This window comes from Dreissena polymorpha, chromosome 13 (assembly GCF_020536995.1).
Source record: "Dreissena polymorpha isolate Duluth1 chromosome 13, UMN_Dpol_1.0, whole genome shotgun sequence".
Lineage (NCBI taxonomy): Eukaryota > Metazoa > Mollusca > Bivalvia > Myida > Dreissenidae > Dreissena > Dreissena polymorpha.
The window spans coordinates 31349830-31416004 of NC_068367.1; the positions used below are offsets into that span (position 1 = coordinate 31349830).

Sequence of the window (66175 nt, forward strand, 5' to 3'; positions counted from 1 at the left end):
CAACAATTCCACACTTAACTGTTTGTATTAGTTTTGAAAATTAAGAGTAAGAAATACTTGTAATCTTGAGTTGTTAATAAAGATGTAAACAACAGCTTACGATGTGCACAAATTTAAGCTATAGGGCATTGTTCTAGATCTTCCCCAATAACAAAGGCATACATAAGTAAAAGATGAACATATATAAACGTACAGAGAATGCATTAAAACATTTTTTTACTAATAGAAATGTGATTGTGATTTTCTAAAAGAGATCAACCAACTTTTGTTTAACTATTATTGTATGCAAATGATTAACATAAATTGCACAAAATGAAAATAAATTAACAATGAGTCATATAAACTGATCCCCCGAATGACATGTTTTGACATAGACTCATTCACTATATTTTATCCTGTAGAAATAGGAAAAGCCATAATTTACTTCAAACTTGTCACATGTAACATTCCGTTTTTACAATCATATATATAGAACTTTCAAGTTATTTTTTTTAGTGAGATACAAAAACAATAACACAATTTTGGGACTATATATTCTATAGTGGAAGAACAGAAAAAGGGCCTAAATCCAGTTAAAACACGCTGGAGCCTCAATTTCTTTTTAAACATTTACCTATAAATTAAGGTAATTCAACTGTGAATTTTCGAGAGATGAGTTCAAAATAAAAGCTTTAGAATGTGAAAAACAGACCGAGGGTAAACATTCTGTCAAAAATTGTCACAGTCAAAATTTCTGTGTTTAAGACCCTCTACACATGAAGGTCATTTAACTGTTAAAAGAGCTAGCGAATCCACTTGGGAGTTAAAGAAAAGTTGAAAAGACAAGCTTCAACACATAGGTATGGATGCATGGACAGACAGGACTGTCAAGTGCAATTATTAATGCCTCACAATATGTGGGGGCATAAAAAGAAACAAAACTGAATTGTATTAATTCTAAAAAGGTTAACATTGTGAGATTCTTTCAGAGGAAATAAGATTTCATTTCTGTTTCATTTCAAGCATTTATCACTATTAAAATACAAATAGTTCTCAGTACACAACAAAAACCCAATGCTAGTGTATTTTAACACATACCATGATTGTCAGAATTGAGTATCAGTCTAATTGTCAATTTTAGAAATGTCTTCTAATGTTCTTGCTAGTTTGATAGCTAAGCTATACATTATTACTTGCCAAATTTATCTACCAATTGCTATTAAATCGATGTTATAAATGTACTTACGCTATCAAAACTTATAAACTAACAAATTATATAAAATAATAAATAAAATTGCTGCATTTAATGCAGCCTTCTGAAACATGTGTTACAACCAAAACCCTAAAGCATCGAATGAGCCGGTCTTTGGGAATAGTTGACTTAATGCATGTTTGTAATTGTGGTCCCAGAATAGCCTGTGCAGTTTGCACAAGCAAATCAGGGTCGACACTTTCCACTCTTATTAATTTTTGTGAACATGAAGTTTCTTCAACACAAAAATCCATAATAAGTGGAAAGTGTTGCCCTGCTTGGCCTGTGCACACTAAACAGGATTATCTGGGATGATACTTTACATGCATTTAGCTCACTTTTGCAAGTGATGGGCTTATATTCAATGTTTGATAAATCTTAAATAATAATCAAATAACAACACAATTTTAAGAAATGATTGGTTGGTATCAATTAAAATAAGTTTCAGCAGACTGGACTTGTTCTTACGCCACTCCCGCACCGATGACTCGCCGACATTGAACTCACGCCCAGCAGCTCGATTACCGTGAGTCTCGGTATAAGCTAGAAGGCAAATTCCATTATATATTATAATGCTGAACCATAAATGTCTGGCTATATTAGAGCTGTGTTATAGGAAAATAGGTCTAACACCATATCCAGCAAGTGTTGCTCCAGACCACCATGAACAGTCTGGTCAGGAGCTACTCTGTATAGTCCGCCAAGGTTTTGTAGTCTCATAAAAGGACCAGGTATCTCCTTACTCGACTGCGTAGGCTGGTCTGGAGCTACGCTGGCACCTTTTTTGCTTATGACCCATTTTCTAATGATGTGACTCATTTTCTAGAGACATAGCTATTTACACTAAGCACCAAAAGCACTTCCCACTATACTGGGGTAACCAAAATTCACTTTTTGAATTGTTAAATATATATGACAACTGTTACTGATCAGCCTTTTAAACTATCAAAATAACAAATGCTTAGGTAAATGTCTGAAAAAAAAACCTTACATGACATGACCCTCCGCAGACACACACATTTTTACAGACCAACAAAAAATGATTTAAAAACAAATCTTCCATAATGACCTAAGGTTCTCAAAACACTTTCGACTTTTAATAAATCCATTTAATGTTGGTTTTTTAAGATTATCACTTCACAACACTCAACCTGAGTCAGGTCATGAATAATACCAAAGTACTGGTGTACTTAATATACACAAAAAGGCCAAAATGAAATGCTGGTACATTTAACTTTGAATAAATGAGGTGATCTCTGGGAAAATGGGGCTTACTGCATGTGCATGAAGTATCCTTCCAGTTAAGCCTGTGTAGTCCGCACAGATTTGTCAGGGACAATGTCTTCTGCTTGAAATGTATTTTTTGTTTGATGGAAGTCTGTTGTTGCAGACTGCACAGGCTTATCTGGGACGACACTTCAGGCACACGCATTAAGCCTGTTTTTTTCAATGGAGGTTTAATATATATTTTACATGATTATTAACGAAAATGAGATTCACTTCACCTGGTGATATTTGAACATTTGTAAAAATGTTATTATACATTTTAATAAATTTAAAAAGTGATATGTTATTCTAAGTTTTACATTTTAAATATTGTAAAAGCATAATTGTGTTATGTGTACCATTCTTAATCCAAGCAAAACTAATGCAGGTGTTTCATTAAGTTTGCAAGTATTGAGTATGATTGCATACGGTAGGAGTGAAAATGCAATTTTAATTTCTACTTAAGCTCCAAAAAGTAGTGCACGTGTGTTGAAAACCAGGCTTAATGCATGGTTGTAAAGTATATTCCCAGATAAGCCTGTGCATTTTGCACTTGTCAATCTTGGACAACATTTTCCGCCTGGATTTACATTTAGAAAAGACTTTTTACCACAGGTGTCGCTACTGATAAGCCTGGGAAATACTTGATGCACATGTGTTAAGCCTGGTTTTCCTAGAGTGGGGCTATATTATTGGTGTCAAAATAACAAGGAACATGCCTCCCAGGTCTCAATGAAACACCTGTGATGGTAGCTAAGTTCAAATATTGAGACTGCACAGGCTAGTCTTTGCTGACACTAAACGCAGATGCATTGAGCCATGTTTTCCCAGAGCGAGGCTCAAATAATCAGGTTTTTATGCCTGTCACAAAGAAGAGAGAATGACAGGTAGATGGCATGGCTTGCCACAGACCAGGCTAATGGCGACTAAATGCGCTGACTCTGATGATAATTTTGAAGAAATTTCCATCATGGTTTCTCTTTAACCTGTGTAACAAGAAAGATAATTAAATGTTGTATAAACATATTAAACACACAGCATCAGAATGTGACTATACTTATCAGGGTATGAACTAAAAGAATAGTCTTTATATTGCTTGATATCTGTCACATTACCATTATATGAAAGTGAGTAGCACACAGTTTATAATCCAACATCAGCATTTTTGAAAATCAATCCCTGCATGTACATTAAACATCTACTTATACCAGTATCTCACAAGATGCTGCATTCAATAAACAGTGAAAGCTTTGTCAGTATGATTCATTCATTGGTCCATTTGAATAAGTCTAAAAGTAGGTCGCATAATTGGTGACATATGGAACATGCTCTTTTGCATAACTTTACATGGAAGGACTGAGAGACAAACTAATGGACCGATTTAATGAAGATGTGATGTTCAAAATGCAAAATGACACCATTTGACTTGTTTGATATGTTCCAACAAAAAAACTCAAACTGAATATGCAAAAGTGACCTATACATTACGGATTATATAGGTTATGGTAAATATTATTAAGAAGTATTAAGACCAAATCGCATGAAAGAAACAACAATTTTGTATGGCACAAATAGAAAACACATTCAACTACTGGAGAGAATTCAATGCTACTCAAACATCTAAAGTTTCCAAGCAAACAAATTCAATTCCAGCATATTTTAAGATCCATACAAAAGCTGACACCTGGTTAATCTTAAGCCAAAAAGCATGAGTTGCCAGTCGTAAAGTTTTGTGTTAGTAATTGAGGAGACTGTTACATCCCAAACAAGTTGAACTATAATCAACATGCACAGCGTGGCAAACAGCAAGTGCTGGTAATGCATTGAGCATTATTCTGGAAACTGGGCTTAATGCATGTGTGTAGAATTTAATCCAATATTAGCCAGTGCAGTTACATTTTCCACTTTCATGTAATTTTTCGTTTAAATCATGTCATTTCTAAACAAAATTCCAGCAGACCACACAGGCTTATCTAGGCTGACACTTTACGCACATGCATTAAGCAACAATTTCCCAGGCAAGGCACCGTTTGTGTGACAGGGTTTCGTCAGGATCAAAATTTGCCATAACAACATTCATCTCAATTTAGCATATTTATATATTTTCTAAAGAAAACATTGAGACAAATATAAGTTTCTGTATCAAAATAGGTAAAGTTGTAGTAATTTGCTAATTACGCAACAGGCCATGTAAACCCTGTGTGATTAGAATGATACATGTAATCTAACAGCCTCCAAATTACAGCGTTTGCTTAGTTGATTAATATGATACATGGAGTCTACAATATAAGCAGAGCAAAAGCAAATAGATATTTTTAGGCAATATATCTTTCTGTTAAAATGTTCCACAGTAATATTAGTAAACAAATATAAATACATACAAAAATAACTCTTCACATAAATTTTGTCTGCATAGTAACAAATATATCACATGAATACCGCAATACAAATTTCCCACAAACTTAACTTTAAAAAATAAGGCCCCCAATTAAATCTATATCAACAATAGATCTTCAATTCAATCAAACCTGTCAAACTTTCTCATATCAAGGTTTGCTATCCCCACTTAACATTGCTTCTTTATCCCCTGACTCCAATTTACTTGCCAATTCAGACTGATGGGTGTGTGCCTTCTTCATCTCACGACGTTTGACCTCAGTGTAGGCAGCCGAGCCACCCAGCACAGTAACGTTGCCCAGCCACCACAACATTGACTTGACGTTATTGAAGTACAAACACGCGATCACCGTCTGGACGGCAGCTTTGGCGGTCCCTGATATATTGTGAGTCAACGGAGACGTGAACTGAATCTGAAGCCCTGTGACAGTCCCGATAGCGAAACCGAAAACACCACTTAGGGTCATGAAGAACCAGAACTTTAAGTCATATAACAACGGGAAATTATACACTTCCCTTCCTTCGCCAAATATCAGCATAATTGGCATGAAAAGAAAGGTGGCGTTGACATTATTGTACAGGGTTAACTGCCAGATGTTGTTGTCGACTATTGGTAATATTTTCTTAGTGTAGATTGCATTAAGGGCAACACAGGCGCTGGCAATCACTCCAAACATCACACCCTTTATTGACAGATCACCTGAAAAAAACAAATGCTCATTCTGCAAAAACAAGGCTTAATGCAAGTGTTGAACCAAATTTTCCTATTAAGTCCGCACAGGCTTATCTGGGATGACGCTTTCCAGTTGCACATAATTTTGTTTTTTCTAAACAAATCCAGTCTAAGCGGTAAGTGTCTGCACAGCTCGCACAGGCTAATCTGGGACGACACTTTATTAAACCCAATTTTCCCTGAGCAAGGCTCATATTTGGAGAAAAATGATAAACTGGCAAAAAATTAAAATTTATGGGCAGACCATTAAGAAATGCTGAATCCTGGTAGACCCAATGTTAAAAAGAGCACCGCCTTACGGGTGCAGACCGCTCATCTATTTTTCTTTTTAAAGGTGTAGAGACCTATCTCAATTTCAATCACAAAGGAGGGAGGGGTGGAGTGGAGAGGGGTGTATAGTGTGGGGGTGTTGTCATTTATAACATTATCTTTCAAAAATGCAAAAAAAATTGGGGGGGGGGGGAATTCTTGGGTGGGATGGTTGGACGGTATTTAAAAAAACAACAAGAGTGCCAAACTGTCACAAGATACGCCCGTTCAAAGGTTTCGGACACCATGCTCAATGCTTGAAATGCATGTAGTGACCTCGAGACCTAGTTATTGACCCGGCAGGACCCATATTATAACTTGACCTACATATCATTTAGATGTTACATCTGACAAAATTTGGTGAAGATCAGATGAAAACTACTTCAATTAGAAAGCGGACACCATGCTTAATGCTTGAAATGCACTATGTGACCTCGTGACCTCGTTTTTGATCGATATGACCCATATTCAAACTTGACCTACGTATCATCTAGACACAACTTCTGACCAAATCTGGTGAATATCAGATAAAAACTACTTCAATTAGAGAGCAAACACCATGCTAAATGCTTGAAATGCACTAAGTAATCGCACTAAGTAATCTCGTGACCTAGTTTTTGACCCGGCATGACCCATATTTGAACTTGACCTACATATCATCTAGACACAACTTCTAACCAAATTTGATGAAGATTGAGTGAAAACTACTTCAATCAGAGAGCGGACACTATGCTCAATCCTTGAAATGCACTAAGTGACCCAGTGACCTAGTTTTTGACCCGGCATGACCCATATTCAAACTTGACCTAGATATTGTCTAAACACAACTTCTGACCAAGTTTGGTGAAGATCGGATTAAAACTATTTGAATTAGAGAGCGGACACTGCTGTGGATGCCGCCCGCCCGCCAAGGGTGAAACTATAATATGCCCCTTTTTAAAAAACGGGCTATAACAATAAAAATGAATATTTGTGTTTTTTAACCATGTGTGAAAATAACAAGAGATGTGTTCGTCAGAAACACAATGCCCCCTATTGCGCTGCTTTGAAAAATGCTTTTTTTTTTTACCTTTGACTTTGAAGGATGACCTTGACCTTGAACTTCCGCCACTCAAAATGTGCAGCTTTATGAGAACGCCGCTTTGAAATATTTTTTTTTTGACCTTTGACCTTGAAGGAAGACTTTGACCTTGAACTTCCACCACTCAAAATGTGCAGCTTCATGAGATACACATGCATGCAAAATATCAAGTTGCTATCTTCAATATTAAACAAGGTATGACCAATGTTAAAGTTTTCGGACGGACAGACGCCATATATTTGACATTTAACCTTGAAGGATGACCTTCACCTTCACCTTTCACCACTCAAAATGTTCAGCTCCATGAAGGACACATGCATGCCAAATATCAAGTTGCTATCTTCAATATTGAAAAAGTTATGGCCAATGTTAAAGTTTTCGGACGGACAGACACCATAAATTTGACATTTGACCTTGAAGGATGACCTTGACCTTTCACCACTCAAAATGTGCAGCTCCATGAGATACACATGCATGCCAAATATCAAGTTGCTATCTTCAATAGTGAAAAAGTTATGACCAATGTTAAAGTTTTTTTTGGGACGGACAGACAGACTGACTAACATACTGACGGACAGTTCAACTGCTATATGCCACCCTACCGGGGGCATACAAATTATTTTTTTGGGGTGGGGGGTGGAGTATACTGTGAGGGTGTGGTGGTCATTTATGAGATGATCTTAAAAAAAATAAAAAAAATTGGGGGGGGGGGGTTGTTTTGTCAAAGTATCAATCAAATATTATCATAAATAAAGAAGTAATGGCAATTTTAGCAAAATTTTATAATTTGACCTTGAAGGTCATTCAAAGGTCAAGGTAAAATTTAACTTGCCAGGTACAGTACCCTCATGATAGAACGAAAGTATTTGAAGTTTGAAAGCAATAGCCTTGATACTTTAGAAGTACAGTGGATCCAAACACAAAATGTAACCATATATTCAAAGTTACTAAGTCAAAAAAGGGCCATAATTCCGTAAAAATGACAACCAGAGTTATGCAACTTGTCCTTTACTGTCCCCTTATGATAGTTTGCGAGTGTTCCAAGTCTGAAAGCAATTATATCTTTGATACTTTAGGGGTAAAGTGGACCAAAATACAAAACTTAACCAAATTTTCACGTATAAAGGGCCCATAACTCCGTCAAAATGCCAGTCAGAGTTACATAACTTTGCCTGCACAGTCCCCTTATGATAGTTAGTAAGTGTTGCAAGTATGAAAGCAATAGCTTTGATACTTCAGGAAAAAAGTGGACCTAAACACAAAACTTAACCAAATTTCCAATTTTCTAAGTATAAAAAGGGCATATAATTCTGTCAATTTTAAAAGCCAGTCAGAGTTACACAACTATGCCTGCACAGTCCCATTATGATAGTTAGTAAGTGTTGCAAGTATAAAAGCAATAGTTTTCATACTTAAGGAATAAAATGGACCTAAACACAAAACTTAACCAAAATTTTAAATTTTCTAAGTATAAAATGGGCATATAATTCTGTCAAAATGCAAGCCAGAGTTATCTAACTTTGCCTGCCCAGTCCCCTCATGATAGTATGTACCAAGTTTGAATGCAATAGCATTGATACTTTATGAGAAAAGTGGACCTAAACGCAACACTTAACCGGACGCCGACCCGATGACAATAGCTTTTTTTTTCTCAAAAAAATAGATGAGCTAAAAATAGTCCACTATATTCAGTAAATTTAAACAAAACCATGACAAAATATTCATTGTTCTAATGCAATATTCGGCCAGTGTAGCTCCATGTCAGACTGTGCATTTGTGCAGTGAGTTAGGAGCTACCTTGCCTGCTAATTAGACAAACAAACCTTGCGTGACCTTTAAGCAGACTGCCTCGTTACTAACCAGACTGCACCAATGCGCAGGAAGGGATGAAGCTATGCTTGCCGCAAATAGCATAAGACCCTTATTCGCATGATGTAGGCCATTGTATGAATTAAAAAGTTTAGCCAGAAAAGACTGCATCAAATAATATATCTGGGCAGCCTTTTAACCATCAAGAGCCCCCCATACCAGATGCCCCCTCCTGGTCTACACCCAGGAAGAAACCAGCGATGATCACACCACAGCAACCCAGGGCTGGCACTGAGGTAGACTGCTTCAGCATCAAGTAGGAAAACACCTGCAACATACATAGAAAACACTTGAAACATACTTAGAAAACACCTGAAACATACAAAGAATACACCTGAAACATACAACATACATATAACACACCTGAAACATACAAAGAAAACACCTGAAACATACAACATACATAGAAAAAACCCACAACTGCAACATACACTAAACAAGAGCACCGCCTTGCGGGTGCAGACCGCTCATCTATTTTTCTTTTTAAAGGTGAAGGGAACTATCTCAATACTTCAATCAAAAAAGATGGATGGGTGGGGTGGAGAGGGGTGTATAGTGTGGGGGTGTGGTCATTTATTACATTATCTTCCAAAAATAAGAAATAAAAATGCAAAAACAAAATAAAAATATTTTTATTTTATTTTGGAGGGGGGGATGGGATTCTTGGGTGGGATAGTTGGACGGTCTTTCAAATATAAAAAATAATAAAAATAAATATTTTTGTTTTTTAACCATGTTTCCAAAAAAAAAATGGGGGGGGGGGGTGGAGGGGTCGGGGGGGGTATAGTGTGAGGGTCTGGTCATTTATAAGATGACCTTTAAAAAAAAAAAAAGGTTCTTTTGAGGGGGGATTTGTCAAAGTATCAATGAAATCTGATCATAAATAACAAAGTCATGGCAATTTTTGCAAAAGTTAATTATTTGACCTTGAAAGTCAAGGTCATTCAAAAGTCAAGGTAAAATTCAACTTGCCAGGTACACTACCCTCATGATAGTATGAAAGTATTTGAAGTTTGAAAGCAATAGCCTTGATACTTTAGAAGTAAAGTGGATGTAAACACAAAATTTAACCATAACTTCAAAGTTTCTAAGTCAAAAAAGAGCCATAATTCCGTCAAAATGACAACCAGATTTATGCAACTTGTTCCGTACAGTCCCCTTATGATAGTTTGTGAGTGTTCCAAGTCTGAAAGCAATAGCTATGATACTTAAGGAGTAAAGCGGCCCAAAACACAAAACTCAACAAAATTTTCAATTTTCTAAGTATAAAGCGGCCACAATTCTGTCAAAATGCCAGTCAGAGTTACATAACTTTGCCTGCACAGTCCCCTTATGATAGTAAGTAATTGTCGCAAGTATGAAAGCAATAGCTTTGATAGTTTAGGAATAAAGTGGACCTCAACACAAAACTTAACCAAATTTTCAATTATCTAATTATAAAAAGGGCACACAATTCTGTCAAAATGCACGCCAGAGTTATCTTACTTTGCCTGCCCAGTCCCCTCAAGATAGTAAGTAAGTGCACCAAGTTTGAATGCAATAGCTTTGATGCTTTATGTGAAAAGTGGACCTAAACACAAAACTTAACCAAATTTTCAATTGTCTAAGTATAAAAAGGGCACATAATTCTGTCAAAATGCACGCCAGAGTTATCTAACTTTGCCTGCCCAGTCCCCTCATGATAGTTAGTAAGTGTACCAAGTTTGAATGCAATAGCTTTGATACTTTATCAGAAAAGTGGACCTAAACACAAAACTTAACCGGTTGCCGACGCTGAAGCCGACGCCAAGGTGATGACAATAGCTCATAATTTTTTTAAAAAAATAGATGAGCTAAAAAACCTACAAATAAGCAGCATTCTGGAAAAATGGGGCATAATGCATGTATGTCATGTCACACAGGCTAACCTGGGACAACACTTTTCACACATGCCTAAAGCCATGTTCTATGAGAGCAATGCTCATATTAATTATGGATATTTTTAATGAAATAGTTTTACAACTTTCCAGACAGATATTGAAATACCCAAGTAAACCTTTGTTCAATCACAGCTGTTAAGATTTTTTGGCCAACTTAAGCTATTATCCTCACTGCTAGTTATTTATACCTTTAAATACTGCTTTCACACAGAAATAGAGCCTTGACTAGGAATTAACCACAACAAAAAACAATGGCAGGGGAGGACATGAAACGGGGAAGGGGGACATCTTACGGGTAAAATTGCCCAGATATATGTTGAACATGGCCAGTTGTTGTGCTCTACTGAAAAACTTACAGTCCATTCAACAAATATTCCATAAGGCATGTTCCTTATTAACAATATTTTTATGCTTACACCAATTAATATTATGTTACTCTACAAAATCGTCAACTGCCAATAAAAAGCATGTTGAGATTGTCGTGTACAATGATTGCTTACCACATTTAACACTGTTGTGAGGACTGTAAAATCTGTTCTTACCACATTAAACTCCTTACCATAATGAAAACTATTGTAGAACATTTTCTTACCACATTGAACACTGTTGTGAGGGACCTGCCAACATTGTAGAAGGCCACGCCCACATTCTGCAGGCACAGGTTGTTGAAGGTGATCATGCACACGAAGACCACTGACAGCGGCAGGGTCTGAAAACAGCAGTGCACACTTACATTTCAATTGAGTCTGGCTCTGGGAAAACAGGGCTTAATGCATGTTCGTAAAGTGACAAACCAGATAGACCTCTCAGTCTGAACAGGCTAATCTGGGACAAAACTTTCCAACTACACTGTAATTTTGCTAAGAAGAGACTTCCTATAAACTGAAATTTCCATAAGAGCAGACCGCATAGGCTAATCAGGAATTACAGCTTATGCAGGACTTAAAGAATTTTTTCAGAGCCACTCGCCCTCCAGGGCGAGTAGTTCTGACAATCCACTCGCCCTTCACTTTAATCTCCTCATCCTGCATTAAAAAAAAAAAATATATCTATATTTATAGTTATGATCAACCAGAACCTTTTAACCTACGTAACATAGTGACACTAAATTGCAAACAAATTCACTACATTATCTGATGGATTTTATTTGCTTTCCTTACGTTTTCTACACCTGTTTCCTTTTCTCAATACTTTCCGCTTCTCATTTTGATGACCTTTCTTTCTGTTCCCTGTCTCCACCACCTTGCAGATATTTTAAAATAGAACCCTTTTCCATGCTGAGTTTTAATATTTCAGACGAACTTTTACTGAAAGACACGCTTGATTGACAAATGGTTACAATATGGTAAATTTTGGCTAAGGCTTCTGATCACGAATTATTCTGTTTATTAATAATTATTTTTCTGTTTATTTTTAATTAAATATAAGAAGTATGATAATTAACCAGTTATGTATTGTTTTTTTATTGATATTTACATTAAAATGAAATTTTATTCTTCACAGAATGACCAATATATTTAACTGTTTTTTTCACTTTTAATCAATTAGCTAAGAGCACTGACACCTACGAAAAGAGCGTAGCCGATTACGAGAATTATTTTTAATGTGCCTGTGACGTCATTTTTAATTGTCAAAACGAAAGTTAAGTTTCTTTGTGTACTAAATCTTGTTTTAGTTCGTTCGAAAAATTGTTCGCAATTTGTATCGATGTGGCAGGAGTTCTGGAACTGAATTTATATTTCTCAACTTGAAAAACAGCACTCGCCCGGTCAGTCGAGTATTTAACAAACTATACTCGCCCGACCGTCAACTTCACTCGCATATGCGAGCGGTCGAGTGGATTCTTCAAGGCCTGGCTTATGCACATACAGTAAGCCCAGTTTTCCAAGAACAATGCTCATTTGATGGCTGCTTTACAGGAAACTAAGTTAGGGTTGAATCAATATATAGGATCTTGCATGAGTGGTCGTTTTGTATTGAATTTATGAAACAAGTCATCTAAATAAAGATAAAAACGAGGCTTGCCGAGTTTTTATCTTTATTTAGATGACAAGTTTTATAAATTCAATACAAAATGACCACAAATCTAAGATTCTTTTTTAACATGACCAACAAATTTCTTTTTATTTTATGCTTTTTTCACCATTTATTCACATTGTAAAAGAGTTTAACTGAAGAAATTCGCTGGAATAATGACATAATTTAATCAAACAAGAGGGCAGAGGGCCTGAAAGGCCCAAAGTCGCTCACCTGAGATTCAAAGGAACTGACCTGTTCTGTGCAGCCCAAGATGTCATTAGAACAATATGTTCTTACCAACTTTCATGACTAGTGAAAAGCCTGGCAGCCATGTTTGTCAACAGACCAGAACCATTTTTATACACATCCAAGATATCATTTAAACAAATATACTGACAAAGTTTCATGAAGATCCAAAGTCCATATAAGAAAAAATGCCCCGCCCACTGGTGGCCATGTTTTTCAAGCAACTGGAACCACTTTCGAACTTGTCCAAAATATCATTGGGACAAATCTTCTGACCAAGTTTCATGATGATCTTACAATAAATATGGCTTCTAGAGTGTTAACAAGGTTAAAATATAGCTATATAAGGAAAAATGCCATGCCCCCTTGGCGGCCATGTTTTTCCACCAACCGGAACCATTTTCGAACGCTTCCAAGATATCATTGGGACGAATCATCTGACCAAGTTTCATGATGATCGGACAATAAATGTGGCCTCTAGAGTGTTAACAAGGTTTTACTAAAGCATGATATATAGCCATATTAGGAAAAATGCCCCGACCCTGTTGGCCATGTTTTTTAAGCAACTGAAACCATTTTCGAACTCATCCAAGATATCATTAGGACAAATCTTCTGACCAAGTTTCATGAAGATCAGAAAATAAATGTGGCCTCTAGAGTGTTAACAAGGTTTTACTATAGCCATATAAGGAAAAATGCCCCGCCCCCTGGCAGCCATGTATTTTAACCAACCAGCATCATTTTTGAACTCATCCAAGATATTATTGGGGTGAATCTTCTGACCAAGTTTCATGAAGATCGGACAATAAATGTGGCCTCTAGAGTGTTTACAAGGTTTTACTATAGCCATATAAGGAAAAATGCCCCGCCCCTTGGCAGGCATGTTTTTCAAGCAAACGTAACCATTTTCAAACTCATCCAAGATATCATTGAGACCAATCTTCCGATCAAATTTCATGAAGATTGGACAATAAATGTGGCCTCTAGATGGTTAACAAGGTTTTACTAAAGCATGATATATAGCCATATTAGGAAAAATGCCCCGACCCTGTTGGCCATGTTTTTTAAGCAACTGAAACCATTTTCGAACTCATCCAAGATATCATTAGGACAAATCTTCTGACCAAGTTTCATGAAGATCAGAAAATAAATGTGGCCTCTAGAGTGTTAACAAGGTTTTACTATAGCCATATAAGGAAAAATGCCCCGCCCCCTGGCAGCCATGTATTTTAACCAACCAGCATCATTTTTGAACTCATCCAAGATATTATTGGGGTGAATCTTCTGACCAAGTTTCATGAAGATCGGACAATAAATGTGGCCTCTAGAGTGTTTACAAGGTTTTACTATAGCCATATAAGGAAAAATGCCCCGCCCCTTGGCAGGCATGTTTTTCAAGCAAACGTAACCATTTTCAAACTCATCCAAGATATCATTGAGACCAATCTTCCGATCAAATTTCATGAAGATTGGACAATAAATGTGGCCTCTAGATGGTTAACAAGGTTTTACTATAGCCATTTAAGGAAAACTGCCCCGCCCTTGGAGGCCATGTTTTTTTCACCGATCTGGACCATTTTGACCTCGTCCGAGATATCAATAAAACCAATGTTTTGAGCAAGTTTCATGATGATTTGGAAAAAATTGTGACCTCTAAAGTGTTCACAAGGTTTCTCAATAGCCATATAAGGAATACTGCCCCGCCTGGCGGTCATGTTTTTCAACGGACCATTTTTGAACTCAACCAACATATCATTTAGACAAACATTTTGACAAAGTTACATGAAGATTGGGCATCAAATGTGACTTCTATAGTGTTCACAAGGTTTTTATTTTTTTTGACCTAGTGACCTAGTTTTTGACCCAGCATGACCCAGTTTCGAACTCAGTTAGGTTATCAATAGGACAAATGTTCTGACCAAATTTCATGAAGATCAGACAATAAATGTGGCCTCTAGAGTGTTCACAAGGCAAAATGTTGACGACGGACGACGCATGACAGACGACGCACAACGGACAAAAAGTGATCACAAAAGCTCACCATGAGCACGTTGAGCTAAAAAGGACATCATTTCACAGTAATAAAATTAGTGTAACAAGGGACAAAATTGTCACAAAACCAGGTTTTCATTGTGAAAAAAAAATCTGATAAAGGGAGAAAACTCAAACTGAACTTTTGAAATGAACAAACAAAATTAACCCCCTTTGTAAGTTTGTTTTTTAAAAAAATCTATTTTTAGTTGTGGCGACCTTGACATTGGAGATATTGACGTGATTCTTTCGTGCGACTCACCGTCCCATGATGGTGAACAAATGTGCCAAATGATTTTAAAATCTCACAATGAATGACATAGTTATGGCCAGGACAAGCTCATTTATGGCCATTTTTGACCTTTGAACTCAAAGTGTGACCTTGACCTTGGAGATATCGACGTAATTATTTCGCGCGACACACCGTCAAATGATGGTGAACAAATGTGCCAAATGATTTTAAAAATCTGACAATGAACGACATAGTTATGGCCCGGACAAGCTTGTTCCGCCCGCCAGCCAGCCCGCCAGCATTCGCCAATCTAATAACCAGTTTTTTCCTTTCGGAAAACCTGGTTAATAAAAACACCTGTGTAATAAACAGAATTGAGCATTACGTTATTTCACTTCTGGAGCGTAAGTCATGTTATAAACATTAATATTTTTGTGGAATTATTTATTTCGTCATACTAACAATGTTATGACTTTATTTTTCACTAGAAATGTATTACGGACACTGATGCCCACACAACATATGTTTGGGCACAGAACAATCCATGGTATATACTATCATTGAAATTCTTTTCTTTACAATCTTAAAAACAATGGAGTTCTTTAAAGTATGAGTGAGATTTACTCTGTTGTTAAATGGGAATTATATTCACACAAATGTGGAACTATTATTATGTTCTATAGAGGAAAAAACAAACAAAGGGCCATAATTCTTCCAAACCTTGATGCAGCCAACATTCCCTTTTTTAAGATCATCTACACATTAAGGTCATTAAATTGTGGAAGTTTAAGCAAGTTAAATAGGAGTTGAAAACACAAATGTTTCAGACTATATATTCTACAGTGGAAAAAGCATACAAGGACCATATTTCTTCCAAAACAGGATGCAGCCAAAATTCATTTCCATGCCATCATCTGCACATTAAGATCATTTAACAGTGAAAGTTTCAGCAAATAAAGATCTACCCAGTCATTAAAGAATGGTTGAAAACACAATCTTCAGGGGACTTTATTTTCTTTGATACAACAACAGTAGAATATACAAATGTTATGCTTGCAATTTCAAATATCAGACCATCTGTATTCAATATTAGTTATCAAGGAAATTCTTGTTTCATTACACATAATCAAGCATTTCTATACAAATCGATTAACAGTAAAACTGATGACAATATTAATATTTGCATTGCAAATGAATGTCTTTCTCTTTTAATATAAGACTGCCAAATGTTAAGTCATATTTGTCAATGCTCTTAAAAATTCAACAAAGCAGCATAAATAATACTCACCTCTCTACATAATTTTGGATCAACCCTCATACTTGGGAAGGATATATACCCAGGGAAGACCTTGGACAGAAAACTGAGCAGGAAGCAGAAGAGTACGGTTACAACGCACTGATACCAGGTTACAAACAGTGGGGCATCCAGCTGAAATCAATTATATAAATACAATCAAATACTAATAAATCATACATACATTTGAGCCAGAATCTGGGTAAATGGAGTTTCACACATGAGCTCTTTGTGTTGTCCCAGAAAAAGAGTGCCCAGGCTTATCATTGAAACACTTTGTGCACATGAACATTTAACCCGTTTTCCCAGAATAACTTAAGGCTCATTTGTAAAATAGTGGGATGGAAAAACTAGTTTAATATTTGATTGAATAATTGCCAATAAAATGATTGAAATACCATTCAAATAATCGCAAATTCATAAAACCCTTTAATTTTAGACTTGAAAAAACAAGTTTTAATAAATATCAACACAGATTTTTATCAAAAATTACAAAAACATTTATTTAATGTCCATATGGTCCATGTCCAATATACCGGTAAGACTTGGATACTCACTATATACAGCTCAGTGTCTCTAAACGCTCAAATGTTAGACAGGATTACGCAATAACATCAGAAGAAGTTAAACAATTACAGTTAATTGCTTATTGCAACAACTTCTTGTAAACTTATGATAACAGTACCACAACAATATTTTCAATGAGCCTTAGTTTGGGAAAACAGGGATAAATGTATGTGCATAATGTCCTCCTAAATTAGCCTGTGCAGTCTAATAAGGGGGGACACTTTCTGCTTTTATGATATTTTTGGTTTGAAGGAAGTCTCTTCTTAGTGAAAATCCGTTTAAAAGGAGAAAGTCATCTATGCAAAGGCTAATCTGGAAAGACATTCTACGCAAATGCATTAGCCCCTGTTGTCCCAGAGCAAGGCAAAAACACATGTGATAACAAATTTAGCAACTGAAGCTGATAATTTTTGCTCTATTAAAAAAAAGAGTTGATGTCAGCGTTTCCATCTGGATAAAATGTTTTGGGTAGTTACTTCCAACTTTATGAATAAAAGTTTTGTATCAAACCAATTATTCATGACTTTATTTATATAATATAATTGTGTATAAATAAATAACTGTGGCATATGCACTAATTTGAAACCTGTCTGTGTTCTATTGATATGCCTATTGAAATGTACATATTTTGTCAAACTGCAAACCATGAGGGAACAAGAGCTATGTTCGTGAAACACAATGCCCCCTACTGCACCACTTTAAAAACATATATTTGACCTTTGACCTTGAAGGATGACCTTGACCTTGACATTTCACCTTTTAAAATGTGCAGCTCCATGAGATACGCATGTATGCCAAATATCGAGTTGCTATCTTCAATATTGCAAAAATTGACCTTTGACCTTAACCTTTGACATTGACCTTTCACCACTCAAAATGTGCAGCTCCATGGGATATGCATGAATGCCAAATATCGAATTGCTATCTTCAATATTGCAAAATTTGACCTTTGACATTGACCTTAAAGGATGACCTTGACCTTCACCTTTCACCACTCAAAATGTGCAGCTCCATGAGATGCACATGCATGCCAAATATCAAGTTGCTATCTTCAATATTGAAAAAGTAACGGCCAAAGTTAAAGTTTTCGGACAAACAGACGCCATATATTTGACATCTGACCTTGAAGGATGATCTTGACCTTGACATTTCACCTTTCAAAATGTGCAACTCCATGAGATACACATGTATGCCAAATATCGAGTTGCTATCTTCAATTTTGCAAAATTTGACCTTTGACATTAACCTTTGACCTTGAAGGATGACCTTGACCTTTCACCACTCAAAATGTGCAGCTCCATTATATATGCATGAATGCCAAATATTGAGTTGCTATCTTTAATATTGCAAAATTTGACCTTTGACCTTGACCTTGAAGGATGACCTTCACCTTCACCTTTTACCACTCAAAATGTACAGCTCAATGAGATGCACATCATGCCAAATATCAAGTTTCTATCTTCAATATTGAAAAAGTTATGGCCAATGTAAAAGTTTTCGGACGGACAGATGCCATATATTTGACATTTGACCTTAAAGAATAACCTTGACCTTAACCTTTCACCACTCAAAATGTTCAGCTCCATGAGATACACATGCATGCCAAATATCATGTTGCTATCTTCAATATTGAAAAAGTTATGGCCAACATTAAAGTTTTCCGACGGACAGACGCCATATATTTGACATTTGACCTTGAAGGATAACCTTGACCTTCACCTTTCACCACTCAAAATGTGCAGCTCCGTTAGATGCTCATACATGCCAAACATCATGTTGCCATCTTCAGTATTGAACAAGTTATGGCCAATGTTAAAGTTTTCGGACGGCCAGACGCCATATATTTGACATTTGACCTTGAAGGATGACCTTGACCTTCACCTTTCACCACTCAAAATGTGCAGCTCTGTGAGATGCACATGCATGCCAAATATCAAGTTGCTACCTTCAATATTGAAAAAGTTATGGCCAAGGTTAACGTTTTCATACGGACGGACGCCAAATATTTGACATTTAACCTTCAAGGATGACCTTGACCATCACCTTCCACCACTGAAAATGTTCAGCTTTATGAGATACATATGCATGCCAAATATAAAGTTGCTATCTTTAATATTGAAAAAGTTATGGCCAATGTTAAAGTTTTTCGGACAGACGCCATATATTTGACATTTGACCTTGAACGATGACCTTGACCATCACCTTTCACCACTCAAAATGTGCAGCTCCCTGAGATGCACATGCATGGCAAATATCAAGTTGCTATCTTCAATATTGAAAAAGTTATGACCATTAAAGTTTTCAGACGGACGGACTGACTGACGGACAGTTCAACTGCTATATGCCACCCTACCGGGGGCATAACAAACTTTTTATATACATTAATAAAATGTTCAAAAGCCTCATATTAATTAACACATATGGATTAGGGTGAAGCATTTTAACTTTTGCTTAATATTTTGTCCAACCAAAACTTCCCTTCTCAAAATAAAATACACTTTTTAACAAAATACGCTTTAAAAAGTGTATTTTTTCTGCATTTTTACCGAAAAGTGTATTTTTTCTGCATTTTTTTCATAATTTAGTGCACTAAAGTGCATTTTTTCTGTATTTTCATTATCTTTAAGTGTATTTTACTGTACTTTAAGTGTATCTTCTGTAGACAAAGTGCATCTTTTTATGCAATAAGTGCATTTTTTCAATGAAGTGCATTTTTTGTGCATATTAGTGTATCTTATGATTTGCAAAAAAAATATTCTTTCTGTACGAGTGTAGTTTTAGTGCATCTTCATAAAAAAGAGCAACACTATAGCAAATAACTGAAGTTAAAGGACAGAGATATAGTGTTTAATAGGAGGATTGTACTGAATTCTTTTTTATCTTCACATAATGTTTATGGTCTTATTATTACAATTTGTCTGCTCATAAAATATGTGAATCAGTAGAGCAGCTTTTAAAGGGAAAAGTACAACTAAATCAGGCTGTGGGTAAATAATTAAAAATATTGAAAGTGTCAAAAAAATTATGTGGTCTTGCCAGAATCAATTATATCTTCACAACATAAAAAACAAGTATTTGAACTTTCTTACACTGATATTTAACCCCAATTCAATTAATGTCTACCACATTGACTATTAACATACATTTTAAAAGACAATTTAAATACTATTTATAATATTATATTTATTTCCTAACACCATTCAGTATTTTATATTGAAATATTCACAATTAAATATAATATGCTAAGTGTGCTGTGTATTATTCAATAAATATCAGATAAGATCAGGATCAGATAAGAGATCAATTAGCATCATAAACACTAATCCCTATCAGTGCTCCATCTAGCCAAAACAAAGGGGTGTTTATAGAATTTTGATTGGTTCTGGGACCATCTATTTGAAAACAAACCACTTTTGATTGGTTGGAGCACAGCAAGTTATTTGGAGCACAGGAAGTTATTGTTGTAAACAATTTGGTTTCAGCAACTTAAATAGAGCTAAATTTTTAGGTATAATTCAGCAACATTAATTCTAGTGTCAAATGTCTTGAAATTCTTTCAGCACATGAACTATTGTGTGATGAAAACAATGTGTATTTACTACAATGTGTAAATCAACAATAAGTTTGTTGCAAAGAAGATTCAAAGTGGGTGGTTAAAGTGATCAACAACTGCCGTTTTTGTTTTTTTGGAATGCTGAAGAACAGCTGTAACAGGTTTGTATTTTCATTTCTGCATCTCTTTTTAATTAAATTAATTATGATCATTATCATATTTATGTTTTGTCACTGGGAAATGTAACTGGATGAGTAAATGTAAAGCAATTTTAAGGAAAAAAACACCATTTGAATTATTATGGCTGTATTTTATGGTTATTGTCATCTTAAAATTTATTTATACCTATTTCTTGTCATTAATGAACAGATTTCTTTCCCCCATATTTAATCAGAACTTTAATATTTTATATTTGAAGGTTAAACCCCAAGGTGAAATTTACATTGATCGGAAGATCCATTGGACAGAATGTGCATCATCGCCTGCCAAAAATGGGAGCAAAAAGGGGACTACCTGATGTATGGACATGTATACCAGGCCAACTTGAGGGGAACAGGAGTGGGAAACCGTGCCCTGTAGCTTGTCCTTGACCAAGAAAAGATGGATTTGTTGAGAGGTAAAACTATATAATAAAGGTTATTGCAATTCAAAGAAGTCACACTTCCGACCAGTCATCACAGCCAAAGGAGACCACATATATTAGTACATTTATTAACAGGATTTCCTATCAAACGTAATTTCTTTAAATTATTTATGAAAAGAGTTAAGTCACATGTGATCACGAGATTAAAATTGCAAAAATAAACAAACAAAAACAACAAGCCAACAAACTTGTTTTGATTTAAATTTATGATATTTATAGCAACTGTTGAACAAGATTACCATAACAGCAATATTTAACACTTACATTATAAAATATCTTTCAGGACCTGATCTCAAATGAGATCATGCACGAGAAGCGCCTCGCAGACCATGACCTGATCAGCTGGTGAAGTGCTCTATAAAGGGTTGTTTATGAATGCATTCTTTGTAAGGAACAGTGTATAACAACAAATATAGTGACAGGGGCTAAGCTGCTAAATATTGTCAGCATGTATGCAGTGATTTTCTTTGGAAATTCAAAACAACCTGTACGTACTGGCTCTCAGAAGGGCATGTTTTAGCGCAATAATGAACAAAAAAAGGAAGATCTTAAAAATAAGGTATAGATTTATATAAATTTCATGAATACTGTTCATTTGTCATATATTAGGATCCAGAATATGATTGAATTAAATGTGCTGCTTTTGTCCATATTAAAAAGGGATTTGGAATTAATGTAATATATAAAAATCTAGTAAATGATAGGGAAAACATTTCAGCTTAAGGAGGGGAAATCTTTAATATTTTTGAAGTGGAAACCACCTGTATTTGGCTGTTAATCAGTTACCGATAATCAGAGGGGAGAAAAATCACTGGTATGAGCTTGATATTTTCAATTGTTAATTCCAGATAGGCAATAGCCCGTTTGAATCCTCTCTTTTATGTAGATATGTAACATTTGTTTTTGTTTTTTAAGGTTTAACATTCCAATAAAAGTGTGTATTTATCTATTGAATTGTACTTTTTGTTTTTTATGTATGTGTTTACACTAACCTTTCATTTAAAGAATGAATGCTGACTTCAAAATGCTGGGATTTTTTTTAAATTTGGTTAATTTTTAAGCATATTAATTTGAAGTGATGAAAAGTACACTTGAGCGTATAATGCGCTTAAAAAATTCACTTCCAACACTTCAAAAAGTGTATCATTTGTATGACTGAAAATGCACTCAAGTGTATTAATGCGCTTAAAAATTCACTTTTAATACTGTAAGGTGTATTATTTGTATGACCGGGAATGCACTCAAGTGTATTAATGCGCTTAAAAAAATTCACTTTCAATTTTGTAAGGTGTATTATTTGTATCAGTGGAAATGCACTCAAGTGTATTAATGCGCTTACAAAAATTCACTTTGAATACTCAATGAAGTGTATTATTTGTATGACTGGAAATGCACTCAAGTGTATTAATGCGCTTAAATAATTTGCTTTTAATTCTGTAATGTGTATTATTTGAATGACTGGAAATGCACTCAAGTGTATTAATGCGCTTTAAAAAATTTACTTTGACCATGAAGTGTATTATTTGTATGTCTTAAAATACACTCAAGTGTATAAATGCACTTAAAAATAAACTTAAGCGCACTTATTATCATAATAAACGCACTTAAGTGTATTATTTCGTGGAAAAAAAATACACTTAAATGTATAAACACACTAGTAAAAAGTGTTTTTTTTAACAGATTAAAATGCACTTGTTAAGCAAAAAATACGGTGCCAATAACATGCGCATTAAATGCGCATTTAATGTGCATTTAATGCGCATTAAATGCGCATTTAGTGCACTTTTTCGAGAAGGGTTAGTTACAAACAAAAAAATTTAAGAGTTTGTTTATGCTTCGTGTTTAGTTAGTATTATCTTCCGTTTTAAGACTGAAAACATTTAAATTAGGGATTAAATAATAAGTTTACCTTGAGATCTTTGCTGCTCAACAGGTACTTATTCAAGAAGACCATAGAAATAGAAATAAACCTGAAATACAAACATAGAACATAAGTAAAGGAATACATATGAGATGCTTGTAATAATATTGAGCTGGCCAGAGTAAATTTCTCCGCTTTGAAAGTATAACGTACATTTTCTGTCAGTCACCTGATAAAATAACACAAAGATACATCTTAAGCTAAATAACAGTAGTAGATACACATAAACAATACAGAAAAATACCTCTATCTAAATTCAAGTTATAGAGTGAAACTGTTTTTCTATTTTTAGAATCAGTGACCTTGATCCAACTGGTTCCAAACTATATCCTTTGCTATATCAGAAGGAAGCTTACCTACACACATAATTTAAGCAGCATACATGTATTGCCATTGTGAGATAAGTTATTTAGGGCAAACTTTTTATCTATGTTTAACATCAGCAACATTTACCTCAACACAAATGGCCCCAAATGCAACCCCATGCTAGGCCTGGGTGTCAGTTAGATATAGGAGCTGGTGCATGCAAACATTTATCTAAATTTTCAAAGAACTGCTTTATTGCTGGTCAGATTTTTGGGCCTTTTTTGATGGCCTCGCATGAAAATATTAAAGACAGGGTAGATGTTTCAAATGAATATCTGAAGAATTGGGAACAAGAAACCGTCGGAGACGGGTGATGCTCCCCATAGGTTTTTTTTTGTCACAATATTGCACTATATATCCAGATAAAAGGAAACGTCTTGAGGGGCATAACTTTGGACAAAATAATACGATGGATGGTTTAGCAACTTAAAAATTTCAAGGGCCATAACTGTCTAAATAAATCATCTAACCAGAACCCACAAATAACATGCACATCTTCTCAAGGTAGTTAAGCTTCCCATAAAGCTTCATTGAATTCCAGTCAGTAGTTGGGTAGAAATAGCCCGGAATAGAATTGCACTATATGTACCAGGGTTGGCACCAATCGACCGCCCCCGGTTTTAACCGGTGGTTTTTACCGGTTAAAACCGACCCGGTCAATACTCCCGAAGTGGTCATTACTGGTCAATACTGTTCGATTGAACTTTACCCCCAATTTTGATTAATATTCCATGCTTAATTAAACAATATTGATAATGCAAATTAAACAGACATGTTGCCAATAATGTCTTAAGCTATTAATACCCAATATTTTATACCTGTTCATGCAATTTTTAGGCCAATCTCTCAAAATTTTGAAAATTAGTCAAAGTTGCAGTTGGTCAATTGGATTTTTCTGGTCGATTGAACTTAAAAAAAAATTATAATGAATGTTCAGATAATTCTGTGCTTGATTCAACAAGAATAACAATATGACACACCAATGATGTGCATTTTCAAAAGAATGTTCAATGTTTTTGAGATTTAAAAAGGTTGGGGTACCCAAAACTGATAATATAGGACCTTTTTGACATGATTCTTGCCTAGATTTCTTTTAATTCTTTTTAAACAAAATATTTTATTTTCCATGCATACATGTAAAAAAAGAAAAAGAAATAATTATTAAAAGAACTAAATAATTGAAGAGTCTTGAGTAGACCCACAATTGGAAAACATTATTTTTTGGCAAAATCAAGAACTTTGATTGCTTATTCATGTTGAGGCCAATTGAGCTTTTAAATATGAAAGTAAAAAAAAACTTCTTAATACAAAAAGAAGACAAGTTAGATGTTACTATTAAATTACAAGCAAGTTATGTCTCCTTTTTTGAGTGATATGAAATAGCCTAAGGGCAGATTTGCTTCATTGTCAATATCAGAGACATAACACAGCATGCATTTTATTACCAATTAAGGCTTAGGGGCCAGATTTATGACCCTAGAAAACACAAGAGTTTTGTTTGTCCATCTGCTTATCAAATATATATATCAATAGATCAGTGAAATACTATGGTAACTACATGTACAATAGTAATACCGGTACTACTTTAGTTACAGATGTGATACACTGAGATAAAGATATTACCTTAGTCCTTAAGTATTTGAGGCCGTTTCAAAAAATAATAAATAAGTAATTTTGTACAGCTTTTAAGATTTTTTTACAATAAATAACTCAAAAAAAGTTTATCAATTACAGAATAATTATTGATTTAATATAGAATAGCTTAAAGTCTTCCTTTGTGATGTGTAAATGCTATAATTTTCAATCCACCAATATTGACCAGTATTGACCGGTTTTAACTGGGTATTGACCGCTGGCCCGGTCAATACTCAATTGACCGGTCAATATGCCAACCCTGATATGTACAGTTTATAGAAAATTTCAAAGGGCCATAACTCTGTATCATCCGACCATAACCGGCTGATAATATGCACATCTCCTGTTGGTAGTGAAGCTTCCCATAAAGTTTCATTGAATTCTGGTCATTAGTTGCTGAGAAATAGCCCGGACAAGAATTACACTATATGAACAGTTAATGGAAAATTTCAAAGGGCCATAACTCTGTGAAAAATCATCCGACCAGAACCGGCTGATAATATGCACATCTCCTCTTGGTAGTGAAGCTTCCCATAAAGTTTGATTGAATTCCGGTCATTAATTACTTAGAAATGCCTGGACAAAAATTGTGCACGGTTGGACGGACACACGCACAGACAGACGAAGCAGCGACTATATGCTCCTCCTAAAAAATTTAGGGGAGCATAAAATCTAGGTACAGGGTACTACTAAAAAGTAAAATCTTTGAAAGACAGGTCAGTTTGCTGACAGGGTTGGATTTCGTTTTAAGAGTGCTTCTAATACTATCATAAGGCATACCCCATCACCCGTTTATTTTATATTTGCAAACAAATTAACATTTTAAAAGATATAAAGCTTTTCTGTCTTCAGCAGCCCAATGGGTAAGAACTGAGGGAACTTGAAAATAGCAGGGTGCAGAACCCTGCTATGTGATCTTTATCTATTAAAAGCTACAGAGATAAGAACGTAATGTACCCAAACCTACATGGAATTTCATCTTCATTGATGCACATAAACCTTAACCAGGCAGTGCAAAAAGGGGCATAATTCTCCTTAACAGCTGGTCATAGTCAAAAAATTTATCAGTGATTATATATATTTTTAACCTGAATTTTTTACAGGTTACAAAAACAACCATAAATCTGCTAAATTGAAGGCCAGTGTTATGGGCCTTAATCAATGACCTTTAATGGTAATCCCATGTAAGAATTTTCAATTTAATATTTGTAGGAGTTAATAAGTACATGAGTACTTGTTGCATGAAACTTTTCACATAAATTTCAATTTGCACACAATCCTTAACCTGACTAAGTAGAAAGATGTCCATAATTCTGCTAAAAGTTTGATTACAGTTATAGGTGAGTGACTTGTTACAAAGATTGCGAACACATATGTAACATTTCATTGCAATATTTATGTAGTACACCTAGAGATATGAAGTTGTTGCAGACAAAAGTAAACCTTAAATTTCTCCGAAAATTGGACTTATGAAAGTTGGTAAGTAACCACACAAAATAACCCCCAAAACATGAATGAATTTTCAAATGCTTTGCTATTTAACAAATAGTAATATTGATATATTCCACATTAACCTTAACCTGTGCATTAGGCAGACCCATATCAATGGCAAAAAATGAGACTGTTCATTGAATATATGAGCTAAAACTATCAAGAACTTAAAATGAATACATTTAAATGGACTAATTATAGTCTAATGAAGTGCTTTCATTTAAGAACTGTTTGCTCTCTGAAATTTTTTACTTTAAATAGTGTATGTTGTTTTTTTTGGTTAAATTCTTGATATATGTGTTAAAGAATTTCACAAACATCAGCACTTGCCACTTTTAAGAAGTACATGTATACAATCAATTGTGGGGTGTTGATTATTTCGATTGTGCAGAGTAAATATGTAATCCTATATGTACCTATTCTAGGTTGGCGCTAAGGAAAAAAGAGTAGTACATGTAGCCAAATTTCAGCGTTATGATGACAGCCCTTATCATTTGCTCTATATGAGTGTACCTTTTGCTTTTTATGTGAGACTAACACAGAATAAACAACACCATAATAATAATCAAACAAATCACTTTTACATAAAATATTTGTTTTCCTGTAAAGAGAGTAATGGGTAACTCCTCTATGCTCCCCCCTCACTAATATGTTTACAAAGGCACTTGTGTGCATCGACTTCGATGTACATGTAATTTCTTTCATTATAAAATACTACAATATTGAAATGCACATCTATATTTAGTTTATACAGCACGTGGTATGTTGCAACACGCACGCTTTTAATGCGTGGACTTTGACAGACGAAAGCAACAATTTTGCGCCCTTATTAATACACAGGTTTTACATCGTGGACATGCATAGTGTATAGTGGATGCGTAAGAAGGAACTTGTAGCAGCAATATACAGAGCTCCAATTGGAATTATCCTATCCGAAAATTCATTTTTCACATGCGCTTACGTAAAATTACGGATGTTTGTGTTTCTGAAATTTTTAAACACATTAGCCTCAATACTGGTCATATTTTGGTTTTGGACATTGAAATCGCAATTATAATGGATTACAAGGTAATGGCTAGTGTTGGAACATGTATGTTTCCAGCGATCAACACATACGGTAAGGTTTACTAAAATATTCATTGAAATAAAATTGGGACTTCCAACTGTTATATTTGGTACATCCAAATTTTAAGGCTTGGAAGTCAGGACGTCCAACTTTTCAAAGCGAATTTCACACCTTGCTTACGTACCAGTCCGTTGATGTACCGGTACTTTATGTACCACTATCTGACACTTCATGTACCATATATATAATATATAGAGATATGGTTTAATATTAATGTATGATATTAATTAAATGTTTTTTGTGTGGTATTATTTATGAATTTAGACTTATATATTGCCACAGATTTTATTTTTTTGCCAGATTGTCTCAGTGTCAGTAAGTGTCTTAGTGTAATTTATTAGCCCCAGTAGTGTCTATTTTCTACATTTTTAGATTTTAGTGGAAGCGCTAAAATTAGTAAATACATGGTGTTATCTTGGATATGTTTTCAAGCAAAATAAAAGGCAAAAACTGAAAAATGTGCTGCTAAGGGAATACAAAACAAACACTAGTAAACTTTCACATATAAGGCCATCCTTAAAAATTCTTTTGTTTGGCATAACCTGACCGACCCACTAAAAATCCGCCCGACTAAATTTTTTTTTTGTTACCTCTAAAAACAATTTTTTTTTGCTCGCCGAAAATTCTTTCCGCTTAATTTTTCCTTTCCGCTTTTTATCCTTTTGGTTATTTGCGTCATTTAATTGAATGCTCTTTCAAGGATATCTAGAATAGCAGGATATCTAGAATAGCAATGAACAAAACGCGTACCAGTATTAATTTGAGTCGCCTATTTATTTAGCCTATGCATATGCGATTAATCAGACTTTAAATACAATTAAACCGCTCCTGTTTTGCTCGTATCCCTTTAATTAAAATACGCTTATGTCGTGCAGGAAAGTTTGGGAGTAAAAAAACACATTAATTACTTATCACCGTTCAATTCAATTCGGCCATCGGCACAGATGTGTAATATTATCGCAATAAAACTAATTATTTTATTATTACTCTTTAATTCAGATCGGTAAATATTCGGTAGAAAGATAAAAAGTGGTCAGCTTAGAAATATTTATTGAGGGTTATTGTCATGTTTTTGTTTCTTTTGCTTATACGTTTATACGACTTTTCGACCAGTCGCTATTTTGGAGGCAGACGGCGATATTAAATGTGTATTCAAATTATACACCATCTGTGCATGAATGACCCAATATTATCCAATAGCTCCACCCGTCCTCACGTTTCATTCCACAACGTCATGTCATGTGTAAGCGAGCTCAATGCTGATTAGCCAGCTACCATATTTGCACTTCATTAACAATAAGGTCAAGCAATGTCTAATCGGGTACAGACCGGGTTTTGTTAACTGTTCGAATTTCGAACACTTTCATTGAAACAAAGAGACAAATATATAGGAAACCAGTCCGGATTAAAATGGCGGATGTTTTCAACAAAATATTACTAGATTTTCACAATTTAGATTTTTCTTGTGCCAAATTCTCAACACTTCGTAAATGACTAAAATGGCGAACGGCAGCGCGAGCATTGCGAACGTGTTATTATTGGAATAAATGCTCACTATTACAGGGCTTGCGTTGTCATTCACCATTTGCGAAAGTATAGCGAATTTGGTTCAAAAAAATAATAATTTGCGAAAATGCTTAAATCTCAAAACTATTTTTCTGTTTGTTTCCATGAACAATTTGAAGCGCATATGGGGGTGGCCCGCATATGGTAGCTGGCCAATCAACATTGAGTTCGCTATCGGGTAATATTGTATCATTTATGCGCAGATAATGGCATACACAGTTGATATTGTCGTCTGCCTACAATATAACGGCCGATGACAAAAGTCGTATACAAAAGTCGTTTTCAGACAAAGTATTTTTCGTGGATTATATTATATTTTCGAAGTTCTTTATAGAAAAAATAGACTTACGAATACACGTGCGGTGATATGGACGGTGCAGAAAAATCTTTACCAGAGGCAGAAGACTTGGAGCTTTATTTGATAATTACCTTTCAGTTTGGTATATGTCCGAGTTCAATGTCAGAAAAAAAAACCCTAAAAAAAATTAAAATCCCTACCTACCTACCAACCCAAATTTACCTGGGTAGGGTTATGCCAAACAAACAATTTTTTAAGGATGGCCTAATTTGATGTAAAAAGCGAAAAATACAAATGGCTAGTGTACAACAAATCCAACAAGAGCACCGCGTAACGGGTGCCACGCTCGGCTGCGGGTGCAGTTTTGAATAGATAATAGATTACTAAAACGTTTTTGCAACCCCACAACAAAACAAAATTTGGTAGAGCCATTGTTCAAAACCTTGACAAAATGTTAAGGTTTTAGCACGACATGGACACAACACGACGAGCTGGCTATGACAATACCTCGGGTTTTCTCCGAAAACAGCCGAGCTAAAAATTGAATGTTCTATGGTAAAATTGACCGGACTGTCAGTGGACCATCCCGACCGTTTTGCCCTATTGCCCTCTTTACTGAAGAACGCGCGAATGACGTAATCATGACGAATGTGTGTGCAGTAAACAACCCTCTTGACAGGACGTTCCTTTATATCTTGCGGAGAGTATTTCTGCGCTTGTCCACACTGTAGACGATGGAATCTACCCTAAGCAACTTGCTTAGGTAAGTTCTATAGTGTTTTATAGCATAAGTACTATAATTGGCGCTGCGAGCACCAAACTTGCAGTATTTTCACTTATAAACAATCGGCTATTTTTAACCGTCAGCGTTAAAAGTCAGCCATCTTGAAAATAAATAAAGTTTCATTTAAATTTAAGTTTCCTATCGTTGTTTTGTTCACTTTTAGTGAATAAAATATTTCTTTAATATACTTAAAGTACTTTTCATTAAACTAAACCGATTTCGTCGGATTTTGTCAGCTTATTGCCTAAATTTTAGGTTTAACTATTTACGTCATATTGCGGTTCGCTGAACCGTTTAACAGCTCATCTGTGACGTATATTTTTAGGTTGTTTATGTTTAATGTGTTGAATTGTGAATTCTATTCAAATCATCACACGTTTATATTTAGAGCAGTGTTTATTTACATTGCTCTGTCGAATCTGTAACTTGTTTCGGCTCCATATAAGCCATCTATATTAAGCTGGCTGTACATTTGAATTGTGATTGTTTTGTCTTCATATGCGCTGACTAAAGAACAGAGGCGGTATTGTACCACGCGGAAAGAATTGCTAGCGGTAGTGAGGTTTACTCGACAGTTCGGCCACTACTTGCTGGGCAAACGTTTCACGGTTCGCACGGACCACAGTAGCCTTACTTGGTTATTGAATTTCAAGGAGCCACAAGGGCAGATAGCTCGCTGGATGGAGGAGTTGAGCCAGTATGATATGGACATAGTCCACCATGCTGGCAAGAAACATGCAAATGCTGATGCATTGTCACGATTGCTGGTTGATGGAGGAGACCATTATGAGCATGGTGTAACCCTTGAGGTTTTGCCATGTGGTGGTTGTCCGCAATGTACTAGGGCAGAAGAACAATGGGGTGGGTTTATTCGCGAGGTGGATAACGTTGTTTCTCTAGCACCGGTCATAATCCAGGAGGTAAGAACCGGAGAAGACTCTGGTGTCGAGAGTACTGATAGAGCCGCCCCAGTCCAGGACCGGGACGCTCTACTTAAAGAACATCAGTGGGCGGATGACGACTTCCGGTTTATCCGGAAGTGGTTATTGCATGGTACCGAGCCTCCTGATGGAGAGTTGTTTCTAGCAAACGCAGCCTCCAAGTTTTATTGGATTAATCGCCAATGTTTTAAATTGGAGGCGGATCTACTTTGGCGAATCGACCCAAAGTCAGATCGTCAGCAGTTATTGGTTCCACGGGAATTGTGCCAAGAGATCCTGGTGCTGAACCATGATATTCCTCTGTCAGGACATCCGGGCGAACAGCGTACTATTGAAAGGGTTAAGGCCAAGTATTTCTGGTACCGCATGTCAAAGTACATAATCAAGTACGTATCCAAATGCCCGCGTTGCTCTGTAAGCAAAAAACCTAACCGTAAGGCTAAGGGCGAGATGATAAAGTTTCATTCTGGACTCCCAATGGAGAGGGTGCACATTGACTTTCTAGGTCCTTTGCCCTTGACGAAAAGGGGAAATCGGTATGTGATGATGGTGGTGGATCAGTTCACTAAATGGGTAGAATGTATACCGTTGCCTTCGCAAACCGCTGAGGTTACTGCAGAGGCAGTGGTAAATCAAGTGTTCTGTAGGTATGGGGTACCTATGGAAATAATGACTGATCGGGGTACCAACTTTGAGAGCATTCTGTTCACGCAAATGTGTAAATTATTGCACATTCATAAGACGCGAACAACTGCCTATCGACCAAGCACCAATGGTCAAGTGGAAAGGTACAATCGCACACTCATGGATGCAGTCCGTTGCTATGTAGGTTCCCGAGAAAATACTTGGGACGAAAATCTTCCGCAAATCGCGGCGGCAATGCGTTCATCAGTGTGTAGGAGTACTGGTTTCACCGCTAACCGTATGATGCTAGGGAGAGAGGTTTATACTCCTGCTGAGTTGGTTTACCCATTACCACCTCATGAGGCACAGCCTGTGACTGAGTATGTCCACAATCTAGAACAAAGTATGGTGTCAGTCCATGAAACCGCTCGCAAGTATTTAAGCGGGTATCAGGCTCACATGAGGCAGGATCATGATGTGAGGTTATGTCAAAACTCCTACTGGGTTGGTGACATGGTATATGTGCTTAATGTGTCGGGAAAGAAAGGCAAAGCTAAGAAGTTGTCGCCACAATGGACTGGGCCGGGGGTTGTAGTGAAAAAATTCACCGATTTCCTTTACCAGGTCCGATTACGAGGGAAGAGGGTTAATGTGAATCATGACCGATTGAAAAGTTGTAAATTGAACAACCTTCCTGCCTGGGTGGTTCGAGAGCGAGAGAGTTGCGGTCTTGCGAAAGATGTGCAAGATGAGCAAGTATACTGTATGTGTAGGGGGATTGATGATGGTTCCTTTATGATTGCTTGCGATGTGTGTGAGGAGTGGTTCCACGGAAAGTGTGTGGGAGTCACGGAGGAACAGGGTGAAGAAATAGATCTGTATACATGTCTAAGTTGTAGGACAGGTTAGGTCTATACTTATCGTATATGCCGGTAGCTTGTGAAGCTAAGGCACATTATATTATAAATCTGTGGTGTTTTGCAGAACGCCACGTGTGGTTTGTCGCATGGATGGACGTGACATATTTATTGAGGTTGAGGAGGCCAGCGGTCGGGGTACGCTTTGGAGTTCGGGGCGAGACCTCGTCATTGAGCTGGGGACGATGTTGCCCTTGGACCATGGTAGGGTAGAAAGGGCGGTGGAAGGCCAAGTAAGTTTGGCCAGGAGGAGAGGGCGCCTAGGGTTTGTATCCCAGGTCAGGAAGTACGGCCATCAAATTCTTAGTGATTCGTTCATTAAGAGGGTATTGGCCGGTCCTGAAAAACAACGGAGGACCCCTGAGGCTTCACTGAGCGGAAGGCCCAAGGGTACTGTAGAGTTGTCCAGATCGAGACCAAAGCCGGCTCCGATCCTGACAGCGCTGGACTTCCCTGCGTTGCCAGCACAGTTGGGATCGGAGGGGGTCAAGGTTGAACCTGGGGTAGAGTCACTCGTGCCCAATCCTTCCTCGCTGGACTCACTTGTGTTGCCAGTAGGGTCGGAGTGTGGGAGGGTGAAGGTCGAACCTGAGGAGGAGGCATTTGTCTCCGATTCGACATCGCTGGTTGTCCCTGAGTCGCCAGTGAGGTTGGTGGAGGTCAAGGCCGAGCCTGAAGGGGAGGCCTTCATGGCCATTGCAGCCATCAGCACTGGACTTCCTTGTGTCGCCAGTGAGGTTGGTGGAGGCTGCGTGCAAGGTTGGCCTCGAAGAAGGGGTCATCATCATCTCTGATGAGGAAGACATGGAGGTTGATGCTCCTTTGGCGGCTAACCTTGACCAGGAAATTGTGGGGGAACCCGGTTTTGCACGGCCTATAGATGAAATGGCAGAGCCTGCAGGGGCAATGTCACTTCAAGGTAGGATGATAAGAGGTATGGACCGGAGTGAGAGACGGTCCAGGCCTCTTGATAGAGGGGCAGAGTTTAATGGCGGGGTTGGGACCAGGGATAGATCCTGGTCCCAGCAGGATGATGTGGGTTTTAAGAGGAAAAAGACCCAGGGTTATCCCGTGTGTGGATTAAGAGCAAGATCGATAAGACACCATGTTGAGGCCTGGCATTTTCCGCCTGTGTTTCGTCGGGAGGCATGGGAGAATCCGGAAAAGAACCATGTGCAGTTTAGAGGGTCAATAGTCTGGGTCTCCAGAGTTTGATGAGGCTATGCTTTTCGTAAGCCGCCAGAGGTTATCAATTTCTGAGCAGTCCTGCCTGAACGACAAGGACCAGGTCTGGTTAGAAAGGGTCTCTCGCAGGTTTATGTTTTACATTCCCCCTATATTCCACGTTGCACGGGTAAACTCGCGAGCGCTCCTCTTCCACTGGAGAGTGTTGGCCGCGTTGCTGAAGCTATGCAGCCAAGAGGTAAGAGACGATTTCCTTGCCCAAAGGTTTGTCAGGCCGCGTGGCGTGGTCCAGGTGACTGGGTCGACTCAGGCAACTGAGTTGATGCAGAGATCCGGACCAGATTGTTGTGTGGCGGCCCAGGCTACTGGGTCGACTCAGGCAACTGAGTTGGTGCAGGGAGCCGGATCAGATCGGAGTGTGGTCATGGAGGCTCAGGCGACTGTGTCGAGTCCAGAGATGGATTTGATTCAGAGACACGAGCCAGTCACTTGTGTAGCAAAAGGGGCCCAGGTGATGGCGTTGGCTCAAGTGGCAGAGTCGGTTCCAGAGCCCGGGTCTCTAGGGAATGAGTGTGAATTGGGTGATGACTTTGAAATTGCACCTGTGGTTCAAGAGTGGATTTTGGTTAGGAATGCTGAACTCACCGCGTTCGACAGCCACTTTCACTTGGACCGCAGTTGTAAGACGACCAAGGTTGGTTCTATTGAGGCGTTGGTGGGGCATACCGTGGGGCCAATGCCTGAGGTACCAGTGCGGGTAAATGGGGGAGTTGCAGTTTTCTGCGATCCACCCAACTACCCAAGGGAATATCCCAGTGTCACTGGTTTCGGGTCGGCTGTCGGGGTACATCCTAAGGCGCCTCTAAGGGACGTTAAAGGGGTGGTAGGACAGGTGGAGAGAGAGTTGAGGAAGGATGGGGTGGTAGCGCTTGGAGAGATCAGTTTAGACAGAACTGTGCCTGAAAGAGAGTGGGGAAGGCAGGAGGAGATGTTTGTAGGGCTGTTGGAGCTGGCTTGCCCTAGGCGACCAGTGTTTTTGCATATTCGGGGGCGGGACACGTACTCTTGTGAGGCTAGTGCCCTTGCCCTCCGACTCATGCAGAAGAACGTTAGTCCGACTCGGATACACCTTCACTGCTTCACGGGAACTCTCGATCAGGTTCTGAGTTGGTCCGCTGCATTTCCCCGTTGCTACTTTAGCATCTCAGGTCTGGCTGCGCGTTTTGATGAGGTGCAAAAGTCAGCTGTGCGAGGGATTCCGGCCGACCGACTCCTAGTTGAGACCGATTCTCCTTACTTGCGAGTCCGATGTAAGAAAGACAATACGCCGGCGTACGTGGGTGAAGTTGCAAATACGGTGGCCCAGATCCGAAAGGAGACCCTCAGGGAGATATTGCGCACTACTGCTGAGAACGGCAGGCGTCTCTATAACCTGTAGGGGTCGGATACTGGAAATAGCAGGCGTCTCTATAACCTGTAGGGGTCGGATACTGGAAATAGTCTGTTGGCGAGTTGGGGATCGAACCATATGAGGGTGACGCGTTTGCGCGCGCCCTTTAATTAGTGATTGAGGCGGTCGGATGTCTGTTAAACACTGGCCAAGGGGCGTCGATAATAGAATGTGTCAGGATTCAGTAATGTGGTCTATGCTTAAGGAAACGGTTGGTCAAATTATCAAATGAGTGCTCTGGGTTTAAAAATAAATAAATAAAATACAAAGGTCACATGGTGATAAATAAATAAAATACAAAGGTCACATGGTGAGTGGGTAATGCAAAGAAAAAACTAGTCAGGAATGTTTCTGTAAGTATGAGATCATATTGTGTGGTCTTGGAACGTGGTATAGGGGTGTGGCAGACTGTCTTGGTGGGGTGAAGAGGAGGGCTATAAAATGGGGAGGAATATGGTAAAATTGACCGGACTGTCAGTGGACCATCCCGACCGTTTTGCCCTATTGCCCTCTTTACCGAAGAACGCGCGAATGACGTAATCATGACGAATGTGTGTGCAGTAAACAACCCTCTTGACAGGACATTCCTTTATATCTTGCGGAGAGTATTTCTGCGCTTGTACACACTGTAGACGATGGAATCTACCCCAAGCAACTTGCTTAGGTAAGTTATATAGTGTTTTATAGCATAAGTACTATAATTCTGTGATGTCACTGTCAGTGTTTTTGTTTGTGGTTGTCAACTGGTCAAATTCAAGTTCTATAACTATATTGATCAATCAATGGATTCGGATGAAGTTAACATGTATTGTTATGCAACTAATTTGCAATGTTAATGCCTTACCAATATGCCGAAACAACGGCTGCAATTTTCAGTGATTTTGACAGAAAAGACTCCATTTTCGTCTTGGTTTTTGGAACGTCACCAGCGAAATCGAGTGACAACTTGCCGGTATGTCGTAAAAAGGAAAAGCTATTTACTGTTTCTATTTAACAATATGTGTACGACCAAAAAATAATTATCATACAGCTCTGTGTAGTAAAATGCACATTATAACACAGATTTTGTCTAAATCCATAAAATATATTTTGCAACAAAAACATAATTTACGGTAAGGGATACAAAATAAACGAAAATAAATATCGTGTTTAAATAAAGGATATATTGTAATGACAATCAATGAAATAAAATGTTTTGTTATCAATCAAAGCCGAATTTGCAATTTAAGCAGGTAGAATAATACGATTTAAAATATATCTCAAAAATCTATTTATATTTAATTTCGTCTAAATTTCGTTTCCAACATTGCAGCCGACACGTCCGCAGTCTTTTACTAAAAATGGTAAAATACCCATAGTGTATTTGTAATATGGAGCGAATAGTGGCACAGAAAAGATAAAAATCATTCGCACTAAATCATTTCCATAAAATATTTCACTCGAACCTATATATTATCAGGTTAAATTATTTTGCAACATGTTTTCGTGATATAGGTTGCAAAACAATAATAGTGTGACGAATATGGTTAGATTACACTAAATTTAATTCTCATTGGATTTTTTATTAAACGGCCAGCTTTAAAGTTTGCAAATTTGGCCTTTTGCGAATACTAGGCATCTTCTGTAATATTTGCAAGACGAAACTGCTGTATACTTGGTCTGTTTCTAAGATATTTAATAATATGATTATAGGTGCTACCTAATTTACAGGCAAAAGCTTTTTAAGTTTTGCTGATAACCATGTATTTTTAATAAATGTATGGACATGATTGTGTTAAAAATATAATTCATAAATAAACCATTTAAAAAAAAAAAAAATATACCAAGACCAGGAGCAATCAACAGAACAGTTCTTCTCTCAATATCTGCTGCAGACAAATACCAAAAATGCACCGCTCGCGACCTGTCAAATAATGATGAGAAATTGGGTGAAATATTTGGGTTTTCTTTATGTACGAAATATTGACAAGTATATCAGTAGCGAGTATGCAAACATATCGTTTATCGTTTATTCTTATGACTTTATTCTTACGATAGAAATTAAAAAGGATAATATGTATATTCAAATAATGTATATATGCAATGTTAAGATAAAGTCTGAACAATTAATAATGGGAGGTATTTACAAAACTAAGACCTGGTTAAGATTTATTTAAAGTAAGAAAGCAAACACACTCAGGGTGGGGTATAATTGGAATCAATAACATGGAAAGTCAGACCTGATTAAATCCAAATAAGAACACATTGAGTCCAGAGTCGGCATATAGATACGAGATTATAAGTAACACTCATGGTCAATAAACAGCACAGATGAAAAGGTCACCTATTGTCTGGGGTACAAAAGTTATAGTACTGACGAAAGTAACAGAATTACTCTATATCAATAAAAATTGATTAGTACCAATATATATTGATTAAATTTTAGTATATCCGCCAAGCAAGTGAATACATGAAAAAGTGTTCCTTCTAGAATATTCTGACGAATCAACCAAGGAATAATAACCATACAAGCTGAGGACCAATCAAAGGTTTAAAAGAAAAATATGCAAATTAATTTGGGGGCAAAATGGGGATGTTTGGAAGGAGAGCGGCACTCCGCGGTTGAGTTAGCGTTTAGACTTGGAGGTGTACGGATCGAGAAAGATACGATCATGTAGCTATCAGACTGTATTTGTATAACCGAAAATATTAAGTATGTTAGACATTAAATTGGACTAGAAACTGATATGTGGTGTTGTTGAATATTTTATCCTATATTATGCAGAGAAATTAACATAAATAGATAGAATAGACTTGTCCCACGCGCGGCACGAGAAAATGGGAGTTAATGCAAAACTCGTCATCTTGGCAATTCGCGCATGACGAGATATCGAATGATAGGCTACATACCGGTAATTTAAGAGTAATGAACATTGTTAGTAACTATGTGTCGTCCATGAACTATGAACGATTATGGGACACAGGACGTTAAATGGTGCTCGTGAACCAAGGATTCGAACAAAGAAATACTACCACTTACAATTACGAAGCCATGGAAAACAACGCGAAGAAACTCCGTTTCGGCAACTTCTGTAACCAGTAACAACAACCGTGAGCCGGGAACAACGACATCAGACCGCACACATTCTGCAATTTCCGGTGAGTGACTGTTTTATTTCCTAACGCTTGTATCAAAATGGCAAATCAAATAATCCCTGAATTATTTCAAAATTTAAATGAACAAATTAAAGATGTTAAAACGGCCATAAGCACTCAGACTATTTCACAGGTGGTACAATCATTTGATGGAAATTCAAAAGAATTTAAAAATTGGATTAAAAATGTAGAAAAATATGGAACACTTACCAATTTAGATGAGAATAAATTAAAATTTGTTGCTTACCAATCTAGTAAAGGGCTTGTTAGTGATTACATACAACGCTTTTTGACTGATGATCCGATAGGGACATGGACTGATTTAAAGGAACAGCTTAAATTAAGATTTGCAGAAATTCAAGACCCACAATACGCTTTCTCATTATTAAAGACGACTAAACAAAAGACCGACGAAAATGTTCAAATATACGCTGAGCGACTTTTATCTCTCGCGACTGACGCATACGAAAATATTGAAGGAAATTTAGACTATATTGAAAAACAGTTAGTAGAAATTTTTATCGACGGATTATCGCACGATTATTTGAGACTTAAATTAATGCGCGAAAATCATGCAACGTTATCAAATGCTTTAAAAAGCGCTATACATGAGCAAAGTGTCAGAGCTAGGTTTGAGTTACGATCACAAATAAATGGACTTGATAACATTACGACCGATAATATTCAGACAGGTATCGATTATATTAGGTCATCTATTGCTTGCACATATTGTAAGAAACACGGTCATTCTATTGAAATCTGTCGCCGTAGGCAACGCGAGATAAGTGCATATACGGTAGGGCGGAACGGCCATACGATAAATCAAAACGATAAAAGGCGCAAGAAAGAATATGACAAAAATTGGAAAGATAAAATTGATTGTTGGAATTGTGGTAAATTAGGACACTTTAGTAGAGAATGTACTCAAAGAAAAACGTACATTAATCGAAAAAACTAGGAAATTCTTACCAAAAAGGGGTCTATGGTAAGAATGAAAAAGTCGAGACATATAATATCGCTTTGTGTGGTAGTCCAAATTCTTGTGTTATTTCAACAGGTGGTTATCAATTTAGGAGCTTGATAGACTCGGGCGCTCAAGTCAGCATCGTGAGTAAACGTACTTATGATATGTTAAAACAAAAACCCGCACTGATATTTCAAAAAGTAAATCTAAAGTCGGTAAATGGAAATTCATTACATGTCCACGGAAGTGTAAAATTGAGATTCAAAATAGGGAACATATATAAAGAGCACATGTTTTTTGTAGTAAGTAACGTTAATAGAAATGTTATTTTAGGAAGAGACTTTTTACAAGATAATGGTGTCCGTTTATACTTTGATTTAGGATGTTTGAGGATTGATAACTGTTATGTACCTCTAGAAGAAGATGTACATCTTTCATCGATAGCGAGATTAACTAGGCATACTGTGTTAAAACCACAAACTGCATATAGACTCTTTGCTCAAGCTAAAAGAAACTGCATACGTTCAAATACGAATTATGAATTCAATGGAATAAGCAATTCTTTCTTTGATAATGAACCCGGTTTAACAATTGTTAATTCAGTCGTCAAGACAACGCGTGATAGACAATTTCCCATTTTAATTATAAACAATACGCACAAAACAATAAGGCTTAGACGACACTGTGCCATAGGGCGAATAAAATCGGTAAATGATAATGAAATATGCTCAGTACAAGAAGTTATTAAAAATAATCAGCCGAAATCAGGTTTATCTAAAGATGAAATCTTATCAGATTTACGTGTAGATGAAAATCAAAAAAAAAATATTCTACCGATACTCTTAAAACACAGAACTCTCTTCGCAAGAAATAATTTAGAATTAACACAAACTTCAGCAATAGAATTTACCATAGACACAGGGGATCATCCACCCATTAAATTAAGGCCGTATCGAACGCCATTAAACAATAAGGTATTCATAGATAAAGCCATCGACGAAATGCTAGACGCAAACATAATAAGTCCGTCAAGAAGTCCGTGGAGCTTCCCTATTGTTTTAGTAGATAAAAAGAAAAATAACCATGACTCAAACAAAGATAATAAAGACGAGAAAAGGTTTTGTGTTGATTTTAGACAATTAAACAAAATTACAAAACCAATTGCCTATCCATTACCATTAATAGATGATATATTGGCATTATTAGGTAAAAGTAAATATTTCACCAGTTTAGATTTGATATCGGGATATTGGCAAATACCTATAAAGGAAGAGGACAGAGAAAAAACGGCTTTTGCTTCGGGATTCAGGGGTCTATTTCAATTTAATGTTATGCCCTTCGGTGCCTCCTCCGCCGGTGCTATATTTCAAGAATTGGCTAATAAAGTACTCAAAGGTTGTGAGAGCTTCGCTGTGGCGTATCTAGACGATATTCTAATATTTTCACCTGACTTGCAATCTCATTTATCACACGTAGATACAGTACTACAGAGTCTCAGTAAACATAACCTAAAGCTAAAACTATCAAAATGTCAATTCTTACAAAGAGAGACTAGATACCTAGGCTTCATCATAGATCAAAATGGTATAAGGCCGGATCCGTTAAAAGTGGAAGCGATCCGACAATTCCCTAGGCCAAAGTGCGTGCGCGATGTACGATCTATCTTAGGTGCTGCAGGATTTTATAGGAGATTCTGTCCGTCGTATTCAGAAGTAGTCGAGCCACTCATTAATCTCACGAGAAAGAATGTCCCATTTAAATGGTCAAAACAATGCGAAGATAGTTTCCTACAATTAAAAGACTCATTTACGCAAATCCCTTATCTTTCATACCCTGATCCAAAAAAAAGGTTATATTCTGTATACGGATGCATCTAATAAATGCGTCGGAGCCTGTTTGACTCAAAAATGCGACAGTAACGAGACCGGGGATTATGTGGGCGAAAAGCCGATATTTTTCATATCGCACAGATTAAGCCCCACACAATGCAAATATAGTACCATTGAAAAAGAATGTTACAGCATATTTTACAGTCTAAGTAAATTGCACCATTATTTACACAATGCTGAATTTGTTATAAAGAGTGATCACAAGCCGCTTAAGTATTTATTGGAAAGTCCGATGCAAAACAAGAAAATACAATTATGGGCCTTAAGTATAGCGGGTTACAACTGCAAAATTGAATATATACCGGGAAAAAAGAATATTATTGCCGACTTTTTAAGCCGACCTCCAAAAACCAAAATAAGGAATAATCAATGCGATCAAACAGAAATAGAATTAGATATTAACGATAAACATTTTACGATCAATTCGCAAATAAATAAACAAGACCAAACACGCGAAATTAACGTAATCGACTCTACAAACATTGACCACAAGCAAATAATTGATAATATTATTACCCCGCAGCCAATCCCAGTCGACGACACAGCGTCGAACAATAATATATCAGGGCTTAATATGCAAATAGAACAAGAAAAAGACCCTCATATATCTGAGATTAAAGCTAGATTAAGATTAGGGAAACAGAACAAGAGTGAAGATGATAGATATTTAACGGTTGATGACATACTGTACTACATATCAAACGTAGATGAGGAACCTATCCTCAGGCTGTTTGTACCTAAACACCTGACTGATTCAGTTGTCAAGCAATACCATGATGAAAACGGACATCCTGGGTCTCAAAGGCTTTTTCAGACACTAAAAGAGAAATATTACTGGCCTAAAATGTTCAAAGAATTGAATGATTATGTATCTAAGTGCATTATATGTCAAAGTAGAAACTTAAAAGCAATCAAAGCTCCCATATCGTCGGATACCTCAATACCGCCGTTTCCGTTTTCAGTTGTTTCCATAGATATATGCGGTCCATATCCGAAAACGCTTTCCGGAAATAGATATATAATATGTTTCGTGGATCAATTTTCAGGATATATAGAGGCATTTCCGTCGCCGGATAAATCGTCTGATAGCGTAATACACCTGTTAATGAACGAGATTTATTGCCGTCATAGTTGTCCTATAAGAATTATAACTGATAACGGAAAAGAATTCACAAGCACAGCTTTCACTGAAACATTAAAATCAATGAACATTGACCACGTAAAGACGACAATATATCATCCCGCGTCTAATGGCATGAACGAGCGTTCACATGGGACTATGAACAATATACTATCAAAACGGGTTCAAGAAAATGTACAACAATGGGACGTACATTTAAACATGTCTTTAGCGGCAATGAGATTTTGTACATCCGAGACTTCGAAGCACACACCGTTCTTCTTACTTTTTAATAGAGACCCTATTCTTCCAATAGACAACTTGTTAAAGCCTAGACGTAAATATCACGGTGAAGATTATCATAAAATAATATTAGAAGAACAACACAAATCATTTAAAAAGGTATGTGCCCAAATTCAAAAATCGAAACGTAGACAAGCTGATTATGCGAATAAAAATACGAAAGATATTAAGTTCGAAATCAATGACCCCGTTTACTACAAAAACTTTCAACGTACGAATAAATTAGACAGTAAATGGAGGCCATATTATCGTATAATCGAACAAAAGTCGCCGTTAACATACGTAATAAAGAATCAGTTAGACAACTCAACTATTAAAGTTCACGCTGATCAAATAAGGCACGCAAATATCGATGAATGGCCAATGATAGATAAACCACTAGCGCGCCCGATTAGAAAAGCAAATTTAGCCTTTGCGGACGACACATTATCTTCTGATAGCGATTCAAATACGTCAGTACATGGGTTACCTGTAATTACGCAACAGACCCGACAGATTAGAGATAACACGGATGACGAGGAAAACATACCGCTCGCTGAATTGCAAAAACATTTGAGAAACAAACAATTCGCGGATATACAGTCAAGCTCCAGTGAATCAGATACGATGCATTACAATAACGGTAATTCACAAAACTCACCTGTACGTAGGTTTGAAAATGATTCTTCAGACGATCAGATGCAAATTGACGCGGTAGCGTTAAAACACAAAAAACGAAAATTGACAAAAAGGACTTCACGTTCAAATAACGCAATGAAGAAAGCAATTTTCACGTGCCTTCAGACAATGGCTGAACACATGTAAATGAATGGACTACAAAATAAGGCGAGATAGATGTCGAGACTTAAAGACCCCAAAAATTTTGTATATAGAGAAATATGTTTTGAATGTATATGTAGTATATATGTAAAAACAGGATTATATAGGACGGTATCGTCCGATTTTGATAATGTATCGTCATTAGCATTGATTTACGGGTTTAGAATGAAATGAAAATGTCATACTTTAGTATACGGGTGAAATACCACTTATCCGTGCGCAATAGCAACCAGCTCTGAAGCGTAATAAAACTTTTGGGAGATATTTACATAGACTAAGATCCGATTTAAGATTTATTTCAAGTATGAACACGAATACATTTACACCCAGGGTGGGATATATAAATTGAAAAGTTCAATACCATACGTTAAGATTCGGAAATTGAAGGATTATATAACTGACAGACGGTTGATTAACGGAACAGGTCAACCTATTGACATATAAGATTGTTATTACATCATTTATCGTTGTAACGGTAAATATGAAAGCGGTCAACAGAAAATCTTATTTGTACAGGCTATATAAAGTTTTATGTCACACCGAATAATGAAGTTTGAATAATTTATTGTACAAATATGGTTTCATTTCTCCAATGTAATTCAATTATCGGGAACCTCTGTTGATACGGTCATAGTTCTATATAAACAATTAAGCTCGTAGGTCAACGTTACTTCAAACTAATGAAATTTAAATAATTGATTATATAAGTGTGATTCCAATTTCCCAAGATTATCGCAGTGTTACGTTTCATATTAACAATGAGGTTTGTCCATAGATAACATCTGGTTATATGATCAAGTATGCTTAATGAAACGAGGTTTCCTGTTCCCAAAGTGATAATTGTGTATATATCTCAATCGGGTACAAACATGACAAAAAGACCACACCTGTCGAAACGGACGGTAAATACCCAATTCGTATATCGACCTAATCATATTGAATGACGCTTTAGTATCGTATCAGACCAGCTTATGATAACGCACTTGACAACGACATTAACCAACGCTAGCTTATGCCCTACAGCGCTCAAGTAAACAACATTTTAGGCATAAATAACATTTTAATACAGTTTGTAAATATCCTTAAAAGCAAAGCAGTGTACCTTTTATTAGTATAATGTAAAAGATACAACTATATTGCTATGATTCATTACAAATTTGATACTGATCGAATATGTAGTTTATTCTTTTTCGTTTCTTTATAAGAATAACTACATTAAGACAAGGGATTTTGTTTGTAAATTTTTGTTCTCAAAGTAAATAAAACATAATAAAGCACAATACATTTCATTGAATAGACAAACGCGTATAGTTTAAATAAAACATCATAAATTTGTGTCATGAGAATCGCGTTCCTTTAGCACATTAATTTTATTTGGGTATATCTTATAATAGGTGTGAATAGTAATCTGAGTGCTTATATAGCAAATTTCATTAATATGTAAATAAAAGGCCCGTTTATCATTTCATGTAATTGACCCTATAAGATTTGCCAATGCGATACAAGTTAAGGAGAAAAGCAGCGCTCCTGACATCGTTGGCGTGGTTTGCCTGCAGCAACATGCGTTCATAACGCATTTGAGATCGTGATCAGATCTTAACACCCCGACACAGAAGAAGAATATGTCATCGACATACCGATATCTTCGACGACGATGTATCCGTCGAGAATCAGATGACGTAACAGACGACTTCAATTAGGATCCAACATTGTCGACATGGATCCAAATTGTGAACCAGCATCAGTACCATACAACGAGTGGGCTGTTAATGGACATTTCACGCGTCGTCGAAAATGATTTTTAAAGATACGATGATATGAATGGACTTGATGATGAAAAATCGCGCGTACTTTGTACATATATTAGGTGAACATTTTATCGTCTATGAACTAATATATATATGTGTGTTACCTTTATTTCATGTACATAAACACTAATTATAATACTACAGTCATGAATGCAGACATTCTCCAGAACTATATATAATAAACGTTTGAAGTATTCTAAATCGTGCAACAGCCGAGGACCAACAGCTTCTCCGACCGACCATCATCGTCTTCATTCGGAAGCCGACGTCTTCAATCGACTGCATGTTACCATCTACAACCAGATGTCTCATCTCTTCACCTAGACGCCACATCGCCTCCAGCGAAGATGTCAAAATGGACACTATTCGTATTGGATTTTCCAAACCAGTGACACATTCCACTTCATTGTGATTGACATTGACTATTTAAATATTCCGACGTTTTATTATTTCAGCAGAAACATTCGATAAAAATTTCATTAATAATTTGCAGATTTTCATCATATATATGTTTTAGTCACTGATGTTTTCATGTTTGCGTGTTTGATTTTCTACATCGTATGTATTAATATGTTTTCGTTTACTTCCATACTTACATTCTTAAAGATTTTTCTGTATCCTAAAATACATAAAAATCAAATTGAGAGGATAAGTTGTGTCAAATAATGATGAGAAATTGGGTGAAATATTTGGGTTTTCTTTATGTACGAAATATTGACAAGTATATCAGTAGCGAGTATGCAAACATATCGTTTATCGTTTATTCTTATGACTTTATTCTTACGATAGAAATTAAAAAGGATAATATGTATATTCAAATAATGTATATATGCAATGTTAAGATAAAGTCTGAACAATTAATAATGGGAGGTATTTACAAAACTAAGACCTGGTTAAGATTTATTTAAAGTAAGAAAGCAAACACACTCAGGGTGGGGTATAATTGGAATCAATAACATGGAAAGTCAGACCTGATTAAATCCAAATAAGAACACATTGAGTCCAGAGTCGGCATATAGATACGAGATTATAAGTAACACTCATGGTCAATAAACAGCACAGATGAAAAGGTCACCTATTGTCTGGGGTACAAAAGTTATAGTACTGACGAAAGTAACAGAATTACTCTATATCAATAAAAATTGATTAGTACCAATATATATTGATTAAATTTTAGTATATCCGCCAAGCAAGTGAATACATGAAAAAGTGTTCCTTCTAGAATATTCTGACGAATCAACCAAGGAATAATAACCATACAAGCTGAGGACCAATCAAAGGTTTAAAAGAAAAATATGCAAATTAATTTGGGGGCAAAATGGGGATGTTTGGAAGGAGAGCGGCACTCCGCGGTTGAGTTAGCGTTTAGACTTGGAGGTGTACGGATCGAGAAAGATACGATCATGTAGCTATCAGACTGTATTTGTATAACCGAAAATATTAAGTATGTTAGACATTAAATTGGACTAGAAACTGATATGTGGTGTTGTTGAATATTTTATCCTATATTATGCAGAGAAATTAACATAAATAGATAGAATAGACTTGTCCCACGCGCGGCACGAGAAAATGGGAGTTAATGCAAAACTCGTCATCTTGGCAATTCGCGCATGACGAGATATCGAATGATAGGCTACATACCGGTAATTTAAGAGTAATGAACATTGTTAGTAACTATGTGTCGTCCATGAACTATGAACGATTATGGGACAGACCGGAATTAGGGAATACACACCAGATGCTGGATTTCGGTATTGTTATTTTTGCAGTGGTGACCTCCCTTTAAATTTAAGACCTCTAAACAATGCTGGGGTTAATGATTTTAACTAAAACGGCTTTTTAAATATATATTTTTTTATTAATTTATGAGGATAATAATAAAAATAAGGTGCATAATTGAACGAATAAAATAAATTCGAGACTAATCTTATTCGATTAATTGCATTGGGATTTAGGCAATACATTTTAGAAGGGTTATATTTCTGAAATTATGTTTGGAGAAAGTGAACGCGAAATTTAGTATAGCAGTGTTTGGTATTTGGCTTATTCCCGTAACGGTGTTAGGCCGGGAAACAGGAAAACAGGAAGAAAAAAACAAAATAGCATTTGGCGTTGAAAAAACATGTAATACAATAACATAGAGTACGATTCGCTACACAATAATCACTGCCGTGACATATTTCTTGAGGAATGCATCTACGTGTCATGTAGCTTTGTCAAAGTGCCTATCTTGCTCCAGCGGTCTTTGATTTTCCATCGCGAAAATAGATGACGGCAGGAATTATTTGACTTGATAGCCTATAAGGTAATGTCTCTCTGTATTTCAGAAAATTGATAAAAATAAACGTTCAACGCCCGCTTCGCGGGCTTTTGCCCGTAATATATGCATATTATCAAGCTTGATCCATTATTGCCCTTATTCTTCATTTCGCTTAAGGTGTTGCAAAATCTTAAACACAAATCAAAACTGAAATGGACTTTTGCAGGAAGAAAGACTACTAAATGGCCTTTGAATTATTGCGTAAATTTCTTACTTCCCAACAGAGTTATAGCATGTGGCAGCAAAAAATGTTCAATCTCGATTTAGAAACGAGACGGAAGTCAACAAAGTCGTATATATACATGTCAGCAAAACATACCGAAATGTTTGACAAATAGTAGCTCCGATTACGACTCAATCAATGCGTTTTAAAGAACAGGTCATGAAGATTCTGTGTGCAAACAATCGTCTAGAAATGGTAATGATGCGGTAATGGTTACTTGACTATAATTCCTTCTAAAGGGATCTTTTCACGTTTTGGTAAATTGACAAAATTGATAAAAGTTGTTCAGATTCGCAAATGTTCATTTTAAGTATGATATTTGTGAGTAAACAGTAATACTGAACAGGTACCATGGTCTAATATAGCCATTATATGCATCTTTTGACGATTTAAAAACCTGAAAATTATAAAGCGTTGCAACGCAAAACGATTGAAGAATTTGGAGAGTTGTTTAATTTTGTGAAACTACGAAGATTCCTTATATAAAGTATAAAATACCTCAATCATGCATACTTGGCAGACTGGCCGAGCGGACTTATTGGTTCTTACTCCAGGACTCCGGGGGTCACTGGTTCGAGCCCTGCTGCGGGATACTTTTTTTTTCTTTTTTACATTTTATTCTTGATTTTTTACTGAAGCTTTTTAGATCCAATGTTTACATTTATCAATATATAGCATTTATTTACGAACTTCAAAACATTCCAAGATCTGTGAAAAGGCCCTTTTAAGTCAAATCAGCCTTGAGTAGTGAGTACTACCTTTTTTAGCTCATCTATTTTTTATAAAGAAATAATGAGCTATTGTCATCACCTTGGCGTCGGCGTTGGCGTCGGCGTCGGCGTCCGGTTAAGTTTTGCGTTTAGGTCCACTTTTCTCAGAAAGTATCAATGCTATTGCATTCAAACTTGGTACACTTACTTACTATCATGAGGGGACTGGGCAGGCAAAGTAAGATAACTCTGGCGTGCATTTTGACAGAATAATGTGCCCTTTTTATACTTAGAAAATTGAAAATTTTGGTTAAGTTTTGCGTTAAGGTCCACTTTTCTCAGAAAGTATCAATGCTATTGCATTCAAACTTGGTACACTTACTTACTATCATGAGGGGACTGGGCAGGCAAAGTTAGATAACTCTGGCGTGCATTTTGACAGAATTATGTGCCCTTTTTATACTTAGAAAATTGAAAATTTTGGTTAAGTTTTGCGTTTAGGTCCACTTTTCTCAGAAAGTATCAATGCTATTGCATTCAAACTTGGTACACTTACTTACTATCATGAGGGGACTTGGCCGGCAAAGTTAGATAACTTTGGCGTTTATTTTGACAGAATTATGTGCCCTTTTTATACTTAGAAAATTGAAAATTTTGGTTTTGTGTTTAGGTCCATTTTATTCCGTAAGTATAAAAGCTATTGCTTTCATACTTGCAACACTTACTAACTATCATAAGGGGACTCTGCAGGCAAAGTAATGTAACTCTGACTGGCATTTTGACAGAATTATGTGCCCTTTTTATACTTAGAAAATTGAAAATTTGGTTAAGTTTTGTGTTTAGGTCCACTTTATTCCTACAGTATCAAAGCTATTGCTTTCATACTTGCAACACTTATTAACTATCATAATGGGACCGTGCAGGCAAAGTTATGTAACTGTGACTGGCATTTGGACGGAATTATGGGCCCTTTTTACTTAGAAAATTGAAAATTTGGTTAAGATTTGTGTTTTGGTCCACTTTACCCCTAAAGTATCATAGACATTGCTTTCATACTTGGAACACTCACAAACTATCATAAGGGTACAGTAAAAGGACAAGTTGCATAACTCTGGTTGTCATTGTTACGGAATTATGGCCCTTTTTTGACTTAGTAACTTTGAATATATGGTTAAATTTTGTGTTTCGATCCACTTTACTTCTTAAGTATCAAGGCTATTGCTTTCAAACTTCGAATACTTTCATGCCATCATGAGGTTACTGTACCTGGCAAGTTGAATTTTACCTTGACCTTTGAATGACCTTGACTCTCAAGGTCAAATTATTAAATTTTCCTAAAATTGCCAGATCTTCTTTATTTATGATTAGATTTGATTGATACTTTGACAAAACTACTCTTACCTGACATACCACAATAGACTCCACCCAAACCATCCCCAATGCCCTCCCCCCTCCCCCCCTCGCCCCCTCGCCCCCTCACCCCCCAATTTTTTTTTTTTAAGATCATCTCACAAATGACCACCACACCCTCACACTATACCCCCACCCCACCCCACCCCCACCCCCCCCCCCAATTTTTATTTTTTATTTTTTTTATTTACCATCGCACCCAAAAACTCCCCTTTTTTTTTCGCTTTTTTGGAAAATAATGTAATAAATGTCAACAACCCCACACTATACACCCCTCTTCACTCCACCCCTCCCTCCTTTGTGATTGAAAATGAGAGTCCCTTCACCTTTAAAAAGAAAATAGATGAGCGGTCTGCACCCGCAAGGCGGTGCTCTTGTTTTTAACTTGCCGTCAAATATACTGTCTACTTTGCAATGAAATCAATGGACCTGTGTCTTAATATTTCCAGTTTAATAACACACATATTTTTCTGCATTTTAACATTTGAATCATTTCGCATCTAAACCAGTCAAGCCACTGATTGTGCACTTCAGTGTAGTAATTGATGTTACATCAACACTGTTAAATTTGTCAAGAGAACATGTACTGCAGGAATTAAGTAATGGTTTTGAAGGGAACTGGCAATGTGACATAATAACTGACATTACTGACATTTTAAATAGTTATTGAACAAATTAAAGATAACTAAAGTCGACTTTATTTTTATGAAGTGCATTTGTTAATGTTTATTATAGCAACATAAGTATATGTGAAGGACATAGTTAAATCACAGAAATGCAATAATCTCTTAGAACCTATGTAGACCTTTATGAAACAATACCGGTATGTTCATGAACAGTTCCAAAATGAGATACTGTGCCAGTGTGTGGTTGAGAAACAAATGGAGTTTCCAGTTTGTGTTGTCTACATGTATTAACAGTCATCAACTCAATAGCTTGAACTCACGGGGACCACCAACAAAAGTTTGAGCCATCCGAAAATTAAGCCAACTAATTTCTTATATACATGTGTTTACTAACAAGAATCTGCAAAAGATTTGCATTTCCAATTGAAGAGTATTCATACTGCCTAAACTCGGTACTACTCATTACTACTTTCTGCAGTCACGTAGTCTTTGAAACTCAATAAAGGTATGCAACTCCATTTCATTGCTTATATTGATTTATTTCTGTTGATTTAATTATATCATAACGTTTTCCAATGTCCGTACAATATTGTGAACTACAAGATATATTCCGCGTAACGGCACAAGCTCACCACTACAAAACAAATTGTGAGCCTTCTATGTCCGGCTGTGTGCGTAGTTCTGTCTTGTTACTAAAGTCAAAATACAGATGTAAATAATGAAACAGTTGATTGTAACATGTGCAAATTCTGACGGTCTGTGTGCAAAGTCACATGTCTAACAATTGCAGCGTAAATATGACGTATGCAACGGACAAATAACAAAACCATACGTAATTGACCGATGTTTTGATCTTTTAATACCTGAGGCAATGAAATGCTATAGGCGAAACTGCTTTTTGAAGATTGTATGTTGATAAAAAATTTAAGTATTGTATTTATTCAATGGTGCCGCTAATAGTCGTTACATTTCACTGCTTTTTAATTAATAAGAGCCAAATATATACTTACTAATATTAATTACTTTGTTAATTAATCAATATTTTCAAACAGTTACACATACAATCAAACAAATATCATATTATAAATTATAACAGAACGTGTATACATAGCACATTTACAAGCACATGTGAGGAACAGCACTCAGATAAAAAACATGCATAAGCAACATATACAAATTGCTTAAATATTAAACAGAACTACATGTATTTATGTATACTATTTTTTAAAAGAATAAAATGATGTCAGCCTGTTTTGTGTTGAGTTTGTTTGATTAAAAATAATGCATACATTCTTCTTTGTATATATGAAAATTATTTTGAAAATCATAATTTTACCCAATAAACAAAATTAAAAAACAACAACATAATATAAGTTAAGAACAGTAACATTCCAACCAGGAAAACCATTTCACATATTTATTTATTTTTGGAAAAGTTTGCAAATGCTGAATAGCCCATAAACAGCCTGTTCTATTTTGCTACCAATTAAAGCATCTGGGGAAATAACATGTTTATTTTGTTGAAGTGTAGTTATTATTTTATATTGTCCTCAATATAACAGTATTGTAAATAAATACATTGAATATAATAACATTGAAACAGAAAGAAACACAATCCTATATGAACAACTTCTTCAAAAAGCAATATCACTTAATTTGTTTAAAAAAAATCAGACCATACATAATAATTGGTGGAATTGCTGTGTAGTGTTACTGCACGATTTATGTGACTATGCAATAAGGATCTACTTGGTGTCATCTGCAAACATTTGATTTATGTGACTATGCAATAAGGATCTACTTGGTGTCATCTGCAAACATTTGATTTATGTGACTATGCAATAAGGATCTACTTGGTGTCATCTGCAAACATTTGATTTATGTGACTATGCAATAAGGATCTACTTGGTGTCATCTGCAAACATTTGAGCCTCGCTCTGGGAAACAGACTTAAATGCATGTGTAAAAATGTCGTCCCAGATTAGACTGTGCATTCCGGGAAGACACTTTCTGTTTAAACACAATTATTGCTAAGAAGAGACTTATTTGCAATGAAATATTCCATCAAAGTGGAAAGTGTCCTATCTTATTGGCTTGTGAAGACTGCACAGGCTGATCTGGAATGACACTTTACAGACATGCATTATGCATGTTTTTAATAGAGGGAGTCTCATTTGTCTTACCAAAATATGTCAATGTTGTTTGTGTTGTCTTGTAGATTCCCAAGCTGTTCCAGTGGTTGCTGGCAGGCGTGACATTCATTGTGTTGTGGATTGCCCTGGTACTCGGCTATAGAGAACAGGATGGGACCAGCACCTCCACACCAACTGTGGTTCTGTTTGTAAGTCAATAACACTATTCTAACCCATCATTTTCAGGAAAATGTCACACATAGCAGGACAATGTCAGACATTGGAAGACTAAAGTCAGCGCTCTTTCCTATGAGATACTACCAAAGAAAAATAAGGGAAACAAACAAATCCAATTGTTAAGTTAATTTTTTGCTTAAATGTATAATTTAAAAACAATAAATATCTTGACATAATGCCTATTTTCAATCTTTGCTATTTATTAGTAAGGTAAATGTGATGTATATTTATTTCCATGTATATCATTATGGAAGAACAAAGTGACGCATCTGAAACATCAAAGAAAAGAGTTACAAAAACTTTTACTGTAAAAGTAGTTTATTGGAGTTTAAAGTAATTTATTATCAAATAAGTTAAAGAACAACAGGTGATATGTCCAATATATCTTTGACAGTTATCATGGTGCATACATTTTTAATTCTTTTCACAATCATTGCTGCCATTTCTTGTTGTCATGGAATTTGTGACAACAATTTCAGTAGCAATTCTGTGGTTAAATGTCAAGTTCAAGTCAGATATGATTTTAACTAACAAAATTAGGGAGAAAACATATTTGATGGTCAACGTAGCTCTATTATACTTTTTATGAGTTCGAATTGCTTCTTGTCATTGACATGTGTTATTTCTTCTATTTTCAGCTTCCATTATATGTGATAATTACTTTTGGGGTAAGTGTTCCATATAAATATTTTGGACATCTACAATACAAGCGCAAAGCAACAAAATAAACTTCGATTTTTCACTCTCACAACCTAGAAAATGACTAGAATTGGTGCATTTTTTTCAGGACTAAAATGTGTGTGGGAATGCATTTCTATTCAATTTATTGCGTATAGACACTCAGTGACACAAAAATCAGACAGTGCAAAAAAGACAATATAAAATCTACATGTATATTACTCTCTCTTAAAAGTGGGGACATAAAAAATTGCATTCCATGTTGTAATGTTATATTATTGCTAACGTTATTTAAGTATGATTCCTAGCAACTGTTTTAAAAAGACACCTTATATTTAGATAGTAACACAGTACTATGTGAAGTTGGAATAAGACATCAATTTGGGAATAAATTGTGTTTTTTCAATAGTGCATAATATGCAGTTTTACATGTTGTATTTATTAGCTCACCTGAGCGATAGCTCGAGGTGAGCTATTGTGATCACTCAGCGTCCGGCGTCCGTCCGTCCGTCCGTCCGTCTGTCTGTAAACAATTATAAACATTTTCTTCTACTAAACCATTGAGCCAATTTCAACTAAATTTCATGTGGAGCATCCCTAGGTCATGGGACAAAAGAATTGTTAAAATAATTTGATCGCATAACCAAGATGGCCGCCATGACCATATATGGTAAAAACCTTAAAAAATCTTCTTGTCAGAAACCGCTCATTAGATTTTCAAAAAATTTCACAGGGATGACCTTTGAGGGCTCCCCTGAAAAAGTTGTTCAAAGAAATTTGATTCGTCAAAAAACATGGCCGCAGGAGCTCGTTGAACTTTGCATGTTTATTCGTTTTTGCCTATTTTGTGAAAACTTTCAAAAATCTTCCACATTTTTTGTCCGATCCTTTCCAAATTTGCACAGTGTCTTTATATCAATGAGGACACGAACCCTACAAAAAATGAGCATTATTGGTCCATGAAGTACAGAATTACCTCCCCTTGAATTGAGAAAATGGTGTTTATGCAATGAAGTCCAAATTTTTCATCCAATTCTTTCCAAACTTGTAAGGATTTAGCATGGTTCAAACAAGGGAAACAACTACGGTTTATGCATGTTCTTTTTATTACAGATTTGCCTCCCTTTAATTCATTCAAAATCTCATTTTACAGCAGAGATTCCAAATCTGACCTGTAAATGAGCCCCATATTTACTGCCAGTGCTAGGTTACCTTTTCCCATTTGATCATTCTTAAGTATTGGTCTTGTAATGCTGCTACTGCTTCTGCTACTGCTACTGCTACTACTACTACAACTACTACTACTACTACTACTACTACTACTACTACTACTACTACTTCTACTACTACTACTACTACTTCTACTACTACTACTACCACTATTACTACTACTACTACTACTACTACTACTACTACTACTACTACTACTACTACTACTACTACTACTACTACTACTTCTACTACTAATACTAGTTCTACTACTACTAGTACTACTACTACCACCACCACCACCACCACCACCACCACCACCACCACCACCACGTCTACTATTACTTCTTCTCTACTACTACTGCCACTACTACTACTACTTTTACCACTACTACTACTACTACTACTACTACTACTACCACTTCTACTACTACTACTACTACTACTACTACTACTACTTCTACTACTACCACTACTACTACTACTACTTCTACTACTACTACTTCTACTACTACTACTACTACTACTACTACTACTACTACTACTACTACTACAACTACTATTACTACTACTACTACTACTACTACTACTACTACTACTACTACCACTACTACTACTACTACTACTACTACTACACCACCACCACCACCATTCACAGTGACAAAAAACGTATTCACACAATGGCTGCTACTACAACTTATAGACCATATAGGGGGGCATGCATGTTTTACAAACAGCCCTTGTTTCTATGGGATTTTAACCACAACTGTTCATGTTTATCTCCGACACATATTTTTAGGTCACCTGTCATGAAGTGACACGGTGAGCTTATGTGATCGTATGATGTCCGGCGTCCGTTGTGCGTGCCTGCGTTTGTCCGTGCGTCCGTCCGTCAACAATTTGTTTGTGTAGACAGTAGAGGTCACAGTTTGCATCCAATCTTGATGAAATTTGGTCAAAATGTTTATCTTGATAAAATCCGGTTTGGGATTGTATTTGGGTCATCTGGGGTCAAAAACAAGGTCACGAGGTCAAATAATAGAACAACCTTCTGTAGACAATAGAGGTCACAGTTTTCATCCAATCTTTATGAAATTTGGTCAGAATGTTTATCTTGATGAAATCTGGGTTGGGATTTTATTTGGGTCATCTGGGGTCAAAAACTAGGTCACTAGGTCAAATAATAGAAAAACCTTGTGTAGACATTAGAGATCACAGTTTTCATCCAACCTTTATGAAATTTGGTCAGAATTCTTGATGAAATCTGGGTGGGATTGTATTTGGGTCATCTGGGGTAAAAATCTAGGTCAAAAAAATAGAAAAACCTTGTGTTGACAATAGAGGTCACAGTTTTCATCCAATATTTATGAACTGTGGTCAGAATGTTTATCTTGATGAAATCTGGATTGGGATTGTATTTGGGTCATCTAGAGTCAGGAACTAGGTCACTAGGTCAAAGCATAGAAAAACTTTGTGTAGACTATAGAGGTCATAGTTTTCATCTGATCTTAATAAGTCAGGTGAGCGATTTAGGGCCATCATGGCCCTCTTGTTTAGTTTGACATATTATAATTAAAGTAGATACTTGCATATATAATAGCATCATTTAAATTGATTTTACTACAAAATTGGATTTTTCTTTGATTTTTTTTTAAATCCTCATTAAATAAAACTGTGTGCATGTGGTGCATGAACACAGTTTAAAAATACAGTAAAAAGGATAAAAATACAATCACTGTTAATGAAAAAGTCATGGAAAATTGCTTATTAAGCTTGAAGTATAGATAAAATATTACAAAAATAAATTTAGATCATGAAATAAATAGTTTTGTTTGAGAAAATCACCAAAATGATTTTCATTCCCAGTTATGTCTTATTCCAAATTCACATAATACATTGTTTAGTGTATATTTGACATAATAAGCTTTGTTCTGGGAAAACTGGACTTGAATGCATGTGCGTAAAGGGTCATCCTAGACTAGCCTGTGCAACGAGCACAGGCTTATCTGCGACAACACTGTCTGCCTAGAATGTATCATCTTTCAGAAGAGACTTTCTCTTTCAAAAGAAACTGTTGTCCATGATGAGCCTGTGAGAACTGTTCAGTCTTATCTGGGATGGTACATTATGCAAATGCATTAACCCTTTGCATGCTGGGAAATTTTTCGTCTGCTAAAATGTCGTCTGCTGAATTTCTAAAATTATCATTTTCTTCGATTTTTCTCAAAGAATACTGTAAGAACAGCAAACTGTTTGCAAAGGCCTTCAAAATTCGGTTCCAGCACTGAAAGGGTTAAACCCAGTTTTTCCAGACTGAGACTCGAATAATTGTTCATTTCTTTGTTACATTACAGTTATTTTCCGTGGCTGTGATAGGATACAGAGTTGCGACATTTAATGACTGCGTTGAGGCTGCTAAAGAATTACAAACAGTAAGTAGTCAAGCAAAGAACTCTTTGATTAAATTAAATGATGGCTCTACTAATAACACACCTGCAAATGAAGAAGAGGGAGTATATTAATTGTATGTTGGAGTTAAAGTTATGGTTACCGGTAGTTGCCAATTTGTTTGGCTTGGACAGATTTCTTCAAGAAAACATAATGGTTTAATCCTGTGAAGTGATAACATGATTTTTTTTTCTTGCAAAATTTCAGTTGTGTTTACAGTAATTAAAACATGTAGAAATGAGTTGAAATTTAACGCTGTTAACTTCAAATCATTATCAGTGATCACTTTTAACTTTCTTCTTGACATGCAAAAAAGGTCATTTTAATTTTAACTATTTGACAAATTAAATAATTTAATGGATTTAATTAAAGTACATGTGAATGAATAAACAGATGATAAAAGATCAAAGGCTTTGATATACACACTTGACAAGTCTGATAATGGTTCTGTTAAATATTAAAATATTCATGTCCTTTTTATTAAATTTTTCCAGTTTGCTCTTTGATCAATTTTTTAAATTTATTTCAGGAAATCGAGGAAGCAAAAGCAGATTTAAAGTCAAAAGGATTTAAGTTTGACTGAATGCTTTCAGTACACATTTACACTTTTGTATATATATATATATATATATATATATGTCTGGAACTTGGCAGGTTTCAAAATGATTTCAATGCAATACCAGCAGATAGACACTGATAGCAATTAAACTTGATGTTTAGCAATTAAACTTGATGTTTTTAAGTCCAGTACTCGAGATCTGTGCACAGGATTAAGGAATTATTCAAGTCATGCTCTTGGATAACGGGGATTATTGCATGAGTGTAAAGTGTCATCCCAAAATTTGCTTATCCAGTGTGCACATGCTAATCAGGGAGGACAATAAACACTTTTATGGATTTTTTTGTGTGTACAGGAAGTCTGTTTAGGCAGAAAGTGTCGTCCCTGATAAGTCTGTGCAGACTCCCTAATCTTGGAACACATTTTACATAAATATATCAAGACCTTTTGTTATTACCAGAGCTAGACTTAATTGTTATTTAAATGTTAAGCCAGGATCTTTATAAAAAGGGGACAAGTCTTAATGTGCATTGTGAACGGCCTGGATAAATGTGTTTAAGTACTTTGTAACCAAAACATTGTTGACCGAGACTCAAGTGGAATGGTTTCTTAATAATTGTTATTTTACATGTTATCAAGTGCTATGTACATTGTTTTATAATTCTGTTAAAATTCCCTGTATATATTAACTAGAATGAAATCCCATATACATTTTCATTCATTTGCATCATTCATTTACAGTTTTTCCATATAAAAATATATATGTATTCACATGATTTAGTTTTTATGTTAAAGTGTGTAACAGTAAACATAAAGACCTCTATGTCTGTGTTTGTTTATTTCCTAGTTTGTGAGGTTCTTTCTGAGCCAGATGCTACATTCTGTGTAGATCTGGAGTGTGTCCCAGTACTCCTACCTAGAGGCTACATTCTGTGTAGACCTGGAGTGTGCCCCAGCACTCCTACCTAGAGGCTACATTCTGTGTAGACCTGGAGTGTGTCCCAGTACTCCTACCTAGAGGCTACATTCTGTGTAGACCTGGAGTGTGTCCCAGTACTCCTACCTAGAGGCTACATTCTGTGTAGATCTGGAGTGTGTCTCAGCACTCCTACCTAGAGGCTACATTCTGTGTAGACCTGGAGTGTGCCCCAGTACTCCTACCTAGAGGCTACATTCTGTGTAGATCTGGAGTGTGCCCCAGTACTCCTACCTAGAGGCTACATTATGTGTAGATCTGGAGTGTGCCCCAGTACTCCTACCTAGAGGCTGCATTCTGTGTAGACCTGGAGTGTGCCCCAGTACTCCTACCTAGAGGCTACATTCTGTGTAGACCTGGAGTGTGCCCCAGCACTCCTACCTGGAGGCTACATTCTGTGTAGATCTGGAGTGTGTCCCAGTACTCCTACCTAGAGGCTACATTCTGTGTAGACCTGGAGTGTGCCCCAGTACTCCTACCTAGAGGCTACATTCTGTGTAGACCTGGAGTGTGCCCCAGTACTCCTACCTAGAGACTACATTCTGTGTAGATCTGGAGTGTGTCCCAGTACTCCTACCTAGAGGCTACTTTCTGTGTAGACCTGGAGTGTGCCCCAGTACTCCTACCTAGAGGCTACATTATGTGTAGACCTGGAGTGTGCCCCAGTACTCCTACCTAGAGGCTACATTCTGTGTAGACCTGGAGTGTGTCCCAGCACTCCTACCTAGAGGCTACATTCTGTGTAGATCTGGAGTGTGTCCCAGTACTCCTACCTAGAGGCTACATTCTGTGTAGACCTGGAGTGTGTCCCAGTACTCCTACCTAGAGGCTACATTCTGTGTAGATCTGGAGTGTGCCCCAGTACTCCTACCTAGAGGCTACATTCTGTGTAGACCTGGAGTGTGTCCCAGTACTCCTACCTAGAGGCTACATTCTGTGTAGATCTGGAGTGTGCCCCAGTACTCCTACCTAGAGGCTACATTCTGTGTAGACCTGGAGTGTGCCCCAGTACTCTTACCTAGAGGCTACATTCTGTGTAGACCTGGAGTGTGTCCTAGTACTCCTACCTAGAGGCTACATTCTGTGTAGAACTGGAGTGTGTCCCAGTACTCCTACCTAGAGGCTACATTCTGTGTAGATCTGGAGTGTGTCCCAGTACTCCTACATAGAGGCTACATTCTGTGTAGATCTGGAGTGTGTCCCAGTACTCCTACCTAGAGGCTACATTCTGTGTAGATCTGGAGTGTGTCCCAGCACTCCTACCTAGAGGCTACATTCTGTGTAGATCTGGAGTGTGCCCTAGTACTCCTACCTAGAGGCTACATTCTGTGTAGACCTGGAGTGTGCCCCAGTACTCCTACCTAGAGGCTACATTCTGTGTAGACCTGGAGTGTGTCCCAGTACTCCTACCTAGAGGCTACATTCTGTGTAGATCTGGAGTGTGTCCCAGTACTCCTACCTAGAGGCTACATTCTGTGTAGACCTGGAGTGTGTCCCAGTACTCCTACCTAGAGGCTACATTCTGTGTAGATCTGGAGTGTGTCCCAGCACTCCTACCTAGAGGCTACATTCTGTGTAGACCTGGAGTGTGTCCCAGTACTCCTACCTAGAGGCTACATTCTGTGTAGATCTGGAGTGTGCCCCAGTACTCCTACCTAGAGGCTACATTCTGTGTAGATCTGGAGTGTGCCCCAGTACTCCTACCTAGAGGCTACATTCTGTGTAGACCTGGAGTGTGTCCAAGTACTCCTACCTAGAGGCTACATTCTGTGTAGACCTGGAGTGTGTCCCAGCACTCCTACCTACAGGCTACATTCTGTGTAGACCTGGAGTGTGTCCCAGTACTCCTACCTAGAGGCTACATTCTGTGTAGATCTGGAGTGTGCCCCAGCACTCCTACCTAGAGGCTACATTCTGTGTAGACCTGGAGTGTGTCCCAGCACTCCTACCTAGAGGCTACATTCTGTGTAGACCTGGAGTGTGCCCCAGTACTCCTACCTAGAGGCTACATTCTGTGTAGACCTGGAGTGTGTCCCAGTACTCCTACCTAGAGGCTACATTCTGTGTAGACCTGGAGTGTGCCCCAGTACTCCTACCTAGAGGCTACATTCTGTGTAGATCTGGAGTGTGTCCCAGTACTCCTACCTAGAGGCTACATTCTGTGTAGACCTGGAGTGTGTCCCAGCACTCCTACCTAGAGGCTACATTCTGTGTAGACCTGGAGTGTGTCCCAGCACTCCTACCTAATTAACTAACTAGACTCACGAAAGTTGGTACGAATTTTAAAATATAGCTGCTATGTACAGATATTTAGTTGTTACTGAAAGATTGTTAATTTTGGTGTGGTATTGTGTTGTGGGGGGGAAACAGGAGTTCCGGAAGGAAACCTTAGCTGTCCGGTATAGTGACCTGACCATTCAAACTCACATGCTAGCCACTTATACGTCTTAATAGTAAATAAAGCTCATTGGAATGCATTCAAATACATGTAGTATGTGTTTTATTAGCTCAACTATTATATATGAAATATATATAGTGGAGCTATCCTACTCACGTTGGCGTGAGCGTGAGCGTGCAAATGTTAAAGTTTGCGTACCACCTCAAATATTTTCAATGTCCCATGACATATTGCTTTCATATTTTGCAAACTTCTTTACCAACATGACCCCAATCTATAAACAAGAGCAGACAACTGTATCAAGCATTTTGTAAGAATAATGGCCCTTTTTCCATTTAGAATATGCATATTATTGATGAATCTATGTTAAAGTTTGCGTACCACCTCAAATATTTTCAATGTCCCTTGACATAATGCTTTCATATTTTGCAAACTTCTTTACCAACATGACCCCAATTTATCGACAAGAGCAGACAACTGTATCAAGCATGTCGTAAGAATTATGGCCCTTTTGATGCTCCCCCAATTTTTTTTTGGGGGGGAGCATATAGTCGCCGCTTCGTCCGTCCATGTGTCCGTCCATCCGTCCGTGCACAACTTTTGTCCGGGCTATTTCTCAGCAACTAATGACCGGAATTCAATGAAACTTTATGGGAAGCTTCACTACCAAGAGGAGATGTGCATATTATCAGCGGGTTCTTGTCGGATGATTTACAGAGTTGTGGCCCTTTCAAATTTTCCATTAACTGTACATATAATGCAATTCTTGTCCGGGCTATTTCTCAGCAACTAATGACCGGAATTCAATTAAATTAATGGGAAGCTTCACTACGAAGAGGAGATGTGCATATTATCAGCCGGTTCTGGTCGGATGATTTTTAGATGGGCGCTTTAGCGCCCGTCTAAAGTGCTTAGTGTGAAATTCAGGTCGATACAACTAGGTATGATAAACCCAATACCCGCTTGCGTATCCGCGCAAGAAAGAGTTGTATAATTTATGCAAGAGGTTTGAGTTCTCCAATTATGTGTATTCACAAATGGCAACATTATATTAATATCGTGTTACAGTCAATATTTTCGAACGGTGTTTTATAGAAAAGAATCAATAAACAATAATCGTATTGTACGTGTCGCGGAGGAGATTGTTTATGAATGATTAAAATAGTCCACTTTCTGCTGCGTGTGCGTGACGTAGTATTTTCGCTCAGCTCATTCATAAATCTGAGGCTGGCGATAAACAAAGGGGAGTCCGTGTGAGAATAACGCAATAGTATAAGGTTACGCTTGTTTATATTCACAGGTCTCAATTAATAATACGTTGACCACGAGTTCAACAATTATTACAGGGATACGATAGACAACATAAAAAAAATGTTTCATTATCGCTGAAACTGTTAAAAAAAACATTTAAATATAACAATAATATTCTCTAAAAAATGTAGTCTTGCTGTTTTGAAATAAGGTTTGGAATTTTGTTTTCTAAATAACTTAATTCAAAACAAAAGTTTAATTATAGTGTTTTTTACTTGTTAGTCGCATATTTACCGCATTATAATGTGTGTTATAATAGGCAAACCATACATTAGTAAAATTCAATCTGCCTTCGCACATAGAAGGAATGGGTCAATTAGGTGCTGCGTTTCCTTTGCTTACTTCAGTTAGAGGTCAATTATTTAAGTAATAGCAATCGCAAGGCTCCGACTTCAAAGGAATTGCGGAGCTTTCTTACATAATAAAAGTCGTAGTCGCATGGTATTTGCGTTTTGCGTCCTATTTGGTCACGTGGTTCTTTTTCCCGGTTGTTTTGGCATTCATGATATATGAGGCTATTAATAGATGCGTCTGTCGATAAACAAAGGAAAGTTTACGGGTTATAACAACGCAATAGGTTACGCTCTCGCATACAACTCAATGACATAGTACAGGTCGTAAAATGAGAGATTCGGGAAAAAGTTGACGCTTATTTATATCAAAGACCCATATTATCTATAGGTCTTTGTTTATATTCTCAATTTATAAAACGTTGGACATAAGTTCAACAATAACTTCAGCGATACGATAGACAAAAAAAAGTTTCATAATTGCTAAACCCGAATATAACAAACAATTTATAATAATAATACGAATGCAATAGCAGAAGGTTAGTAGAAGGTTAAGCTTGTTTATATTCACAGTTCTCAATACATAGACAGTTGGATATGAGTTCATGAATTACTACAGGCATACTATAGGCAACCTCGAAAATGCTTTTTAATCGCTAAAACCGAAAACAACCTAATATATTATATGAAATATATTTATAACAATAAATGTCTTTTAAAAATTTAGTCGGCGTATACGCTGACTTTGAAATAAAATTAGCAATTTACTTTTCTAAATAATTAAATACAATTAAACAAAAGTTTAACTATTGTGTTGTGTTTTTCACTTGTAAGCTGCATATTCACCGCATGAAATGTGTGTTAGCATTGTCAAACCACACATTAGTGTGAGTGAAATAAAAAATATACTACGGGAGAGCACTTCATATGTGTCCTCATATGCCTTGTTATGAGTATCTTTCTTCACTATCGAAATATATCGTATGTTTATATTTGATTTAAACGCAGTTTTCTTTCGACACATTTAAATCACACGTCAATAGCGCCGTCATGCGAAAATGGGTCTTATGCGTTTCGGCAAGCGTTTGTTAAACCCAACATGTGCTTTTGCGCAGTCAGGCCATAGGCGATGCTGTTCGCTTTAAAATCACTCAATATGTTATGTTTCTCCTTACCAGAAGGAGTGATAGCTGAGTGGGCTATTTATATGATGGGCGCATATGGAATACGATCCATTTTCACATGACGAGGGTCATTACAAATCTCATTGCGAATTGAAAATGCCACATTTAAGAACAATGCTTTTTGATACAAAATTGAATTGAAAATAGCAAACTTGTTAATAATGGCAGCCTATCCAAACATTAAGGAATGATTTCCAGACGTGCTGACCAAGTACGGCAAACATTGTGGTATGATAATTAAACAATTTTCTCTTATCGTGACACTATACTATTTCGCTAATGATTGTTTTCTCATCTTGGAGGCGAAAGTGAAATTCTGCGAGATGGATTGTAACGCGTAATTGTAACAGGGCCACAATTTGTGTCGTTTGAGCATACAGAGAGTAGTCCGGAATTCCTTACACTGAACAGTGCTACATCCTTTGAATTGAGCACATACGCAGTGATGTAGCAAAAATTCAGAGGTTGTATCTCGAATCAGCTTATTAAATATTCGAAAATATTCATGCGTGTCTGTTGGCGTTATGTAAAAGTCACTAAGATGAAAACTGAAACAGCTACGCCTAAAAGCGCATGAGTGCTCTATACCTATGTTTATGTTAGCGTTGTTGACACCGTGTGAACTGCTCGGGTAATAAGTAAAGCATAAACAGCAATGTTTATATACTTTTATTCCTCCATATACAAGATACGAAGATTGTTGTATATTTTGAATTTGTATATGGTGTCAAAAATCAAAAGTTTTGTACACGGAACTTTCATTATGAATTTATATTCTTGGTGAGATAGTCATTTGATATAAGAAAAAAATATTCCTTTAATATGGTGACTGCAAATTTTCTTTATATTAAGTTATTACCATTTTCATCATACTTTCTATGCTTTCAGAACTTCCAAAAAGCATGTTGTTTTTATTTTGTCTTAGTTATTTCTATGAAATAATAAGGATGATAAAAAGTGCACACAAAACTCGACCCGTGCGCTATGACACACACTTTATAAAGTTGAATGGCGTGTGTTCATTTCAAACTTGCGATTGATTTTCAAAAATGAATTGCGTGTTGAATTATGCAATAGCGAACATCTTCAGTGCCTTCAGCGCTTGGATTCACATAGTTATGGCCCTTTGAAATTTTCCATTAACTGTACATATAGTGCAATTCTTTTCCGGGCTATTTTTCAGCAACTAGTGATCGGAATTTTCCATTGTACATATAGTGCAATTCTTGTCCGAGCTATTTCTCAGCAACTTATTACGGGAATTCAATGAAACTTTATGGGAAGCTTCACTACCAAGAGGAGATGTGCATATTATCAGCCGGTTCTCGTCGGATGATTTTTCACAGAGTTATGGCCCTTTGAAATTTTCCATTGTACATATAGTGCAATTCTTGTCCAAGCTATTTCTCAGCAACTTATTACAGGAATTCAATGAATCTTTATGGGTAGCTTCACTATCAACAGGAGATGTGCATATTATCAGCCGGTTATGGTCGGGTGATTTTTCACAGAGTTATTGCCCTTTGAAATTTTCTATAAACTGTACATATAGTGCAATTCTTGTCCGGGCTATTTCTCCCCAACTACTGACTGGAATACAATGAAGCTTTATGGGAAGCTTAACTACTTTGAGGAGATGCACATGTTATAAGTGGGTTCTGGTTAGATGATTTATTTAGAGAGTTATGGCCCTTTGAAATTTTTAAGTTGCTAAACCATCCGTCGTATTATT

At 36.6% G+C, this 66175-nt stretch overlaps 2 protein-coding genes across 4 annotated transcripts; one reads left to right on the plus strand and one right to left on the minus strand.

The window, feature by feature from the left end:
• Nucleotides 1–3409: 3409 nt before the first annotated feature.
• On the minus strand, nucleotides 3410–36745 carry LOC127855660 (GDP-fucose transporter 1-like). Of its 2 annotated transcripts, XM_052391402.1 has the most exons (7): nucleotides 36539–36745; nucleotides 23300–23360; nucleotides 16622–16762; nucleotides 11398–11514; nucleotides 9046–9154; nucleotides 5104–5594; nucleotides 3410–3483 (listed from the first exon to the last, which is right to left on the minus strand). In XM_052391402.1, exons 1-7 carry the CDS (start codon nucleotides 36592–36594, stop codon nucleotides 3466–3468), a joined length of 993 nt encoding a protein of 330 aa, XP_052247362.1. In that variant the 5' UTR covers nucleotides 36595–36745; the 3' UTR covers nucleotides 3410–3465. The 2 variants fall into 2 exon arrangements, with proteins under 2 accessions (XP_052247362.1, XP_052247361.1); XM_052391401.1 differs by lacking the exon at nucleotides 3410–3483 and having other exon boundaries at nucleotides 4579–5594; nucleotides 36539–36743.
• Nucleotides 36746–36810: 65 nt separating this feature from the next.
• LOC127856047 (dolichol-phosphate mannosyltransferase subunit 3-like) lies at nucleotides 36811–59107 on the plus strand. Of its 2 annotated transcripts, none has more exons than XM_052392032.1 (5): nucleotides 36811–36926; nucleotides 53240–53362; nucleotides 54029–54058; nucleotides 57632–57709; nucleotides 58255–59107. In XM_052392032.1, exons 1-5 carry the CDS (start codon nucleotides 36885–36887, stop codon nucleotides 58306–58308), a joined length of 327 nt encoding a protein of 108 aa, XP_052247992.1. In that variant the 5' UTR covers nucleotides 36811–36884; the 3' UTR covers nucleotides 58309–59107. The 2 variants fall into 2 exon arrangements, with proteins under 2 accessions (XP_052247992.1, XP_052247993.1); XM_052392033.1 differs by lacking the exon at nucleotides 36811–36926 and adding an exon at nucleotides 36941–37037.
• The last annotated feature ends 7068 nt before the right edge of the window (nucleotides 59108–66175 follow it).

Excerpts from the sequence above, each read along its gene's own strand:
- LOC127855660 (XM_052391401.1), bottom strand. The coding sequence starts at position 36,594 with ATGGAGTCTTTTCTGTCAAAATCACTGAAAATTGCAGCCGTTGTTTCG. Across the intron at positions 16,763-23,299 it reads TGAGCAGCAAAGATCTCAAG|CTGGATGCCCCACTGTTTGT; the intron begins GTAAACTTATTA and ends AATTGATTTCAG. Across the intron at positions 5,595-9,045 it reads AGACCAGGAGGGGGCATCTG|GTGATCTGTCAATAAAGGGT; the intron begins GTATGGGGGGCT and ends TGTTTTTTTCAG.
- LOC127856047 (XM_052392032.1), top strand. The coding sequence starts at position 36,885 with ATGTTTTGTTATCAATCAAAGCCGAATTTGCAATTTAAGCAG. Across the intron at positions 53,363-54,028 it reads CACCAACTGTGGTTCTGTTT|CTTCCATTATATGTGATAAT; the intron begins GTAAGTCAATAA and ends TTCTATTTTCAG. Across the intron at positions 57,710-58,254 it reads CTGCTAAAGAATTACAAACA|GAAATCGAGGAAGCAAAAGC; the intron begins GTAAGTAGTCAA and ends AATTTATTTCAG.